Source organism: Pistacia vera, unplaced genomic scaffold (assembly GCF_008641045.1).
Source record: "Pistacia vera cultivar Batoury unplaced genomic scaffold, PisVer_v2 Contig220, whole genome shotgun sequence".
NCBI lineage: Eukaryota > Viridiplantae > Streptophyta > Magnoliopsida > Sapindales > Anacardiaceae > Pistacia > Pistacia vera.
Window position 1 is genome coordinate 145,009 of NW_022196025.1, and position 72,089 is coordinate 217,097.

The following is a 72,089-nucleotide window of genomic DNA, read 5'->3' on the forward strand; positions in this document are numbered from 1 at the left end:
GTTAAAGAACAAATAGAAAGAAACGAGAAATATTAAAGAAGTTCAAATCTGAAATTTTATCTAAAGAAATATAAAAAGATAAAAGAAGAGAAGGTTGTTGCGATGGGGAACCCGTGAGTGACATAGCCTGGCATGCATGCCGCCTTTAGTGAGCGGCCTCAGAATCAGAAAGAAAAACTGTATAGTCTGTTAGAAGGGCATGTGGATGAGGACTGTACCCAGAATTAGAGAATACACTCACACAGCCAGGGTTCCAAATCCATGCCTCAACCGAGTCTGATCAGCAAAAAACAATAGAAAGAAAGAAACAATAGAAAAAGAAAGAAAGAAAGAATAGGAAGAATAGAAAGAAAGAAACAATAGAAAAAGAAAGAAAGAAAGAATAGGAAGAATAGAAAGAAAGAAAGAAAAGAAAGAATAGAAAAGAAAAGAAAAGAAAGAAAGAATAGAAAGAAAGAAAGAAAGACTAGAAAAGAAAGAAAGAAAGACTAGAAAAGAAAGAAAGAAATACAGAAAAAGAAACAGAAAACAGAATAAGAAAAATAGAAAAGAAAATGTACATTCTATGCATTTGTGCATTTGCGTCATATATATGCATAATACCATGCCCATTATCTTGAGTAGTGGGAAATTAGAATAGAGAAAGAACAGAGAGAAATAGAGAAAGAATCAAGAAAAACAGAGAAAGAATCAAGAAAAACAGAGAATGAATAGAGAAAGAATTGAGAAAGAACAGAGAAAGAATAGAGAAAGAATTGAGGAAGAATAGAGAAAGAATAGAGAAAGAACAGAGAAGAATAGAGAAGTGTGATGTAAGGAAAGAAATTTAGAATTTAAGCAACGGAGAGAGAAGAGTAGCATAGCGGGTTTACTTACTGAGCAATTAGTGCTCACCCCGTTGTTTTCAATGTTTTTGCAGGTAATAGGTGAGATGTGGTCACTTGGAACGTCACGCTGTGGAAGGGTTGGACAACACTATCGAGTTGATGTTTTGTGACTTTATTATATTTTATAAAGATTTGTATTTAAAGAAAAGTTATTATAGGCCCATTATTTTGTACTCATCTACATGTATATTTTCTCATATATATATTTTGTGAGTTTTATTGTTATTTTCCGAGTATTATAGCTAGAGAGTGAGTATTACACAAATTGAAACTCATTGAGTAGCGTTTGGCAATGCTTTGTTTCAGCTTTAATCTTCTTGACATACCCCCCTAAAGAGATATGTTTTCCTTAGTTGATTTACTGTAAACCCCAAAAAAGGGTTATGGATCCTCCTTTCCTTTGCCCCTAATAAGACTCTATCACTAGAAAATCCATTCTTTTTTATTTTATTGAGCGTGCGAAATCTAATTTCCAACTAGCCTCCTTCATTTCCTCACCATCAAGTTGGGTCACTCGATCCTTGAGTGTTTCCTTAGCAACAACCATGGCAAACAACACTCCACTGCCATCATCAAGCTTGGACATGGTGCAACAAGAAGAGAATTAGCAGAAATCTGAAAGCCATAACTCTGCTCTGATACCTCCTAAAGCGAAATAAACACGTGCACGGGTAGAGAGTCTACTTGAATCGTGCAGCCCTAGGCCAGATGGAATCTTATCCCAGTTCCAGAAGTCCATGCTGCTCGCTACAAAAGCACCTTCAATTTTTAGTGGCCGTCCATAAATCAGAAGTAAATGAAATAACTCCATTAAATTTACTAAATGTATTTTTAATATTTATTTTCATTCACTGTAAATTCTAAAAATATCAGCTTTTAATGTATTTCTGGGAAATCTCCTAATAGCAGGTTGTACACTACTTTGCATATACCATTCTAAAATTGGATCATCACCATATGAAAAGGGTTGATCGGTTGCGACAACGTACCTGGCCATGTAGTCTCTCATGTGTTGTTGACTATATGTGAAGCTAGAAATCTCACCCATTATAGTATTTGATTAATTAGCATATGAATCACATACCGATGCAAGTGCCCTTGTAAATGAAATTTGTTGTTACCCTTTTAAATGTTGTGGACTTTTTTTTTGCAATATCATTTCTATGTCTCTGGAGATGCCTAGTGCCACCCATACTCGCACAAGCCAAACTAGCTAGAACCCCAATATTTGCACACTACGCATCGCAAGATTTCACCGTGAACTATTTCTTTTGTTAGAGTAAAATGCTCCCAAATAGTTGACTTTTGTTTTCTTTTCTTTTCTTGGGGTGGCAATTGTGACTGTGATAGATTTTGTGGTTGTCGCGATGACATCTCATTATCAAAATAATCAAAAGGATTAAATTCATTTGAATTTGGATTTATTTCGAATTCACTAAAAATTAAAATAAATTTGACAAAAAATAATAATTGAGAATTTGAGAGAGATTATGAGAGCTTGAGAGTTGAGAGAGAAAGGAGAATGAAGACTGGAATTGGAGTGTGAAACAATAAGAGAAATAATGGGGTATTTATAGGAAATTTTTTATAAAAAATGTGACATTTCAGTTACACCCCCGAGGTAACGACTAGTTTAAAAATAACCATTACCCCCTTAAAGTTTAAACTAACTATTACCTCTTTGTGTGAAAGAGAGGGACGTTGTTTGAAATAGCCGTTACCCCCCTGCACAGGGAGGTAACGACTATTTTAAATAATAGCCGTTACTAATGACTAATTTCTTTTTTTTTTTTTTAATACTTTTTTTGCGGGATGTGTCATGTCAGCCCATGTACATTTTTTTAAGGTCTCGGCATGGCCCGCATTATTGTAGGCCTTGGACAGCATGAAAATTTTCATGTCATGCCAATCCGTGGCAGGCTACTTATAGCCCACCGTTAGCTTTAGTTGTAGATGGTTGGTGAAATACAAAACTGTGTCTCAAGAATAAAGTTCCTCTTGAGAATGACAATTGTATAGGTATGTTTCATGGTTGGATATCCTATATTGGTAGAAACATACAAGCTTCGTTGGAAGCTGTGAGATTTCTCTTGCTTTTTCTTAAAGCATAAAGGTTAAAGAGGAATCATAAAGAGGACTTACAGGAAACTAACACATGTTTATGATCATTTTGTTGGGTGCTATTCCTACCACACTCCCATATTACTGATCCATGTGATTTGATTATTAGTAATTGTAATCATGCATTGATCTTATGTCCATTAAAGATTGTCTTGGTTCATTATCGATAATCATAGTGATTGGATTGTTGGTCGAAGTGTTATCTATGAACTTTTTATTTTCTTAAAATAGTGGCAGCTTTAAAATAAAATTTTTGTTTATTCGGGAGTCAAAAATTATTTTATTTTCTTAAAATAAACTAAAAATAATTCATGTTGACCAAGTGGGAGAATGTTGGAAAATTTGCTAATTATAGGCTAACATGAATTATATTTTGATTTAATCAAACGAGTAAATTCATAGTCCAATGAGTTCTTCTAATGGGCTTATGTGATCATTCAAAAATTTGCCCAATACACTTCATTTTGAATAATCTGGGTTTGAAGACAAGTGTGGGCTTGAGCCTGTGATGAGTTTTAGAGTTTATTAGATCTTTAATAGGAGGGTTCAATAGATTGATATAAATTGGTTAGGTCTCCTTTCCAAAACACAATTTTACGTTGAACCCCATTTGAAAGTCGTTATTCTGGAGCGTTTTTGGAAAGGAAGACCAATAACTACTTGTAGGGAATTCAAGAAATTCAAAAGCCATGGCAGAATCATGTTTTTTTTAATCCTTAATCTTTGAATTCAGTATTCTATAATTAATATGTAGACATTGAGATTAATTGTTAGAATTAAGTGGAATTCATGTTAAAATTCCTATAGATTCTTCTTCATGCTATTTTCATAATCGAGCTCTTATTGAGATATAAATTTAGTAATGGAAGTGACGATATTTTGCTAAATAAGTTATGACTAACAGCTATAAGATGAGACTTGTAATTACTAAAATCAACTTCCATATTTTGTGCTTGAGGAATTACACAAGTTAGCCTTTCCCTCTGCCACCCCAGGTGGATCTCCCACCACCGTTCCCCCAGTTAGAGCCATCACTCAAGGTGTAGCCTCCCCCACTCCTACAACAAACAACGTTCTACTCAACAGATCAAAGTTAAACATTTCACCGATATGTATAGACATGCTTTAGTAAATATTCTATCAATGCCGATGTCAGGAGCCCTCGTCAAAACATTTACCAAATGCAGTCAAGTTGTATGAGTCGGCTGGAGTGGATTTTTATTCTCTTTCAGAAAAATATTTAATTGAAATAGGCTTCGAAAAGAGGAAACAACCAATGTTGCGGGAAAATATAGTTGAGCTGAAAATCCCATGCATTGAGATATGTGAAGGCACAAAATCTTTGATTCAAAATTTAATTGCGTTAGAGCAGTGTTATTATCCATTGGAAACTCATATATGCAGCTATATATATCTAATGAATTTACTCATCAAAACTAAAGAAGATGTGGATTTATTGGTCGAAAACGGAACCATTTACAATTTTTGGGGTGACAATGCTGCAATAGCAGGCATGTTTAATAAACTTTGCCTACAAATTCCTCTAGGTAATTGCTATTACTCCGGCGTTTATAAGGATCTGAGAGACCACAACGACAATCGTTGGAGCCATACCATGTCAATATTGAGATGTGTGTATTTAAACAATCTGGAAAGAGTAACCAATATGATGATTACTATTATTTGAAAATCAAATTCCATATTTTGTTCTTGAGGAATTATATAACTTGCCCTGTCACTGCATCGCCCAAGCTGTGGAATTATATAAATTAATGCTTTCTATTCTTTACAGGAGTTGAACTCCTAATCTTGTGCATTGAAATAAATGACAGACACTGGAGCTATGCTCTTAGATCAAGCTCTCCACACTTTCGGATCAAGCTATGCTCTCAGATTAAGCTCTCTATGCTTTCTGATCGAGTTATGCTCTCAGATCGAGCTCTCCATGCTTTCTAATCAAGAAATGCTCTCAGATCAAGTTCTCTATGCTTTTTGACCGAGCAATGCTATCAGATCAAGCTCTTCATACTTTGTGATCGAGCTATGCTCTTAGATCAAGCTCTTTATGCTTTTGATTGAGCAGTGCTCTCATATTAAGCTCTCCATACTTTCTAACCGAGCTATGCTCTTAGATCAAGCTCTCCATGGCTTCTGATCAAGCTATGCTCTAAGATCAAGCTCTCCATGCTTTTTGATCGAGCTATGCTCTCACATCAATTTCTCTAAGCTTTTAGATCGAGCAATGCTCTCAAATCAAGCTCTTTATGCTTTCTGATCGAGCTATGCTCTCAGATCAAGCTCTCCATACTTTCTGATCGAGTAATGCTGTCAGATCAAGCTCTCCATGTTTTCTGATTGAGCTATTCTCTCAGATCAAGCTCTCTATTCTTTCTAATCAAGCTATACTCTCAGATCAATCTCTCTATGCTTTATGATTGAGATATGCTCTCAGATTAAGCTCTCTATGCTTTTTAATCGAGCAATGCTCTCAGATCAAGCTCTCCATGCTTTCTGATCGAGTAATGCTCTTAGATCAAGCTCTTTCTACTTTGCGATCGAGCTATACTCTCATATCAAGCTCTTCGTGCCTTCTGATCGAGTGGTGCTATCATCTTAAGCTCTCCATGCTTTCTAATTATGCTATGCTCTCAGATCAAGCTCTACATGGTTTCTAATCAAGCTATGCTCTCAGATCAAGCTTTCTATGCTTTTCGATCGAGTTATGCTCTCAGATAAAGTTCTCCATGCTTTCTGATCAAGCAATGCTCTCAGATCAAGCAATGCTCTCAGATCAAGCTCTCCATGCTTTCAGATTGAGCAATGCTTTTAGATGAAGCTCTTCAGGCTTTGTGATCGAGCTATGCTCTCAGATCAAGCTCTTCATGCTTTTTGATCTAGTAGTGCTCTCATATTAAGTTCTCCATGCTTTTTGATCTAGTAGTGCTCTCATATTAAGTTCTCCATGCTTTCTAATTGAGCTATGCTCTCAGATCAAGCTTTTCATAGTTTCTGATCAAGCTATGCTCTCAGATCAATCTCTCCATGATTTTTGATTGAGTTATGCTCTCAGATCAAGCTCTTTATGCTTTTTGATCAAGCAATGCTCTCAGATCAAGCTCTCTATGCTTTTTGATCGAGCAATGCTCTCAGATCAAGCTCTTCATGCTTTCTGATTGAGCAATTCTCTCAGACCAAGCTCTTCTTGCTTTCTGATCAAGCAATACTCTCAGATCAAGCTCTTCATGCTTTGTGAATATTTGATTCGAAATGTGATGGCATTGGAGCAGTGTCACTATCCATCAGAAAGTTACTTAAGCAGTTACAAGGAGCTGATGAATTTCCTATCAACTTTGTAAGAGACGAGGATCTACTTGTTGAAGAGGGAATTATTAAAAATTTTGTGGCGAGAATGTTGTAATGGTGGTCCTGTTTAATAAACTTCACCAACAAAGTCCAGCAACCGGTGACCATTACTCTGGTTTTTATAAGCATGCATCTGAGAGCGCAGTACAGCAATTGATGGAACCACATTCGTGCAAAGTACTTGACATTCATATTTTTAAGAACTCTTTGGTAAGCCACGACAACTGTTGTCGGAGCTATAGTTTTCCTGCTCACTTTGGTTGAAAATATACTTTCTATCCTGTCGGATCTAAGATAATTTATTTTACAATGTAATTTGCATTTAGTTAATGGTATGGATTTGTTATATATATATAGTTATATTCTTTCTAAAATAAACAATATAATTTACATGTATTTGTTAAATGTTGTGAACAACTTAATTATTTTGAATAAATCAAACTTTACTAATTTCACAATTCATAAGAGAGCTTCCAGGAATTTATGGTCGGTGGAAGTCCATGATTCCGTGTACAACTTCCAGGAACTTATGATCCCACTAATGAAATACTCACATAATTAAAATTAAAATTATATTGAAAATGACCAAAAAAAAAAAAAAAACAAAAAAAAGGATCAAATTCTATATGGAAGTCAAGAGTAAATTGCGGTGCACCCTCTTCTCCTCTATCTGCCAAGCCGTGTATTCCAAAAGTGTCTAGATCCCACTCGTTTAAGCTCAACTTCCATGAATTTTCATTTTGCAATAACAACAGCATATGGGTTTTAACCATGAATTGTGATTAAGTTTCCAGGCAAACTAGGTAACACCTGAGTCATCTAATTGGATTCAGGTTATATGCTGAATAATAATGAAATATAATTTTCGGGTGTTTTTTTTTAAACGAATTTTGTGTATCAACTTTCTGTTTTTTTGAAAAAGCTGAAAACGATTGAAAAACGTAAAAAATAAAAATGCATTCGTCATATTTATCTAGAAATAGTATATAGAAATGTAAAAAATAGAAAACTAGGTTTGATATGTTTGTCTGAAAACAATAATTTTTTAAAATTATTTAAAAACAATTAATGAAATATATTTTTACAGAAAAATTATATGAAAATAGATCTTAATTTGTCAGAATAAAGAATTAAAACAAAATAAGATATCAATTAAATGATTAAATCTAATTTAAGAGAGAAAATTGAGATAAAAATTTAAAAGAATTAAAAGGGAGAGAGAAAATGAGCTTTCTTTTTACCTGTGTTATTATCTATCTTTCACTAAACAACAAAACCACTTCACATTGCTTTAGTCTTCTTTTTCCTGATTTATCCTCTCTTCAATGCTCAGTTTCCTAGCTTTTGGGTTTAAATTACATGGTTATCAAATCGTATATCGTATCGTGTATCGAAAACCTAATTTTTTGAATCATGTATCACGTATCATAAGATACGTCTTTTTCAAAAAAATTAATAAAATAATCAAAATTTTCTAAAAATTAATATAATCCCCAAGATTAATTAAAGAATTTTGTGGTATTATTGACTTTAAATTATGGTATTACATAATCAAAATTAATTACAAAATTCCAAGATCCATATCAATATCTATATCTCCACTTATATTATTATTATCATGTAAAATAGGCAATGCATATTCCTCTTCACTTTCTCCATGCAAAATAGGTAAATTTATACAGGTTTTAGTGAATCGGGTTGGGTGACCCGGTTTCGACCTGATTTTTTTTTTGGACATTTGGCCCAAATTAATAAATTTGTATCGATTTATATCGATATTTTTAAGGATACGAACGGATACGTATCGTTGGCGACCTGTATCGAATCGTATCGTATGATACATATCGGGTATCGTAGGAGACTAACAATTTTAAAATAGAGTTAACGATTTTTTTTTTTTTTAAAAAAAAAAAAAAACCTTAATGATACTTTCCTAGCCTCATACAATTAAAATGGAACTTTAGTACCTAAAGCACAATTTTGTTAGTAATGTTCGTTGTGAAGAAGGGGTAAGATGGTCAAAATTCCATTATAAGTGAGGTCAGAATGGTCAACAACTATTTTAGCCATCGGAGAAGAAGAAAAGAAAAGAAAAGGTGCACGTTAGCAAGAGATGGTGCATATTAGCAGTGGTGATGGTTTTTACTGTTTTCTGGCCAATCCCACTATTCGAAAACACTTCCAAGAACACCCACAAAATCCCCATCACCTCTTCTACAAAGCCCAAGCCTCTATTTGCCGTCATCACTCACCATTTCCCACCACCTCTACCATTCGCACGACCAACTCTTCAAGCCGAATTTCCGGTCAATTCCTTTGCTAGAAATTTCCCTAGAACCCACTCTACAAAACCCTTACCTCCATTACCGCCCTTGTTCGCCGATCGTAGCTGTGCACTATGAGACCTTTCAATTTCCATAGCAATTTTTGATCATTTCCAATGTCAGAAATCCACCCTGAAACCACCACCAGAATCCGCATCATTTCATCTCCAAAACCTCTAACAACCTTGATTGCATTCGGTCATCGATTGCCACCATCCTCTTCCTAGGGTTTCATTTTTATGATGAACTTGGGGTGTGTTTGATTGATGAAATTAAGTAAAACTGGAGGTTGATTTGCCAATTGCATGCCATTCGTCGTTCTCCAGCACCTAGGGTTTCACTATTCGTCATTCTCCGTGATGGGGTTGAAAACAAAGAGTCGCCGAACACACACAACATGCAAAATTAGGCCAACTCTAAACTATGCCCTAGGACTAACTAAAATGAGTTATTTGAAGATTTATTACCTTCCAATGAAGTTTCAGCACCAGTGAATCTTCCTAAGGTATATTCGAAACTTCATGGATGTAACGAGTGGGTGATGACACTTCTGGAACACTTTTCGAGCCAGTATGTGTGAGTCGTTTACGAATTTGTTTTTAAAACTAATGTTAACACACACACACACACACAAAAAAAAAAAAAAAAAAAATCAAAAGGAATTAGAGGATGAAGGTTCGGCCATGTGAGGAGAGATATTAGATCATCAATTTTGATCCAAAAAGGCAAGATTCCATGTAATAGTGTTTTGGCTCCTTTCTATAATTAGTGGAATTTGGACAGTATCATTTTAGTCCAAAACTTTACATGACATTCATGCAAGTATTCCTCCACCAACCATATCATGTTTTACCCCACTGTTATCTCAAACTTGACATGACAATCATGTAAATCTTTATTCACAAATGTATTAAACCATTTAAAACATTTAATTTATGCCTTTGAATATCTTTTGTAACTAGTATAATTTAATTTCCTGAACTATTCTAAATAGTCTAAATTAGATTAGAATAAATTATTTTCCACACACATTGTCCAGGATAACTTTTACTGGCTACCTAGGGGACCCATATGGAAATGTTTAATAACATGCTTCAATGTATTCGATTCCATACTCTTTTATCTCATAAACGAAAGGTATCGAATGCATTAGCATTCTCTGACTCCACTATAGGGACAACGCTGTACTCATGAACTAAACATTCTGTTGATTAGAAACTTTAATAATTTAATCACATTAAGTTATCACATTAGAGCATTTCCATTTACCAACAACTACATATATACTTTCATGGAATACCGGTAACTTGAACTAGGTCGGTATACTAATATACTTTTCTAGTTACATCTTTTCCTTGTGACCAGTTTTACTCCCACTAAATGATAAATGTTTAATGAACACTTCTTCAAATGCTTGGCCAAGTCTCATCATTCATGACTCTGTAAAACCCACAAGACGGTATCCCTTAAACCTTTCGGAGTCATGAATTCCATATCTATGGAATAGTGTTCTCGGACCCATGGAGCTATAATCTCAATCAGCCAGGGTATTGATTCATTAAACAACAAAATCTCACCTTCTACTCTAATCAAATACTGTAGTGTACAAATCAAAGGTACACTACCTATTCAGAATTAAGGCACATATGCCAAAGTTGCTATGGTGTGAAATCTGTGTTTTCCGTTATGGTAGTTACACATAATTTATAAACTTCACTTGGTTCAATTCAATGCATGTTGAATGCATAAGTGTCTCTACCCTAAAATCCTAATTTTAGTGATTTGAGATTCATCACCCCCACAGAGGCAGACAACACAAGAACTTTATTAAAACTGAGCGTCCAGCTTGTATTTCATGGTTGTAATCCATTGAATTCTTTGTTAGTTAAGGCTTCAATGCCAGTTTGTCCCAATCCTTGGAATGTATGGGAAGTTCCTGCCATATTGAAGTTCACGGTGAGCTGCTTGTAGTTAGTCTTGATGGGTCTGAGAGTTGCAAGCCATTGCACTCCTAATACCAAATGGCATGCTGCGACAAGAACAATGTAGTGGTTGACGATGACGGGAAGTCCTTGAATGGTGAGGATGAGCGCCCGACATTGTCCAGCAAATTCTATCTTCTCTCGATTAGCAACCATGACTTGGAATTTCTTATCCTGGATTACTGGTAACCCGAACTTAGAGACTATAGCCTGATTAATGAAGTTGTGAATGCTGCCACCGTCAATTAGCACCGTTACATGATTGTTTTTCAACTTGCCAAGGACGTGTATGGTTTGTGGGTGTTCGGTACCTGCAATTGCATGAAATGAAATTTCAGGTAGAGCTTCATGAGGTTCAAGTTCTGGTTGATCACCCTCAACATCCTCAATGCCCGTATGGGGTAAATCCTCGATCATAAACAATTGCAGTCGTTCGCAACGATGGCCTGGAACGAACTTCTCATCACAATAATAGCATAATCCTTTCTCTCAACGTTCTTGTGCCTCTTGATTGGTGATTCAGCGGAAGGTTGCTGGTTGAGTATTGGAACTTTGGTTTATGCGCTGGGTTGGTGGAGGTCCTAGTACACCAGCTATTGGGTTGGGTGACGCTCTTGGTGTCACTAAGGCTGGTTGGGAACGAATTTGCTGGACTGGTCTCCTTTGCAGCTGGTTTTGTTCCTCAATTAGTCGAGCCGCTCATATCATATCTGGCAAGGTTTTGGGTTGTTTGATTTTTACGTTGATGCGAATTTCATCTCGAAGTCCTGCTATAAAACAACCAATTAGAAAATTTTCGATAGGCCATCAACTCGGTGGGAGAGTTTTTCGAAAGCTTCTTGATAAGCAGCCATGGTTGTGGTTTGTTTGAGGCGAGTTAGAGCTTCCGACGGGTCCTCATAGTCGGTTGGACCAAATTGAAGTTGTACAGCTATGGTAAATTCATCCCATGTGAGTGGTCCACGAAATTTCGTCAACCATCTGTGCCATTGTAGAGCGATGCCTTCTAAATGGAAGGAGGCTAGCTAAACTGTTGGTCTGGTTCCACATTTTTGAAATCAAAGTATTGTTCTGCCTTGTAAATCCAGCCTGTGGGGGTCATCTCCATTAAACTTAGGAAAGGACAATTTGAGGTGTTGGTGATGGTGGTCATTGCTGGGATTAGGACGAGAAGTATGTGGATGTGAGGATTCTTCACATGCTAATGAGTTGGTTTCAGAAGAGCTAGTGTTTGAGGTATGTGAGGTTCGAAGAGCTTGAAGTTCAGTTAACACCACTTGTAAGGCAGCGTTCACCTAATCAAAGCTTGATTCATGCCGTGCTGATGTTTTGTTGACTTCGTTGCGGAATTCTGCATTTGTTTTGCTGCGAGTGTCCATGGTCAAAACGTGGCTTTGATACCTCTGATACGGAGGAATTTATAATAAGAAAGGAATAGAAGGAAGGGACTGTTTGAGAATAAACTGCATATCTTTATTGAACTCACTCAGGCTATATATAGCCATACAACTTGTAGGGAAAATAACAACAATGCTAAAGAATAGAAAATGCTGAAAAACAGGACAAAGAATAGCACCCACGTAACAGACTCAACAAACAATGACTAACAAACAAATTAGACCAAGTCTTCCATCTTGCCACTACACTTCGTGGACTGCTCTGGTGCGTGTAATGTGGCACATATCAAAAGTAGTTTTTCAACGTTGAAATTGTGTTTAAGTGAGAAATCTAGGTTGAAGTTTGGAGAACCAAGATTTTTGAAAAGTACTAAATAACCTTGACGTTAAAACGATGTTAACAAAAGTAAACTGAAGTAAACAACGCTATGGTCTTTCTAAGTTAAAAAAAAAAAAAATTAATTTTTTTGTTCTCTTTCTTCTTCTTTTTTCTACTGCCGGGCGCCTCTCTTTCTCTTCTCTCTCTTTTCAACCGTCGGCAGCCGAGCAGCCTCTCTCTTCCCTCTCTTTTCTTTTCTCTTTTCCCTCTCTCTTTTTTCCTCTTAACAAAACCAAAAAAGTGGCTGGCTGCCGGCTGCCTCTTTCTTTCTCTTTTCTTGTTGATTTTGAAAGTTATTTTTTGGTGATGAAGAAAAGTTTGTGTATTTAGGATGATAAAGAAAACTTTCTCAGTTTAAATCGTGAAGCCCAGGGTTTTTTTACTTGTGTTCTGGGTTTCTGTGATGATGAAGAAAAAATTGTTTGTTTTGGATTCAAGGTTTGATCAAACTTGAAACTGTCTTGGTTTGTGTTGGTTTGTTTGGAGAATTCTAGTATTCTGGGTTCTTTCAAGAAATTTTAGAACACATTTATTTATCATGGCAGCTTACATGTATAATATAAAGATAATATTATCATGTTTTGGTTTATAATAAATTTAATTAAATGCATACTTGGTAACATTCTTCCGAGTGTTACAAACCTTGAATACTCGGGGATTAGTAATATTTATTAATATAAGATATTGTTTGCTATAATGTGTTGCATTATATGTCAAATATTCTTTTTCATCTATCTATTAACAATAATTGATCAATAACTACTTTGTATGATTTATCAATAACCACCACTATCACGGATGATTATAAATACTAACTCTATATGTCACCGTGGTATTTTACAATTTCACCATGTCAACAGATGATGTGGTAAAATTGTTCTATGTAAACATTTTTCATCTTTTTATAATTGATTATACGTTAACTTATGATTATGATATCAGGTAGTAATTAACCTGGTGATGGAAATAAATACGGCGGCTAATACTTCTATTAGAGGGGAATCGCTAATTGAAAAGAAGGAATTCTTTGAGCCTGCACCTGAGTGTGGCATTTCCAGGGTCCCTGAAAATCTTCGGAAAATAAATGAGGAAGCTTACACTCCTCAATTAATTTCAGTTGGTCCCTTTCATCGTGGTAAAGAAAATTTAGTTTGCATGGATAAGGAGAAAAGAAGGTATAAAAAGAAATTTATTCAACGATTTGATTGGGATAAATGGGAGAAACTCAAGACCTTTGTGGAAAACCGAAAACAAGAAATCTGCCGTTATTATGCAGAACCCTTAGAGTTACCGAGTGATGAGTTTGTGGAAATGATTTTAACCGATGCTGTGTTCAATGTTCGAGCTCTTCTTGAGATATCGTAACAACGAAGTTGATTTTTTGCTAAATAAGTTACGACTATTAGCTATAAGACGGGACTTACTATTACTTGAAAATCAACTTCCATATTTTGTGCTTGAGGAATTATATAACTCGGTCTTTGCCTCCACCACCCAAGATGTAGCCTCCGTCGGATCCTACACGACAACAACAACAGCCTCCACCAGAAACTCAAATGGATCAGTCTCCACCATTAACCCAAACGAAGCCTCCACCAGTGACCGAGATGGAGAGTTATTTCCTCCCTTCCGTGCACTTTCTTGTACCTTTTTTCACCTCCGTTGCTCGCAAAACAGAAGAGAGATAAAACACTTCACCGATTTGTATAGACTTGCTTTAGTGGAAACTCAGCCGATAACCAAAACAAACGGAGCCACCACGCAAGGTTTACAGTCTCAAGAGAACTTTCACTCAATAGACATCAGGAAAGATTTACTTACTGAAGAAGAAAACCACACAATGACATTACATTCTGAAGAGGAGATTGATCGAACAACCGTCACTGAAGATTTGCGTGCTGAAGCGGAAATTAAACTCATAACCATCACGGAAGATTTTCAATCTCAAGTGAACATCCATTCCACCATCGCGGAAGATTTACAATATCAAGAGGAAACCCATCCCACCATCACCGAATATTTACAAGCTCAAGAGGAAATCCATCCCACTATCACGGAAGAATTACAAGCTCAAGTGGAAATTCAGCCAACAACCATCGCGGGCGATCCACAAGTTAAGGAGGAAAGTGAGCCACTATTGGACCCAGGACATTTTGAAGTGGAAATTTATTCAATAGTGAATTCAGAAAGAGCCATCATGGAAGACTTACCTAATGCAGTCAAGTTGCAAGATTTAGGAGTGAATCTTAGGCGTCTTTTGACTATATGTTTGTTGAAATAAACTTAACAAGAAGAGACAGAGGACCTATGATCTTTCCAATGCTCACACTCCAAATCCCACGCATTGAAATGAAAGACGACATAGAAAGTTTGATTCGAAATGTGATGACTTGGAGCAGTGTCATTATCCATCGTAAACCTACATATGTAGTTAAGTTAATCTACTGAATTTACTGTAGATGATATGAATCTGCTCATTAAGAAGGAAATTATTAAAAATTCTCTGGGCGACAGTGATGTAGTAGTTGAAATGTTTAATAAACTTTGTCATCAAATACCACAAAGTGATTAATGGGTAAAGAAGACCCAGTCAAACCGGATCAACGAGTCAAATCGACCAGGTCAAGGATAAAACGGGTCAAATTGACCTGGACAAAGTCAAAGGTCAAAACGGGTCAAAATGACTTGGTTACACTAGCCCAGAAACCGAATTGGTCAACCCGACCCTCAAACCGGGTCAAATAGAACAAACTGGGTAAAAGGTCAACCCAACTTGGTCAAACAGGTCAAACCGACCCATGTTGACTTATGGCACATGTGAGAATGTGAAGGTGTGCTTGCTTGCATCAGGCACATGGGGGATGTGTGTTTAGGCACGTGCAGGAGCGTGGTAAGGTCGTTAAGGCACATGACAGCATGTGGAGTCACGTGACGATGCGTGGAGTTACATGGCTGCGCGTGACGATGTGTGGAGTCACGTGGTTGCACGTGGTCTTGTCACGAAGGCGTGTGGGAATCGGTGACAACGTGTATGATGGTTTTTATGTCATGTATTAGTCTGTTATACATAAATAATGTATTGTTCTTGTCTTGATTTATGTTATGTTGTATTACATGCAATAATACTATATGATATTATATGACCGTATATATTTGATTAATATTTAGAGTAGCCACATCATCTAAGTTATGATAATATATGCATTAAGTAATATTAATTATGATCATATTAAAGTTAATAACACCGTTTTGTAGTTAATCATATTAATATAATCATTTTACCCACAAGGAATGTTATATTTTCATGATTAATTAGGGATGAAATAGAAATTATTCTTATTTCTTAATTAGCCCACAGGTATTATGAAATATTAATAATTTCTAGTTTCATCATTAAAGGATAATGAATTATAATATGTAATGTCTTTACCCACAAGAAGATTTTATGATATGTCGATTCATTTATGATTTATTATTTATTTTACATTGGTAAACTTATAATTGTTGTTGATGGTTTGTGCCTCATAATTTATTTAGTAAGCATATCTGTTGATATACCTATAGTTGATCAAACTTTGATGATGGTTGAGGATAAGGTTCCTTATTTAAATGGTGATAACTACAAATCCTGGAGGGAGGTTGTCCTTCTTCATTTAGGGTGCATTGATCTTGACTATGCTTTTCGTAAGGAAGAGCCATCTACACTTACGGATACTAGTTCTCAGGCTGAGATTGCTTTGTATGAACGGTGGAAACGATCCAACCGTTTAAGCATGATGTTTATCAAATCTCACATTACGAGTAGTATTCGTGGGTCAATACCAAAGTGTGAAAATGTCAAGGATCTAATGGATGCAATTCATGCTTAGTTTGAAACATCAGGCAAGACATTATGTAGCAACCTAATGAGTAGATTGAATCCATGAAGCTCAACGGTATTAAAGGAGTTCATGAGCACTGATACGTGTTTCTTACAACATGCAAAAATGTAGCAAGTATACTAGTCGCTCAAGTAATAAAATGATGAGTAGGATATCGTTCCCACGAGGATTGTTAGCAAAGCACTAAGTTTCCTAATGTTACCTAGTTGAAGCAATCGAATTCTTTGGATTGGTAGGAGCAAATTTTAATTAAAAAGACAATGAATTTTAGACTAAGAATTAAAACTTAATTAAGAAAGCAATATAAAAACACGGAATATCAATTCAAGCAAAACGGGTAGGGTTTTGACTTCATTTGGATTTTATGGGTTAAACCTAAAAATTACACTAAATTCACATTCATATGCAATGGTTGTAAATCGAACTCGCTAATGTGTTAAACATATCCTCTCGGGCTATGTTTTCCTATTCATCCTTATTAACCTTCCACACCGAACAAAATAAAGATTAATAATTCCAAACTCATTAAGCAAAAGAATTCTAAAATGATTTCATTAATTCTTGAATCTATCTCTAGCATCCAATACTATAATGGTGTTTACCCAAGAAGCCTAACATGAATTATTTCTCAATCTCATCATGTTCATCATATAAAGCATTAAAAATTCAGAGTAACACACAACCCATGCAGATTCATATGAAAATAAAACAATCAAACACTTAACCCATTAAAATTCAAACTACAATCAAAACCCTAACCCATAAAAGATTAGTTCATAGCTAAATCTACAATACAAAAACGAAAAATAGAAATACACAAGTTCAGCATAATGAAACTGAGATGAAAGATAAGAAATCTCCCCAAAAGATGAATCTTCTAGTCAAAATCCGAATCTTCTCCCTTTAACAATCCGAAAAGCTCAAAGTTTTACTCTAAGAAAATTGTAAAAGCGGCTAAACCTAAAAAGCTGAAGACCCTTTGGCAAAAGGTTAAGTTTTTCTTTTATACTTAGTCCAAATAACCCAGCCAAAACATGCACAAAACGAAATTGTGCGTTTAACAAAACTGGAAAAATTGACTGTCGCCGCGGCGAAGAATGAAGCAGACACATTCGTCCCTGGTTTACTTCGCCGCGGCGAAGCTTCTTGAAAAGTTCTGAAATTACAGAACTGCCACTCTGCTTGCTTCTTCGTTCGATTCTTTGATTCTCGGCGTTCTTCTTTGGGAACAAGCTTCATCGTGCTTTATCCTACTCCGGAACTCTCCTATCTTCTGAGATCCGCTAATTTCTGAGTCAAAACTATATCCAATTTTGTCCTTATTTGCTCAAAATGTCCATTTTAACCTGAAACACGAAAAGTAAAGAATTAAGCAACAATTCAGGTCAAAATGCACTGGAAAGTACCTGAAATCCGACAAAAAGATCAAATAAAAACTGTATAATTTATGGATTATCAAGCACATTATGAAAATGAGGGACATCGTTGCTCAATTGAGATCCCTTTAGATGGTGAGTAATGATGATTTCCTGGTGCATTATGTCTTGAATTCTCTTTCGTCTCATTATACTCCTTTCAAGATATCTTATAACACACAAAAGGATAAATGGTCAATCAATGAGCTTTTGACCATGTGTGTTCAAGAGGAGGAGAGACTACTTCATGAAGTGAATGAAACTGCACATCTGGTGATAGGAAATGTCAAGTACACTTCAAACAAGAATAAGAAGTGGAAGGGAAATGGCAAGCTGCATGAGGTTACGAGCAAAGGAAATAAGGACAACGTCAAGTGTTTCTTCTATAAAAAGAAGGGACACATGAAGAAGGATTGTCCTAAAAGAAAGGTCTGGCTTGACAAGAAAGGTAACCTCACATCTTTTGTGTGTTATGAATCTAATATGATTTGTGTTTCACATAATGATTGGTGGATTGATTCTAGTTCTACAATCCATGTTTCTAATACCATAAAAGGTTTTCTGGATCAAAGGAAACCGTTGAGAAGTGAATGCAACATCTATTCGAGAAACAGGATGCCTTTATGTGTTGAAGCTGTTGGAACATTTAGGCTTATTTTAAGCACTAATTATATTTTGGATTTGGAACGAACCTTTTATATTCCTAGATTTTTCTAAGAATTTAATTTTAGTTTCTAAACTTTTACCTTGTGGATACTCTTTCAACTTTTATGGTAGTTCTTTTAATTTAATTAAGAACTCATCTATTGTTGGAAATGGTACTATGGTTGATGGTATGTTTAAAATTCATTTAAGTGATGTTGTTCCTTATAGTCTTATGACTTCACATGCTAGTACTGGTATTAAAAGTACTGTTATGAATGAAAAACTCTTCTTTTTTATGGCATAAGAGATTAGGACACATCTCCATTGATATGATTAAAAGGTTGGTAAATGTTGGAGTTCTTGAAACTCTTGACTTTACTGACTTTGATACTTGTGTAGACTGCATTAAGGGAAAGCAGACTAATAAATCCAAGAAGGATGCCAGGAAGAGTTCTGAACTTTTAGAGATAATACATATAGATATTTGTTGCCCTGACATGAGCTCTAGTGGTAAGAAATATTTCATCACCTTTATTGATGATCACTCACAATATATGTATCTCTATTTGCTTTATCAGAAGGATGAAACATTGGATGCTTTCAAAATATATAAAGCAGAAGTAGAGAAACAATGTGGAAAACAAATTAAGATCGTGAAATCTGATAGAGGTGGTGAATATTATGGTAGATACACTGGTATAGGACAATCACTTGGTCCATTTGCTAAATTTCTTCAAGAGTAAGGTATTATGGCTCAATAAACCTTGTCTGGCACACCATCTTAGAATGGTGTAGCAAAACAGAGAAATAGAACATTAATGGATATGGTACGGAGTATGCTGAGTAACTCCAAACTTCCTCATTCTTTGTGGATTGAAGCTCTCAAAATTGCAGTGTATATATTAAATCAAGTTTCAACTAAGGCGGTTCCTAAAACGCCATTTGAGTTATGGAAAGGTTGGAAACCAAGTTTAAGTCATTTACGCATCTAGGGTTGCCCAGTTGAAGTTAGAGTTTATAATCCACAAGAACAAAAGTTAGATCTTAGGACTATTAGTGCATATTTTATTGGATATGCAGAAAAATCCAAGGGATATAAGTTTTATTGTCCGAACCATTCCAGTAGAATTGTTGAATCAAGAAATGCCAAATTTCCTGAAAATGAGGTGGTCAGTGGGAGTGCTCAAATCAAAGACTTAGTCCTAGAGACACTACAAGAATTTCGGCTTATCGCAACAAAATAATTTGTCACTAGAAATATTAAAATTGTGACTATTTCGCTAATGTGATGAATTATATTAGTCACCAAGTTGGTCACATTAAGCTCGTACTCTTAAGTGTATAGTGACGAAAGAGCGTTTGGTCACCATAGCCTAAATATTTATTGTGACAATAATAATTTGTCACTTTAAACCAGTTTATTGTGATAAATTATTTGTAACAATAGAAGACATTTTTTATCACTACAAATAATATTTTGTCACAATTGATTTATATTTAAAGACTAAATGATAAACTTTATGGTGAGAAAATAACATATTATGACAAAATTGATTTTGTCAAAATTGTAAATACTGACTAAATTATTTGCTCATAATTTTAATAGCGACAAAAATTTATTTGTCATTAACTTTATTGTGGCAACATTTAGTTTGTCACATATTTGTTTATATGACAATATTATTTATCAAATTTTGTACAGTGACGGAAACAATTTTGTAAAAATTTTAATAGCATGACAAATACTTTTACATGACAAATTTATTTTGTCAAAATAATATAGGCATGACAAATATTGTTTGTCATCTCAATAATGATAAAACTATTCATATCTATACTTTACATCATATATAATACTGAAACAGAGAAAAAAAACAAAAAACCAAAAAAAAAAAAAAGAAAAACAAAACACAGATGAAGGGTTAGTAAAAGGAAGCAGAATGGAGGTAATTGCATCCATAATTCTTTACATCATATATAATACCACTTTACGTCATATACAATACCCAAATGATTGGAAAATTAACTATGAACAATAATTAATATTTTCCAATCATTCAAAAAAGAAAATCTACCAACAAAAATCATCTTCAATTCCCATATGTACATAGGCCATCAGATCATTCTCCCTTAAAAATGCATCAGAGGGAAAACCACACCTTTAATATAAACAACTATTGTTGGAGACACCCCCATCCATGAAACAGTTGCTATATTTGCTCTCAAGGTGACGCATGCTAGTGACGACCAGTCTTGGAAACAGCCTTGTCCTTCAACACCAGCTTCATGGTGATTGGAAGATCATCAGGTATCTTAAGGACCATCAGGCACAACCCTGTTCCAATTATTAATATCTTTTAGAGCAGGAAATTGCAAAAATAATCCAGTTTAAGATGAACTATATAGGTATAACAATAGGAGAAATTGGGTGGCAGAACATGAGCAAGTATGAAATGTAATTTGGCTTCAATTGGTGTACATTCAATAAGTTAGTACATGCAAAATATCAAGCTCATATCAGGGATTTTGTTACCTCTAATGGCGCTGAATATAAAACCTTGTTGTTGTATAGTCTCCATAGTATATATATATGGCTAATCACCAGTTAAAGCCCGTGGTCTATGCTCAATGGTAGAAAGAGACATCCCAGTCTGTGAAACCGCTCTTACAAATGCCATATTCGCAGTCAAAGTTGGACCATAAGCCACTGGCCACACAATAAAAAAGTAAAACTACATTTAATTAATTACATTGAAACTTGAAAAAGTGTTAGACCCATACTAGTCAACAAAGTAAAAGGAAATGCATCCTTGCTCTATTGATCAACATGGCAACCAATCAAGATTTCCAAAGAACTAATTCGATTCAAAGAAAAAAACACTAAAGAAATGCTAAGGGGGAAAGAGATCAAAAGGGTCCTATACTATTTTTGCTCAAGGTTCAAGAATTAATGAAATATGCCTCAGAAGATTAAATCTTCCCCTTCCCAATTTACATTTGCAACTAACACACATAAACACACTATAATAACAATTTACCAAACACCAAATTAGAAGAAAAAACAGAAAATTTTAAATTAAAATATATAGAAAAGAGAAATAAGAAATACTGAAAGTATATCATGTTTAGAAATTCAATTTCATTAAAAGTTTTACATTTAATTTTATAAATTTGGCATTCAGCAAACAGTCCGAGTTATCAAAACAATAGTAACTTTGTAAGGTGTAGATTATATTGTGCATATAATTTCCTTTACCATGTTCTTCAGAGTGCATACAAGATTAATAAGACAACAAATATCAAAACCTTTCAAAAAAATAAACACAACCCAATACCCATCAAAGGAACTGTCTAATAAGCAACTTTAATGATAATACTAAACAAAGCACACAAAATGAAACAAGTCCAGCAAGGGTTTTGGTTAAAACAAGACATGAAGTTGTCACGTGGAAAGAATTAATCAAATTATAATATCAATAAATTTCAAAAGAATGAAGACAAACCATTAAGGCATTTCTCTAAAAATAACAACTTAATGATAATACCAAACAAAGCTTACAAAATGAACGAAACTAGCAAGTTTTTTGCTTCAAACAAGACATGAAATGGTCAAGTGCAGTGAATTAATCAAACAACAAAATAAAAAACTTTCAACAAAATGAACAAAGCCCATCAAGAAAATTTTCCAAATATAAAGACGTTAATAATAAAACCAAACAAAGCTCACAAAATGAAAGGAACCTAACAAGCGTTTTGCTTCAGATAAGACATGAAGTGATGAAATGCAATGAATTAAACAAAAAAGAATATAAAAAATTCAACATAATGAAGACAACCCATCAAGAGAATTCTCTAAAGATAATAACTTTAATACTAAAACCAACAAAGCTCACGAATTGGAAGGAACCAAGCAAGGGTTTTGCTTCGAAGAAGCCACGAAGAGGTAAAGTGGAATGAATTGACGAAACAGGTAAATAAATAAAAAATGAACACAAACCTAATTCCCTAAAAAAGATAGCTTTAATTATAACACCAAACAAAGCGTAAGGATTTTGTTTTAACCAAGATATAAACTGATCAATTGTAACGAATTAATCAAACAATTTCCCAAACAAAAAAGAAACAACCCATCAAGAGAATTCTCTTAAAACAACTTTAACTCTAAAACATAACGAAGCTCAAGGATTTTGCTTCAAACAAGACAATAAGTGATAAAATGTGTCGAATTAATCAAACAATAATATCAAAAAATTTAAACAAAAGCACCACAACCCATCAAGAGAATTCTCTAAAAATCACAACTTTAACGGTTAAACCAAACAAAGCTCACTAATTCAAAAGAATCCATCAAGGGTTGTGTTTATTTTGCTCGTTTGTGTACCTCCAACAAGACCAATGCTAACACCAATGCCGCAGCCAATGCCAACGCAGAAAGCAGGACCCATTTTGGCGAGGTCCTTGAGCTTAATTTGAGGAACTGTTCATCTCTTTCATCTTCTTCAAGTTAACAAGCAAAGAGACGAACTTGATGTTGATATGGGTCTTTCTACTCGATTTCTCAAAGCAAAAACAAACCCACTATACAAAATAAAACTACACCATCATTCAAATATAGGCCCCAAACAAACATTACTTGAAGCCAAAACAAAACTCAAACCCAGATATACAAATTTCTACACATATTAACCCAGAAAAACCAAACCTCAACTGTTCACAATAGTAAAAATCCAATTTTTAAACCAAATACAACAAACCCTTATATAATAACCATTATTATGAGAAATCCTGAAGCAAAGGTACAAAATAATGAATTGATAGAACAAAAAACACAAATAAAAACAAAACCCTAAAAATAACGATTTGTTTTGAAATTAAAGCCAATTTTTTCCCAAAAAAAAAAAGGAAAAAAATGAAGGAAACCTGGCCTTTGACTTTGAGATTTATGTGAGCCGATTGATTGTTGGGCTTCTTGTCTTCCTCTTGCTGTGGATTGCTAACGCCTGACATCTTCTATTAAAAAATAACCTAACAGTATTAGAGTAACTTAAAGTGTTACACTATTCTCTGACTAGACTAGTAATATTTAAAATGTCGGGCTGTGGAGGGTACTAAATTATAAAGAACATAAAAAACTTTAGATATCGGTTTATTTTCTATATAAAACTTTATATATTTTATTATATAAAACATATAATGAAATAAAATATGCTATATATACATAATAATCCTTAGATTAATTCACTATATACAATTTTATTTTCTACATATTTCTATATTAAAAACATATAAAAAAATCTCTCTCTACTCTCTGAAACTAAAACGACAGACCCAAAGTTCTATTGTAACTCTCTCTCTGCTCTCTGAAATTGAAATGACTGACCTAGAGTTCTATTGTAACTCTCTCTGCTCTTTAAAATTGAAGTGTTTTCTCCCTCTCTTCCGTCATATTCCTTTCTTCTGCTCATGGTACGTATTGGCTTCTTTTCCAAACTTAGTTGCCTTCTATTTTGGTGTCTTCTTGGCCTGAGATAGAGTGATCATGGTAGTGGTTTGAATGCATGACAATTTCGTGGACTAACAAAAAGCTAATTTTGTGTTCTTCCTGTTCTTGAAACTGAAGGGATTGGGGGACTTAAGGTTGGTGACTAAGGACGACGACGGACAAAAAAAGGTTTGAAAGGGTGAGCGACGATTGGCTACAACAACGAGTGAGAGAAAAATAATGACGACGATGACTGAACCGAAAGCCATGGGTAATCTTTTTTTTATTTTTTTTTATTTTTATTTTTTTTGTCTTAGTTTAAAACAAAATTGTTGTGTGTTTTTTGTTTGGTTCTTAGTGGTTAAATTATAGAGCTTTTTAGAAGGAACAAAAAAAGATTACGTTCTAGAGTGGAGTCCTTTTTGGTGCAAAATATGGATTCTTATAGCGTCTATTAGTTTGTGAGGCAATTGTTCAACTTCTGTCCCAGTTTTGCTTAACAAATTTCAGATTTTGCATTGCCATTGGTGCCTTTTGTGTTGATGAGAATCTTCACTTTGAAGGTCCTGTGAAATTTTTGATGCAACATTTTAAACCATTTAGTCTTTTGGATAGGGAATATTGAAGTTGGGACCTCTAGTGTTCAAATTAATTATATATAAGATTTATTGATAGATAATGGGAAAGACGCATCTTGCATTAAATTGAAACAAAGACACTGCATTTGTGGAATATTTTATCAGTATCTAATCGATCTTAAAGAGTCATAGAATTTGTTTCAACAATGATAAGAATGTGGAGTTAGCAGAGACCACAATAAGAAGCTATGGTGTTGATATATATTATTTTCTTGGATAACAATGTTCTTGTGTTATTTTAATTATTATGAAATTGAAACATTTAAGTTTGTAGTACCATTGGTTGAAAATTGAGATCGTCTTTGCTTGTGGAGGTTTAATTTACTTGTCTTTCAACTCCTTTAGCATTTTTTATTTTATCAATCTGGTATCTGATGTTTGAGCATTTTTATTTTTGTTGCATATCTTGTTTTGGTTAATGAATTGTCTTGACTTAAAAGACGTGGTCTTTTTGTCAAAAATGACAAAAAAAGTGTTTTGGGGCTCCCACATAATCTCTTTGTAATCCCCTGTTGTAAATCAAATTCTTTAGTAGAGTTAACTCTTATTATATTCTAATAACACCAAAGAGAGAGTTTTATTCAAATTAAAGTGTTTATATTTATATAATCAGCCAAATGCGTAGTCAAACAATTAACTTTTGGTCTACAAGTAATAATGGCTCATGTCACATATTAGTTTCTCATGCATCACCTTCATTAAAGGCAAAATCAATCATTTATAAGCAAAAATATATTTCCTAATTGTGTCTGTTGGTGGGTTTTGATTCTTTGTTTAAAAATTTATAAAATTTTCACTGTAAAATTTATTTGTGAAGTTGGCTGGAATATGTTTATAATTGTTTGGTGCACTATAGGATGTTATCTAATTCATTGTATATTTGTGCTTTGTAGGACGAAGCCAAAAAAGTTCAATTTTAAGTTTAAATTATTTGGAATTGATTGCCAAATTCGAAATGTAGACCCTGATGAATTTAGTTATATTGTGTTGATTAAGGACATGAAGATATGTGTTGCTGAGAAGAATGTGGAAGTATTACTTTATCCTGACGAGAGGTTTAGAGTAGAAGCTAGGTTACTTGATTTTGGGGAGAAATATTTATTAACTACTGATGAAGATGTAGCATTTCTTTTGCAGCAGTCTGGGTTGAAAGGGGTAGTAGACATTAAGTTGATTGTTGAGGTTTTACCTGTATAGAGAATTCAACCCTTACTACCTTTGCCAGAACCTAGACAGAACTTGGATTATGTAGATGAGTAATCAAAAAATCCCCAAGAAGAGTGTTGTGAGGATGAATTCCATTGGAGTGATGCATCTAATGATGATGATGTGAGTGGAAATGGTGAGACTAATGTAGATGGTGATGGGACTATAAGTGGCGATGGTAATGGTGATGAGGAAGGGGCTGAAAATAGAGGCATGATGTCTAATTGTGAATATAATAGTGAGGATATCATAGGATCAAGGTCTAGTGGGGATGATGATGTAGTAAGTAGAATGAGTAGGCATATGAAGCATAATGAGTTTAAGTATGGGGTTGATGAAAAGATTAATTTTGAGGTAAGACAAGTGTTTAATGATGTTAACCATTTTAGAGAAGTTTTGAAGGATTGTATTACTAGTGCAATTAATTAAAGATGTTAATTTAAAAGGAATAGTATCACTCATTATAAGCTCAATCAGTTTGGTTTATTCATAGAGTTGGGATTGTCTTTAGATTTAATATCTATAAATTTTAAATCCCCATAAATTAAAACTTGAAAAGATATGCACATGTGAACTTGACCCCACCAAACAACTACTTTTAAATCAATTCTATTAAGTATATATTCTTTAATTCTTTTGAGACCAAATTTTGCTCTTAATTTTTGGTGCCTTTTATATTAATAAATAATAAATCAGCCCATTTGTTAAGCAAAGGCTCTTCCTCTTATTGGGCTTGATCAATGTTGTTTACTTGGCTCCATTTCTAGATTTCTCAAACTAATTATCAATTAACTACCAAAATTTAGATTAAAAGTGAAAGCAAAATATCCGAACGATTTTCAAAAACAAAAACTTTTAAACACCCTCTTAAAATCGTGAAAAATATCCAATATTTAATAGTTAAAATGAGTTATAAACTCAAAGCCTTAATACCCATCCATTTTACATATAGATACAAAAATATCTCAATCATACCCTAAAATATATTTGGTTTATTAGTAACTAATTCTGCATAATTGGGTATATGATAATATTTTTAAAATGTTATTTTATTTTGATTATATGGTAACATTATAAAAAAGCTATTATATTATTGGGCTATTGTAACACTTTAAAAATGTTATTGTAATATATATTAATGACATTTAAAAAAAAAAGAGTTACTATTGATATATAATGTGTTATAAAAAGTTGAAGAAAATTTTTACCATACTATTTTAACATCAAGTGTTACCATAGATAGTCTACGGTAACACTTTCGGAAAGTCCATTTTTTTAATTTTTAAAAATAAAAAATAAAAATAAAAGTAACATTTTAACAACAGATTAGGAATTAAAATTTGGGGACAAATATTTACAATGGATTGAAATGTGTTGCTACGATTTTACAAACAGATTTTTTTTTTTATTGCCGATCTGTTGGTAATTTGTTTTAGAACAGGTTTCTTTGATCTAGCTAGATATAGCAAAACCTGACCTGCCCTTGATCATCTCCCGATCCCGACCAAATTACCTAGCCCTTGACCTCGTACCCAATCCTATGCATTAATGAGTTTTTTTTTTTTAATGACATATATGTTATTACTAAAAACTTGAAAGGAATGACAAATACTTGTACGTGTATTAATTATGTTTTTTAACAAATTTTTGTCACAATATATCACGTTTAATTTGACTCAAATATTTTGTCATTAATACCTCTATTTTAACATTTTCAAATGATAATTTTTTTTTTTTTTTTTGCAATGATAAATAATTCTTTTGTGACAAATTAATTTGTAATTATAGCATGTATTACTATATATACTGATTAAAGTTTTTTATGACAAATATGTTTGTCATGATAAACAATTTATCTCAGTGTTTAAATTTTGACAAAAAACATTTTGTCATTAATACCTCTATTTTAGCATATATTATGGCAAATTTTTTTTTTTTGTAATAATAAATAAATTCTTTTGTGACAAAATAATTTGTAGTTATAACATGTATAACTAAATATAGTGATTAAAATATTTGATGACAAAATATGTCTGTCACAATAAACAATTTACCTAGACGCCAAAATTTGGCGCCAAAAATTTGTGACGAAATATTATCATAAAAATGTTTTTTTTCACTACATTTATTATGGGTTTCTTTATTGTGATAAAATATTATGACCATATTCTTTTTAGTCACTATATATTCTCTTTGTCATACTTAATGTGATATTTCTTTATTTTGTCATAATACCTATATTACTCGTGACAAAATAACATTTGACAAAATTAATTTTGCCACAATATAATATATTTCTTGTAGTGCAAGGAAAGGAGACCTAAGCATCATAGCATACTATGACTCAGATTGGGGTTCATGTCCAACGACAAGAAGATCCCTCACTAGTTTCTGCGTCAAGCTTGGAGAGTCCCTTATCTCATGGTAAACAAAGATACAAACCATAGTATCGCTCTCATCAAAAGAAGCAGCGTATAAAGACATGGCCAAAACCATGTGTGAGATCACATGGATTCTTGGTTTGTTAAAGGATCTAAATATACAAGTAGAAATACCGGTTAGACTATAGTGTGACAACAAGGTAGCAAATGACATTGCAACTAATCCAATTTTTCATGAAAAAATGAAGCATATAGATATTGATTGCCACTTTGTCAGAGATAAGATACAAGAAGGTATGATCAAAACAGAGCACATCCATACCGCAGATCAACCAATAGATATCTTCACAAAATTGTTATGTCACAGAAAACATTCATATATGTTAGCAAGCTCAGAGTTTATGACATTTATAAACCATGAGCTTAAGGGGTAGTGTTGACATTAGAGTGAAGATATGCGCAATTAATGGAGGTTTGATATGGTCTAATTAAAGTATGATTAGCTGAAAATATAACATTGCCTTCTATGTATTGATTATGTAATTGTTTCTTTTATTTCATTCCTTACAAGTCACATTTCCTCTTGTATAAATTAATGTAAATTGTACATGAAGAATATATCAAACACACAAATATTTCTTCCTGTTATCTTTGTTCTTCTTCTCTCTCAGCATACTCAACAACCAAGTTGCTTCTCTTGCTTCTCTGGCCTTTTCCTCTCGACATACTTCGGTAGTCCAGCTACCTCTCTTGCCTCTCCATATCCAGATTCTAACAAAAAATATTTGGATACCACCCTTGGCCATGACATTGATATATTTTTTGTTGTATAATAATGGAAAATGACTTCTTTCCCTAGAGAATTCAGTATACTTCTATATTTTATAAATTTTATAAATTAAAACTACTTTTTTTCCTTATCTCTTTCACACTTCTCTTCCCTATCTTACATTTTGGAACCCTAAAAACTAGAAAACCCTATATCTAAACCGGTGGTAAGAGATGATTTGATTTATGGTGACTAAGTGATGGTTGAACTTCACCGTGAAGATTGGTTGTGCCATATGACATGAGCTAAGAGTTTCACACCCAAAAGTCTAACCTATTAGTTGGGGGGACTCCCTTCTTTATAAGCCCAAGACCCCCCAATTTCCCTTCCACTATGGGATATGTGACATTTTCCCCCACCCAATCCTGTGATGCTCCTATCATAGGTGGGACCCTGTTACCTACCTGTCCACCTCACCATCAGGTGGACCCACAATCATATGTGGACACCCTTTTGCGTGGGCACCTAGCTGGGCACAGAAAGACGAATAGGGTTTGCCCTGATACCACTTGTGACAGGCTAGGAGTTTCACACCCAAAAAGCTAACTTATTAGATGGAGGGACAAACTCTTCTCACAACTTTTCTCTCACAACCTTGACATAACAACTCGCAATTGGTTAGCTCGCAATAGATCCCATCTAATAAAATTACAGTTAACCAATCGTGAGTTGTCATGTCTGGTTGTGAGAAGAGATTGTAAACATAGTATTACTCTATTACTTTATATGAAGGCAAAAACACATTTTTTGAGAAATGATCAAATAAACATTTTTCTGGATTTTTTCGGGTGCGATACAATATCTATTTGTTATTTTTGTATGGATTGATCACTTTTCCCTTTCCACTGTTGACTTTATTGTGTTTTGATGTGTAGGTGGAATTGGTAGTAGAAATTAAATTTCTGCCAAATTTAATTTCTACTACCAATTCCAAATGACAGAAGAAACTAGGACTGTGGTGGAATTGGTAGTAGAAATTGTACTTAGTTGAATGTTTTAAAATTNTACTGGAAAGAAACCTATTGGTTGTAAATGGGTATTTAAAACCAAAAGGGATTCATTAGGCAACATTGAGAGATACAAGGCTAGGCTTGTTGCCAAGGGGTTCACGCAAAGGGAAGGGATAGATTATAAAGAAACGTTTTCTCTAGTTTCTAAAAAGGATTCCTTCTGCATCATAATGGCATTAGTTGCCCATTTCGATTTAGATTTACATCAAATGGATGTGAAAACAACTTTCCTCAATGGAGATTTGGAGGAAGAGGTTTATAGGAAACAACCTTATGGGTTCACTTTAAGTGATGGTGAGCATTTGTTTTACAAGCTTAAGAAGTCTATTTATGGACTTAAACAAGCCTCCCAATAGTGGTATTTAAGATTTCACACTATTATCTCTTCATTTGGTTTTGTAGAGAATGTCATGGATCAGTGTATATACGACAAGGTCAGTGTGAGTAAAATCATCTTTCTTGTGTTATATGTAGATGATATTCTACTTGCAACCAATGATTTGGGTTTGCTGCATGAGGTGAAACAATTTCTCTCTCAACATTTTAGTATGAAGGATATGGGCGAGGCGTCTTATGTCATTGGCATTAAGATTCATAGGGATAGGTCTCAACATGTTTTAGGACTATCTCAGGAAGCCGATATTAATAAAATTTTTAAGAGATTTAGGATGAAGGATTGTTCACCTAGTGTTGCACCCATTGTTAAGGGTGATAGATTCAATCTGAACCAATGTCCTACACTTGAGATTGAAAAGGAACAAATGAATATTATTTCTGATGCTTCAGCTATTGGAAGCCTAATGTATGCTCAAGTCTGTACTAGACCTAACATTGCTTTTGCAGTTGGTATGTTAGGAAGATATCAAAGTAATCCAGGTTTGGATCATTGGAGAGCTAAAAAGAAGGTCATGAGATATCTTCAAGGAACTAAAGCTTTCATGCTTACTTATAGACGATCCGACATTTTAAAAGTCATCAGATATTCAGACTCAAACTTTTCTGGCTGTGTTGATTCTTGGAAATCAACTTCTGGATATGTTTTTATGCTAGCCGGAGGTGCTATATCTTGGAGAAGTGCCAAACAATCTTTGGTTGCCACTTCTACCATGGAAGCTGAGTTTGTTTCCTATTTTGAGGCCACTACACAGGGTATTTGATTGAGAGGTTTCATTTCTACGCTTGGAGCTGTTGAGTCTATCTCTAGGCCAATAAGGTTGTATTGTGACAATTAAGGTGCTGTATTCTTTGCTAAGAATAATAACAATGGAAGTCGAAGTAAACACATCGACATTAAGTACTTAGCAATAAGGGAGCACATTAAAGCCAAAGAAGTGATCATTGAACACATACATACCAAGAAGATGATTGTTGATCCTCTAACAAAAGGCATGCCACCAAAGACATTCAAGGATCATGTAGTTTAAATGGGACTACGTCCCCCTTTGTCACAATGAGAAGTAATACTTTCATTCTTTGAAACTTTGTAATTTAGTTTTTTTTTTCTCTTTTAAGTTGTATACATTTTGGTTGGAGACAAATAAACATTCTAGAGGACCTGGAACAAACATTTGAGGTTTGTTATAAAGTAATATTCCACATTTAAGCGGTTGTTTAGAAAGAGAAAAATTGCACAGTAAACTTGTTTAAAAGGGACTTAGAACTATGATTCATGTAATTTTTATTTTTATGATTTAACATACATAATATACAACTCCTATGTTGTGGATAATATAATAAAAGTTTGGACCAAGTGGAAGAATGTTAGAATTTTAATTTTATTAGAATTCTTTAATTGGATTGGTCCTACATTTTTAATATAAAGTAAATGGGTAACTACTGAGCAGTTACATGTGGTTGTTTCTCCTGGACAGTTGTCTTTGATGGAAAGACAACTATATTTATAAAGGGAGAGTTTACAAGTCCCCATTTGATGCAATTGATTCGTTTGATTCCCAAAAATCATCGCTCTGGAAAATTGCAGTCAGTGGAAGACTCTGTATTTAGAAGTGATAGAAGCAAGAAGACTAAAACAACAATTGCTATGGATGGAGGTTTGTAAATTACTTCCGCAATATTCCATGAGTATTTAACATGTTTATAATTGATTATATTATGAACTTTTATATGAGTTTTGGAATATACATGTTTTACAAGAAAGTGTCGGCCATTTCAATGATTGATTTAGGATTTCTTTGACTATATTTTCCATATTAACCATATCTATTGTTATAAGTGTGTGCAAGAGTGATTGAGAGAGAACAAAAGTGTGAATTCATAATTACATCACCTGTTTGTGCGGCACTCGGGGAAGCAACAAGAGGAGAAGATCTTGCTCTCTACTCAGCCACACAAAGTATTTCTTCCCGGCCAAAATACTCAGGTCATTTACTTTATTTATAAATGTTCGTTCTTTCTTAATTACTTTATTTGCATATATATTTTTTCTTCTGTCAATTTGAATATTTATGTGAAGTGAGGTAGAGGATATTGTTGTTTTTTAAAGAGCAAAACAGAATGGGTATTAAGGGACAAATCATATCTTTGACCTTATTCAAACATTCCTCTTCCTTTACAAATACTTAATCAAAGAGGCGCATTTTAGCTAAAATGCTTTTTGGAAGGAGTTTTTTTGTAAGAATTATAGGATCAAACGAAGAAAATTCCAAAAAGTAGTAAACTTTCCAAAGGAACAAACAGAAAGTTTGGGAGAAAACAGAATTTTCCAGAACTGAAATTTTTATTAACATTTAGCTTGATAACAAACTGATCATGACTTGTTTTTATATGCTCAAAATGAGTCCACACTAGCAATCCGTGTGACTTGATGACCATCATCAAACCGTTAATAAAAAGCCCAGATTTGATGAACTCTGTAGCTACGAGTAACAAAACCCCTGTTCTTGAATCTCTGAAGTTTGTTCTACAAATTTGCAACTGTATAATAAAATGGCTCGGTTTGGCTTAAGTGAACTGACAGAACTTGAACTTCTGTTAACAGATAAACCTCTATTTAACAGACGTGTAACAGACGTTAACAACCTTAACATCCTTTAATGGTTTGATGAACCAATTCTGGAAAATAAGACTCCAATAAGGATTCAAAATCTGCTTCCTTATTCCAGATTTATCTTTTTTTATATATTTTGAGCTTGCTGCTGATTCCTTTATCTTCTGTACTCAACTCCGTAACATCCTTCATCAAAACCAAGCAGTAAGAAGTTTCTGCTGCAGCTTGCATTACCAGAATACAAAATTCCTTTATTTGATTCTTTAGATGAAGGGATTAACAAATTAACAAGGCACAAACAGAAACAATTATAATTGTACATATTTTGGAGTTTAATATACAACATGTTTCAATAACTCCCATTAATAACAGAAACAAAACTTGTGCAGTCTTTTAACAAGATAAGCTTGGCCTAGATTTGTTGTCTTCTACTGTTATGCCTAAACCAAGGGCTGACTCATGGCTGACATCATCACCACCAATCAGAATTCATTAAACCTCTGAAACTATTCAGAGCACAACACATGTCCAAGGACAGCAGCAGAATAGCTGCCAAAGACATGAACCAAGTCAAGAATTTGTGCTTGGGCGTATTTGTATCACACACTTGTCAAGCCTCATTTAATCTAAGGATATCTCTGATAACTCTCAACCAATAAGAAGGCAAGAAGGGTCATCACACCTTCAAACCACTTGCAAAAGCACTCATTACATTGAGCAAACGGGTACAAATAGGCAGCTCCCTCTCGAGAAAAGGGGATTCGACGCGCTTGAAATTTACAAAGAAAATAGTAAAAACACTATTAGAAAGAGTGCAGCTTAAAATTCTCCTAAACACAATCACTTGTAACCACAAATTGTAGGTTTACATATGTGTAAACCTATGTAATGATCAACAAGAACAATCATAAATATAATCACAGTCGATGTGGGAATTGCTTATAAGCATTTAAACCACTATAAAAAATTTTTTGTCAACTTTTATTTATGTACTTGCATGCAACCATCGTCACATTACCATAATCATCTCCCCACAATTATCTCACATGTAACTTCGTAGCACTTTACACGTGCGAAGTCATTGGTTTCAAAATCAAGTATCAATAGTTTACTGCCAGAAGGAGGGCGTGATTCACATAAGCTCTCTATCTAGTAAATCCATCTTCACATTAACTGACCTATTAGTTTCTTCTTCAAAACCATCAACAATTTTGATATGGCTCATGGTTTTGAAAATGAGAGTCTCAACGACACAATTGCAACAAACAACAATGAGGAGATTCCTCGTCCTCAAGGCGAAACACCCCCTGAAGGAGTTCCCCATAACACATCAGGTAATGTCGTTTCAACCTCCCAAACAGATCCTGTTGTCCTCTGTTTTTTGGGTAATCTTGACTCTACCCTATTGAGGATGTCAAACTGCCTAGATCAATTGGATGGGGCAGATTCTACAGGAAGGGTGCCACCACCAATGACACTTAACCCACGCGCAAAAAATTGGTAGTGAGCACATCCTCATGCCACACGTGTTGTAGCTCAAAAGGGTAAACACAGTGCCAACAAAGGGTAGAGACGCTCAAAAGGGTGCTCGACTGTTGCCCACGAATCGGAACTTCAAATTCCCATTCTACAGCTAGGTAACACATCACGTTACGAGCAATCCCAAGGCATGTCGCATATGCATGCCCATGAAAGTGCCAGGCATGGAGAAACCTATAATCGGCATGCCCGTTCCAACCATCATCGAGGTAGGGAAAACTCCCCTTGCCACATATCACCTTCACAAGGTTTCGACCCTCAAGCGTCAAGGTGAGAAGAAGGATTCGGCCAAAGTATGAGAAACATTGATCTACAGTCCTTCATTAATAACAACCGCAGGGCACATTCCCAACATGCAAAAAGTGATCCACCGTGACCCAAAGCTCCTCGTTTGGAGGACTTATAATGGGCCCTAGATCAAATTCGTGCTCACCAAGATGAGCAAGGAGAGATCACAGAAGTATCTCTCTTCTCTCGAGAGGTCACTGAGGCACCTTTCCTATCAGGATTCAGAATGCTGGATATGAAGGCATTTGACAGAAATGCTGATCCTCAAGATCATCTCTATGAGTTCAACGATCTCATGGAGCTACACCAAGTCTCAGACCTAGCCAAATGTTGTTGTTTGGCACTAACTCTCATAGCCAACGTGAAACATTGGTTTAGACCGCTCCTAGCTCAATCTGTCCTCATGGCAACAAATGAGCTCGCTGTTCTTGAGCCATTTCCAAGCAAACTGGAAATTTTCCATGCCATTCAACTATTTGAACAACATCCAGTAGGAGAGGAATGAAATCCTCAAGTCTTACATTGATAGGTTCTATAATGAACTGCATAAGATGGCTTATACACCTGAATAATCAATACAGACTCTAATTAATTATAGCAGGAGTCTGCCCGCAGACAAAATTGTGGAACAAGCTACAATTAGAAGACAACATCTCATTTCCTCGCTTCTACAAGCTTGCAGAAAAATATATACGAATTGAAAATTTTATGGCTACTCTAAATCACCATGATCTCGGGCCTTCGATCAGTGTTTCAGGTTGAGGGGAAGATACCAGGGGAGATAATAGAAGAAATGATCGTAAGTGGGCAAATGACAATCAGAGGAAGGGAAAGAAACCACATTTTAAACCTAAAAAGGCTTATGCCCCATTACCCCCTCGTGAAAACTTCACAATTTTAACCGCATCAATCACCGACATCTTGATCGTGACCAGAGAAGTCGGTTTGATCACGGATCTAGAACCAATGAAAGCCCCTTGTCAAAGAGGAACGACAAGAAATTTTGTCGCTTCCACAGGGACGTAGGCCAACATACTAATCAGTGTTGTGCTTTAAAGTTGGTCATTGAAGACCTCATTTAGCAAGGTTATTTAAAGGAGTATGTTGATACCCGAGCACCTTCACCAATGAAGGAAAATGCTTATGAAAATGGAGAAAGGCGTAAAGGTCTCTACCTTGTTGAGATCATTATCGGGGGACCATACATCACTGGAACCTCTTGCAAATCCATGACAAATATGCAAGGGAGCCTGATATGGACCCTATAATGTGTTGAACTTGGAGCAGCGTCCTTTTAAACAACGAAGAGAAGAGGAAACAACCTTCTCTGAGAGAAACGCAAGATTAATGCATCACCCTCATACTAATGCACTGGTCATCATGGAAGAAATAGGGAACTACGAAGTCCAAAATGTTAGTGGATAATGGTAGTGCTATTAACATCCTGTTTCAGTCAGCCTTCGAAGAGATAAAGCTCGAAGATATAGATCTAAAGCTTGTATCTACTCCTCTTTATGGTATTACTAGGGACCATCTAACTCCCCAAGGAATGATCACCTTACCAGTCACCTTGGGTGATCCCCACAAGGTGACTAAAATGACAGAATTCCTAGTCGTGGATTGACCCTCCTTTTTTAATGGCATAATTGGGCAACCACTATTACAAAACTTCAAAGCCTTCATTTCCATCTACGACCAAAAGATGAAGTTATCCACTCCATCCAGGTATGCAGAAGTAAGGGGATTACAATGTGAATCCCATGACTACTATAATCAAGCAATCTAACCCGCATCCAAAGGCAAAACTGATGAACAGCCTAAGCAAACAATAACTATTAGTGATATTGAACCACAACCAGGCTCGGTAGAGGACAATATTGATCTTCACATTCAAGAAGAAAATTCATATACCGGACTAGTAAAGACTGTCTAAAGTATCTATAGACAAGCACGAGCCAACTAGTAAGCTCAGAATTGGGAGCAACCTCAGCCCTCGGCTCACTATGAACTTAACGAGCTTCCTCAAATAGAATACTAATGTTTTTGCATGGACACATGTTGATATGATTGGAATCAGCCCAGATGTCTTATGCCATGCACTTAACATGGATCCTGAAATTTGACCAATTGCCAAAAAGACGAGCCATGGACCCAAAACGCTATGTGGCTCTTAAAAGTGAGGTTGATAAGCTTCTCTCAATCAACTTTATTTGAGAGGCTTATTGGCCCAGTTGAGTCGCCAACCCCGTGTTGGTAAAAAAATCCTAATGGTAAATGGCAAACATGTGTGGATTTCACCAATCTCAAAAAAGTCTGTCCAAAAGACAACTTTCATTTGCCTAGAATAGACCAACTCATTGATGCCACTTTTGGGCATGAGCTTCTCAACTTCATGGATACGTATTCGAAATATAACCAAATCCCAATGTTCACGCTTGATGAGGAGCACACCTTGTTCATTATAGATTGCGGGTTATACTATTATAAAGTAATGCTCTTCGGTCTGAAAAATGTTGGAGCAAACTACAGGCACCTAGTTAACTACATGTTTTCCAAGCAGATCAAAAAGACAATGGAGGTGTATGTTGATGACATGTTGGTTAAATCTCATGTCGCTTCATATCACAATGCACACCTCTCAGATATGTTCAAAGTTCTTTGAAAAAACAAAATGAAGCTTAATCCCCTTAAGTATTCATTCGGAGTAGCCTCAGGAAAATTCCTAGGTTATATGGTTAACCAGCAGGGAATTGAAGTCAACCTCGAAAAATTCAAGCTCTTTTAGATATCAATAGTCCAACAAAACCCAAGCATGTGCAAAGCTTGAGTGGAAGGATTGCAACTCTTAGTCGCTTCATATCAAGAGCCACAGGTCGTTGTTTGCCTTTCTTCAATGTGGTCAGAGCTAACAAGAGATTTTAGTGGAGTCCAGAGTGCAGAAAAGCTTTTCAAAAGCTAAAAGAGCACCTCAAAAAGCCCCTTCTTTTATCTAAACCACTTTCTAAAGAGATTCTCTATCTTTATTTGTCTGTTTCTCCACATGCGGTCAATGCAACTCTAATACAAGAAGAAGGCAAGGTCCAATGGCCTGTGTATTACATTAGCAAATGACTTCTGGATGTTGAAACAAGGTATCCAGAAGTGGAGCAATTAGCCTTATCTCTAGTGATTGCGTCTAGAAAGTTGCAGCCTTATTTCCATGCCCACACCACGTCCTGACTAACTACCCGCTTAGGCATGTCCTTCTAAAGCTAAAGGCCTTGGGTAAATTGCTTAAGTGGGTAATGGAATTAATCCAATTCGATCAGCATTACAAGCGTAAAGTAGCTATCAAAGGGTAAGTAGTTACTGACTTCATTTTAGAGTTCTCCCATTAGCCTAATCGAGAACCCAATCAACTAACACAAGAGACAACCCAAGACACCATTCAAAATCTGTTAACATGGAACTTATATGTTGATGGATCTTCCAACCAAAAAAGTGATGGACCTGGTCTCCTACTTATCAGTATAGAAAGTGCTCGCACATATAGAGCACTCAGGTTCGAATTCAAAGGCACGAGCAATAAGGCAGAATATAAAGCGTTGTTTGCTGGTCTACGACTAGCTAAAGAAATGGGGTCGGAAATGATCAACACTAACAGAGACTCCCAGTTGGTTGTCAATCAAATATTGGGAGAATACTAAGTCAAAGAAGAGAATATGGTCATGTATTTAAAGAAAGTTAAAGTCGTGCTTGAATCCTTCAAGCATTACATGATTAAACAAATCCTCAGAGATCAAAATTGTATTGCAGATGCTTTGGCAAAGATTTATCGCTAGATTCCGATTTGCCGAATAATATCCCTATCAAGTTCATTGAAGTTTCTAGCACAGCCTCACCCGATCCATTAGTGGCAACCATAGAGTCAACAACCTGGATGACTCCTATTCTTTTATACCTCAAGGAAGGGATTCTTCCTCGTGATAAAAGAGAGGCAAGAACTATATGAACAAAGTCTGCTCGTTACACTCTGATTGGAGATAACCTGTACAAACAAGGATTTAACATTCCTCTACTTCAATGTGTAACAAATGAAAAGGCAGGTTATATCATGAGAGAGGTACATGAAGGGATATGCAGTAATCACACCGCTTCATGATCCCTAGCCAATAAAATTATCCAACAAGGATATTATTAGTCAACTGTTCACGAGGACACTCATGCCTTTGTAAAAAAGAGTGACAAATGTCAGAGGTTTATGAATATCCTACGAGCTCCTTCCCATCAATTAACATTGATGACTAGCCCTTAACCATTCGTTGTGTAGATAAATTGATCTGATCGGTCGAATGCCAACTAGAAAGAGCAACATCAAATATGCAGTGGTCGCAATGGATTATTTCACAAAATGGGTCAAAGCTGAATCCTCAACCGCTATCATTACACAAAAGCTCAAAGACTTCGTCTTCAAGAACATTGTTTGTCACTTTGGAATCACTCATACTCTTATCTCAGATAATGGGAATTAGTTCGATAATGAGGATTTCAAGCAATTTTGTGAAAACTTAGGGATTCAGAAAAAGTTCTCCCCGGTAGCAAGACCACAAGCTAATAGAGAAGTTAAAACTATCAACAAAACCATTAAGCACATGTTGAAAGCAAAGCTTATCGCTTTAGAAGGCAATTGGGCTGATGATCTCCTAGAAGTTCTATGGGCATATAGAACTACTATGAGGAAGAAACACCATGCTCACTTGCATATGGGTACGAGGCCATGGTTCTTGTAGAGGTCAGAATTAGTTCACTTTGGAGAGAAACTTATAACAAGATAGACAACAAGGCACTCATACATGTAAGTCTGGATCTAGTCAAAGAACATCACACCAAAGCTCAGTTGCAAACAACCTCTTATCAACAACGAGCTAAAAGCTTTTTCGATTCTAGGGTTATGAAAAGGGACCTCAAAGTTGAGGATTTAGTCCTACGACAAGTCATCATCAAGACTCGAGAACCTAATTTAGGAGTGTTGGGACCTAACTAGGAAGGCCTATACTGGATCGCTAGAGTTATACGACTAGGAACATATCACATAGAGCGGCTAAATAGTTCTGAAGTGCTGCGAGCTTGGAACGCTACATCTATGACGATACTATCAGTAAAGTTCAAACTCAAATTCTTCTTGTTTATTCTTATGTACATGTAATTTTCTTTTAACTGGATTATAATGTATAGGTCGTTCATTGACATAATATTAGATTTTTTTTTCATTTATCTTGTAAATGCTAGATCATAGTTGCGATCAAAACAAATGTATCTATTATATGACAATGAAAGCGATCAAGAAAGACTTGTTCAAAAAAAAAAATCTTGTTCATTCATCAGTGTGTAATTACATTTACAAAAATATGTATTTACAAAGGGAAAAGAGAAAAGGGGCTTGGCTGGAGGGAATCACTCATCTCTGTCCTTGGGAGCCTCTTCGTCAAGCGTATTCTTAGCGAGGGCCTCAGTCTAAAGACCCTAGATGTCTTCGTGAGTAGCTCTTCGTGAGCTTTAGGATTGAGCTCAAAAGGAACATCATCTTCTTCCTCTTGTACCTTGACATCATTATCCCACCATTTTTTGATATCTTTCCTATAAGCCTTAGGGAGGCAAGAGATGTCTATGTGAGGATTTATTTCAACCAGCTTTTTAATGGATGCCAATGTCCACAACCCTGCTTTCTTTTCCATTCTATGCTCAGAGGACTGTTGTTGATGTTTCAAGGAGATGATCTTAACATTCACAAGATCAAGGGTGTTGTCCCTTATCCTAGCGGCCCGCTCTACATCCTCCCAAAGTTTGGACTAATCCTCTATGGCCTTGTGCTCTCTCTCTTTCTACTCACAGTGAGCTCTATTACCCTTTCCCCAACCTCTTTGATGTGCTCGTCTATCTTTAATTGGAAAGCCTGGATGTGGTTATCCTTCTTCTTCAGCTCTCCTTTATGAAAGTCTATGTCCTTCTTAAGGGATTCATTCTCTTTGTCATGCCTCTCTTAATAGGCTTGCGCATCTTTCATGACCAAGTTGATCTCGAAAAAAACTTTATGCACCTTGGCTAGCTCTTCCTTCATTTCCAGATATTTCTCACTATTCATTTCCGAAAGTGATAGTCCGGTATGGATCTTGTTGAAGAGCATGTTCGTAACCAACTTAGCTTACAGAGAGCATGCTGACTAGAAAATCAAATCAATAAGTGATAAAAAAAAATTCCAACATCTTATAGATCACAAGAAGAAAGAATCTATCACTTGATTTTGTAGCTGAATCATTGTCACCTTCAGGTTGGCAGGCCTCGACCCTTTAAATCTCTCCTATGATCCTTCCAACTGCAATTCAAGCATGGCAGAGAGTTGGGCTTGAAGATGCTCGGGGAGCTTCCTAATGACACTGTGAAAATCTTCACCAGTGCTTACCACATCCTTAGGAGCTTCCTCGATCACTTTCTCCTTTGATGAGCTTCCGCCAACCTTCTCCTTAGCAACCTCTACAGGGTCGCTCTAATCCTACTACTTCAAAGGGCAGTCTTCAGGGACGATCTGAATGTCACTCCTAAGATCGAGTCTTGGAAGCATGATCTCCTTAAGAGATGACTCAAAGTCCTCTGTTGAAAGCACCTTTCGCTTTTTTGAAGCAATAGACTTTTTGAGGGTAACACCCCCAACTCGAGAAGCTTTAGCAAGTTGCTTCTCTTTTGAGCATTTTTCAACACCTTCTTGGGTCCCCAATACAGGGACGTTGCCCAAATGTTGGAGTGACCTCCAAAGTCTCTATAGTAGCGGACTCGGATCCAAGCGAGGGAACTTAAACCCCAACGTGGTCTTGACTCTCTTCTTCAAAGCCATTATTGTAAAGCAAACACAATCAGTAAAAAAAAAGGGTATAGTTGTTCAAAGGTGATTTACCTTGTAAAGAGTCAAATTGACCCTCTTCTCTCAAAAACCTGTACTTCTTTAAGTTCTCCTCTGTTATGAGCAGCTCAAGTCACAATGGTTTCTAGGAAAATGACCAAAGGCTTGATTGCGGCTACTATGTTCTAACAGAGAAAACTTGGACTTTTTGTTTTTAGCAAAGACAAAAGAGGTTGTTAGAATAACACTCTCATGAGCAGAAACAAATAAACAAAAAAGAAGATAAAAAAAAAAAAAAAAAAACCTACTTGGTTCTTTGATCATGTAAAACCCATCGCATTTGATGAAAAAAATATTTGGATTCCCATGGCCCCATATTGCTGGGATATCCAAAAAACCCCTCGATCTCAGATCTCTTGGAGAGGTAGTACGAATCTTTTTCTTTACTCTTCTTAAACTGGTATGCACATGTGAACTTTAGCGTGATAGGCTTGCGTAGGCATGTTCTCGAAATGTTATATACATTGCAACGACCATCAAGTAAGAATTGGGTGTCAATTGGATGGGCGTGGTCCCAAAGTGATCGAGCACTGATTTGATGAAAGGATGGAACAAAACCATTGCCCCATTTTTAAACATCATCTCTGAGACCATGGCCATTCCTTCAAGCAGAGTGTAGGGGGTGAAGGCTTTCAGCTTATATAGCTTTACAAGGATCGCGTATTTATTTACGATCCTCTATAACTCCTTGTTGATCGAATATGGCATCAACATGGGATCTCCAGATCCTGATGTTGATGGGTCAGGCCTAGACGCACCTTTTTTGCTAGGTTTACCCATCTCAGCAATCAACTCCAACTCATCACTAGGGTTATCTACCGATTCTAGTGTCTATAAAGGGGTGGCATTCAAAGAGATGTCAAACTTGGAAAAATCAATTTCATAATATAAAGATGACTCAGATGGAGATGATGACTCATCGGAATCACCTATTCACAGTTTCTTTCCACAACAACAAACTCTCTAAAGATATTTCTTGCCCCAGGCATTCAAAGCCTTCCAAAAAGAAAGGAAAAATCCTAAAAGAAGTACTTCTACCAAACACTCAGAACCTATCAAAACTATAAACCACTACTAAAGTTTGCAAAAGTTAGTAAGAGGAAAATGAGTCTTTTACCTTACGACTACTAGAATGAGATGCTTTGGAGAAGACAAACTCTCGCATTAATAGAAGGAAATGGCGATATTTTGGAAGGGAGAAAAGGTCAAGATAAGAAACTCTTAAGTTTTCAAATTGAGAAAGACTTAGAGTTTTTCATCGCAAAAACAACATTAAAGCGTCTTTTTATAGAAAAAAACAAGGTGGGATGAATCCCTTAATCGTCGATCGTGGCCACATGCCTGCGATCCATGGATATAGTGACCACCATGTTTTGCTAGAAACCAATCAATGCCAAAACCCATCGAGAATGTCAAACGCTGGTATAATTATCTCGGTTGTATTTAACGCACCGTAGGGGATGTCGTTTTAGCATGGCTAGCATTTAATGTTTATGGCTAACATTAAATGTGCATAGTAACCCAATCGTTAGAAAAAGCATGCTTTATTGCTTTAACAGCTGGCAATGCGACAAAATACACCTGCAAAGATCATTCAAAAAAGGCATCAGAACAGATTGTCAAATGCAAACAATCCAGTAGGTCATTGAGAATCTCTCATCATCAAATCCACACCATATTGTTCAAAAGAGGCATCAGACCTGATCGCCAAATACGAACATCCTAGTAGATCATTTAAACAATGCATCATCAAGAAAGGGCCCAAGTCTTTCAGATCGCGGGAAGCAACCAGAACTGAGGAGAATACTTTCAGTCTCTCAGGACCAAAGTTCAATTAGATTCAGATCATCTCCAAATCCACTGGTCGTAAACCATGATTGCTTCACCAACCATGCATCCAGCCCACGATCAACATTTGAACCTAGAACAATGACCACATCTAGTTGATCACCAGCTCCCAAATCAATCAAGTTAGGTCACGACATAATCATCAAGTTCTCAAAATTTAAACTTTGGATCTCAAGAACCGGGGAGCTTCTATTATGCCTAAAATAAGGGCTGACTCATGGATGGCATCATCACCACCAATCAGAATTCATTAAACCTCTCAAATTGTCTAGAGCGCTACACGTCCAAGAACAGCTATAGAACAGTTGCCCATAAGAATCACACATGTAACTTCGTAGCACACCTGTCCAAGCCCCCATTTAATCTAAGGATATCTCTGACAGCTCTCAACCAATAAGAAGGCAAAAAGGGTTTTCACACCATTAGACCACTTGCAAAAGCACTCATTACATGGAGAAAAACAAGTATAAATAAGTAGCTCCCTCTCTAAAAAGGGGATTCGACACACTTGAAATTTACAAAGAAAACAACAAAAACACTATTAGAAAGAGTGTAGCTTAACATTCTCCTAAAACACAATCACTTGCAACCACAGATCGCAAGTCGCTCTATGTGTAAACCTGAGCAATGATCAACAAGAACAATCATAAATATAATCAGAGTGGATGTAGGAATTTCTTAGAAGCATCCGAAGTACTATAAAATTCCCTCTGTCAACTTTTATTTACGTACTTGCATGCAACCGTTGTAACAATGCCATAATCATCTCCCCCATAATTATCTCACGTGTAACTTTGTAACACTTTACATATGTGAAATCATTGATATCAAAATCAAGCATCAACATCTACCATCAAAAGTAAATGAATCTCTGACAAGACATACATTTTATCTAGTGATAATTGGTAGGGTCAGAAGGTATGTGGTGGAGATAGCGTAAAAGTTTTATGCAAATTTAGAGGAGCCAACTTAATTATAGAAAGATTCAAGTCTCTCAAGAGTCGGTAAACAATAATGTTGATAATCAATGTCCCTGATCTTTAATTAATAAAATAAAATGGTGATGGAAAGATGGAAAGAAAACACAAACGTATGAAATTTGTGTGGAGTTCGGGGAAGCAAGAGGAAAAGCTCTTCTTCTCAACTCAACTACATATATTCTTTACTTATATATTCTTTCCAGCCAAAATGTTCAGGTTCTTATCTGAACTCAATACATTATTCTTTACTTAATTATATGTTCATTCTTTCCAAATAGAATTTGGCAGCCTAGATGCGAAGTTTAAATCTTATCTCAAAGTTAAAATTAAGTTATAAATCTATTGATGATCAAAAAAACTTGGGGCTAAATTAAAAAGAAAACAAATTCATGATATAGAAACGATTTTGTTTTCAAATTAAGCTGATTGGGTTGTTCATTTACTCAAAAGTGTATTTGCTCAAGAGCGGAGGTAGCTTGATAGCGGACAACTCTGCAAGTGGTGATGCTGTGGAACGACGTGAGATTGCAATTTATAGGGAAGTTAAGATTGCAGAGTGTTGTATTCACAAGGTTCCTGAGAATCTACGAAAAGTAAACCCAGAAGCATACTCTCCTCGGTTAATTTCAATAGGCCCTTATCACCACGGCGAACAAGTTTTGACTTCCATGGAAAATCATAAAAAAAGATATGTGGACGCATTTTTTCAAGGACTTACCCTCTATCAATTGGAGAAATTCAGAAATTTTATTGTAACCAAACAAACAAAAATTTGTTATCAATATGCTGAGCCAATCCAATTTTCTCCTGATGTCTTTCTACCGATGGTTCTGCGGGATGCCATTTTCATCATCGAGCTCTTCTTGCGAGTTCAGTTTGAACATCAAGGCGATTTTTTGCTAAATGAGGTATGGCTAGGAACTATAAGAAGGGACTTACTCTTACTCGAAAATCAGCTTCCATATTTTGTGCTTGAGGATTTATATAACTTAGCCGGACAGAAAGTTTCTGGTAACCAAATTCCCATCATTAATCTTGCTGGTGGTTTCTTTCAACTCAATCGCTTGCACAATAGGCCACTTTCCAGCCAACGTTAGGATGTCAAAATTAATTGTTATATGTGAAGCCAGATGCGACACCATTTTGACTTAAGCCAAGACTTCATCCTGATCGTTGGTTTGAAGATAGATCTGACAGCTGAGGACTTAAGTTGAGTCAAACCTATAAAAGCAAAGGAACTTTCAGTTTCACAACTAACTCGTTTTCTCTCTGTTTGATATCTCTCAAAGTTACCAGATTAGGGTTCAAGATTAGGGCTTTATGAGGGTGTAAATCTGTGGATAATATGTCCATTAAGTCGTGTTTCTTAGTGGGGTGGGAACCTAGTGTAGAGTTCTTAGTTCAGATTGTAGGTTTCTCTAAAGCCTGGTTGATCTTAGTTGAAATCTTGTAAAGGGAAGAGAGTTTGAGGGTTGTAACCGTTCTTGATCGTAAGAGTAAGTGCAGCGAGCATCCATATTCTGGAGCTCAACATGGACGTAGCTTGTTCAATATTGAACAAGTGAACCGCGACAAATACTTTGTGTTGAATCTGTTTGGTTTGCGTTGATTCTGTGTTTTTGGTTGATGTTTGCTTGATTTGAGTAAAGAGAAATTACAACAGTGGTATCAGAGCCAAAAGTTCTAAGGTGTATCTAGGTTTAGAAATCGTTTAACTATTGACGAATTCCAAAATTAGGGTTTGTCAGTTTTTTTGGGGGTTTTTCGATTTAAAAGTTCCTAGATCATTAGGACTTCAAATCTTGCTGAGTCTTGGGATTAATTCGTGAGATTAGGTCACAAACACAAGGGATTGACGAAATTTGGACAAAATCAAAATTAGGGTTTTGTTAGGATTTGGGGGTTTTTCTTTCGAATTAGGGTTTCGAATCGTCCTGAATCTGTTAAAGGGTATCTCGGCTGGAAAACTAGTAACTGCCTTAAAAACTGCCAGGCAGTACTTGGCAACCTCTGGTATAACAACGCCACGTACTCCTTAGAATATTTTTGCCCTGTCATTGCAGTACAATGAGCACTACTTGTATGGAGATCTCCCAATACGATGGGAAGATCGATTTTAATACATGGAAGAAGAAAATGAAGGCCTTGTTATCTTACAATAAGGTCAATATCGCACTTGAAAAAGATGAGTCCAAATGGCCAGAAGAAAAGAAAAAGAAAAAGGCAGAAGTGGACGAAGAAGCATACAATTTGATCATTATGAACCTGTTAGACACCATGCTGCGAAAGGTGGATGGTGTTGAATCTCCAATTCCACTATGGGGTAAACTCGAGTCTCTGCATGCTCTTAAATCTGCCCCTAATTTAGCTTTCTTGAAAGGTGCTTTATTTTCATATAAAATGGACATAGGTAAATCCCTAGATGACAATCTTGATGAATTCTTAAAAATGACCCTAACCCTAAAAGGTACTGACCAAGAAGTAGGAGATTCAAGCCTTGCTATGATTCTATTAAATTCCCTACCTGAAGAATACTTAGTGGTAAAGAATGCACTCTAGTACAGTGGGACAGTACCTAGTGTGGACCTGATTGTTTCTGGACTAAAATTTAGGGAATTATAATTAAAGATCCAGAAGCGGAATGGTAGCAATTTGTTTGTGAAAGGGAAAGTTGAGGTTGGGCAATATAGTAAAGATACTAGAAAAACCCATCAGAGAAATGTAGGCTTTAAAAACAAGAAGAACAGTAAAGGAAATGGTAGAACTAAGGGGGAATCTAGGAAATGTTTCTTCTGTAACAAGGTAGGACACCTAAAGAAAAATTGATATGATTGGATGAAAAAGAACAAACAGAACAGTATAGAAACAAACCTAGCCAGGTCTAGCAGTAACCTAGAAATATCAGAAGCCCTTACCATTTCTAATACATCTAGAGGCAATGAATGGGTGCTAGACTCAGGTTGTAGCTTCCATATGAGTCCTAACAAAGACTAGTTTCAAAGACTTAAAACTGGGGAACAGGAAACTGTTTTTATGGGGAATAACCACTCTTGTGAGGTTCAAGGGATAGAGGATATAACCATTAAGCTGAATAATGGTAAGTTAGTATTACTAACTAGGGTTAGGTTTATACCTGAACTAAAACGTAACCTAATTTCCTTGGGAACCTTAGATGAATCAGGCTGTTCTTATAAGGCTCAAAATGGGTGTATGGAAGTCTACAAAAATGGAAATGTGTTAATGAAGGGGGTTAAGAAAAATGGGCTTTCTATATTGTATGGGCAGTCCTATCCTGATGTTTCTAATTCTGTTTTATTGTCTACTAACATACCTGCTGTAGCAAAATGGCACTTGAGATTAGGCCATATAGGCTAGAACGGTATGAATGCATTGAAACAACAAGGTTATTTTGGTAGTGATGTTGTAACCGCTCTAGATTTTTGTGAAACCTATATCCTTGGAAAACAGCACAGGATGAGTTTTCACAAAGGAACTCATCTTGCTGCAAACTGTCTAGACTATGTCCATGCTGACCTTTGGAGCCTAGAAAATGTGAAGTCACATGGAGGGAACATATACTTCCTCTCCATTGTGGACGATTACAGTAGAAAGGTATGGGTATACCTCCTTAGGTCTAATGACGAAGCCTTAACCAAGTTCAAAGGTTGGAAAACCCTTGTAGAAACATAGTTAGATAGAAAGGTCAAAACACTTAGAACTGATAATGGCTTGGAGTTTTGTAACTTAGAGTTTGACACCTACTGTCAAAATTAGGGGTTACAAAGGCATAGAACTTCAGGGCAACCCACAACAGAATGGGGTTGCAGAAAGGATGAATAGAACTCTCCTAGAAAGGGTCAAGTGTCTTTTGTTCACTGTTGGGCTATCCAAGACATTTTGGGGAGAAGCCCTAACTACAGCTGCTTGTTTGATCAATAGAAGTCCATCTAGCTCAATAGGTTTTAAATGCCCTGAAGAGAGATGGTTTGGAAGGAAACCAAAACTTAACCACCTAAAGGTTTTTGGATGCAGCATATGCACATACCAGAGAGGGTAAGCTTGAACCCAGGTCTCTAAAATGTGTTTTCCTAGGGTACCAGGATGGTACTAAAGGTTATAGGTTGTGGGAGAGAAATGCACCAGGAGTTAGGATCATAATCAGGCGAGATGTAGCCTTTAATGAGCTAACCTTTCCTTGTAAAGTGTCTACTGACAATGCAGGTAACTTAAGAACCGATCCTGAACTGCTTGATCAAACAGAGAGATCGCAGTTTGAGGTGGAGCCACATAACCTGATAGAACACTTAGAATAACCTGAACAAACAGAACCAGGAAGTACCACATTGCAGAACATTGGGGAACAATATGAAGAAAATCAGCAGCCTGAGAACAATGATGAAGAACAGAATGAGAACCTAGCAAATTACCAGCTGGCTAGAGACAGAGTCAAAAGGGAAATAAGGCCCCCAAACAGATACAGTTATGCAGATTTGATCTACACAGCCCTTGTGGGTTGGGTAGAAACACTGAGGTCTGAACCAGAGACCTATCAGGAAGCTGTGAGTTCAAAAGATAGTAAAAAATGGCTGGAAGCAATGAAAGAGGAGATGAAATCCTTAAGATAGAACAGTACTTGGACTCTGGTCCCAAAACCTACTGACCAGAAAATAATTGGCTGCAAGTGGCTTTATAAACTGAAGGAAGGCCTAACAAGCTCAGACCCTCCAAGATACAAAGCAAGACTGGTGGAAAAAGGGCTATACACAAAGGGCAGGTATAGACTTTATAGAAGTTTTCTCTCTTATGGTTAAGTTTAAAACAATTAGACTTATGCTAGCTGCAGTAACTCAATATGATCTAGAATTGGAATAGTTAGATGTTAAAACTGTGTTTTTACATGGTGAATTGGAAGAGAAAATTTATATGAGTCAGCCATTGGGGTTTAGAGATAAAAACCTGCCTGAGCATGCCTGCCTGTTGCACAAGTCCTTGTATGGACTCAAACAATCCCCTAGGCAATGGTACAAGAGATTTGACTCCTTTATAGTGGGAATTGGGTTCATTAGGAGTGCTTATGATAACTGTTTATATTATGCTTGCTTTAGTAACATACCTATGTACTTACTGCTATACGTAGATGACATGTTGTTAATTAGTAAGTCCAAACCTCAAATAGATGACTTAAAGGAAAAATTAAATGCTGAATTTGAGATGACAGACTTAGGGTCTGGAAAAAGGATATTAGGGATGATGATTGATAGGAATAGAAAAGCAAATAGACTGAAACTCCATCAATTTCCATATCTGCAGAAACTGATATCTGGGTTTGGTTTGACTGATGCTAAAACTGTAAATGTGCCCCTAGCAGGTCATTTCCCTTTAAGCAAAATGCAATCCTAAAAATTGATGTAGATAGGATTAAAATGGAAAACATCATCTACTCTAGTGCCATAGGATCAGTGATGTATTCAATGATAAGCACTAGGCCTGATCTTTCATTTGCAATATCTCTATTACGTAGGTTTATGTCAAATCCAGGAATAGAGCATTGGGTTGCCTTAAAATGGTTACTTAGATACATTAACACTACAATGCATGTTGGATTAGAATATTGCAAAAGAACTCTTGCACTTGATCTTGTGGGGTATGTGGATTTTGACTTTGCAGGAGATCGTGATTCAAGGAAGTCCACCACATCTTACTATTTAACTTTAGGTGGAAACTGCATTAGCTGGAAACCTCGGCTTCAACCATTAGTGGCACTGTCCACAACAGAAGCTGAGTAAGTGGCAGTAACTGATGCATTCAAGGAGGCAATCTGGCTATAAGGGATTTTGAAAGAGATAAACTAGATGAATAGCCTTGTGACTGTATATTCTGACAATCAAAGTGCCATCCATTTAAGTAAAAATCCAGTATATCATGAGAGGATGAAGCATACAGATGTCAAGTATCATTTTGTCCGAGACCAGATTTCAAAGGGAACTGTCAGCCTACTGAAAATTCCAACTGAAGAAAACCCATCTGATATGGGAACCAAACTTGTAACTACTGTAACGTTCAAGCACTGCTTGAACATTCTTCACATTAACTGAATTCAAAAGAGTAAAGAAGGAGTATGAGAACTGCTTGCTACACCTGCTGGTTACTGACAAAGGAAAGAATAAAGCTTCAAGGTGGAGATTGTTATATGTGAAGCCTTATGCGACACCGTTTTGACTTAAGCTGAGACTTCATCTTGATTGTTAGTCTGAAGACAGATCTGATGGCTGAGGACTTAAGTTGAGTCAAACCTATAAAAGCAGAGGACCTTTCAGTTTCACAACTAACGTGTTTTCTCTCTGTTTGATATCTCTCAAAGTTACCAGATTAGGGTTCAAGATTAGGGTTTTGTGAGGGTGTAAATCTGCGGATAATCTGTCCATTGAGTCCTGTTTCTTAGTGGGGTGGGAATCTAGTGTAGAGTTCTTAGTTCAGATTGTAGGTTTCTCTAAAGCGTGGTTGATCTTGGTTGAAATCTTGTAAAGGGAAGAGAGTTTGAGGGTTGTAACCGTTCTTGATCGTAATAGTAAGTCCAGCGAGCATCCATATTCCAGAGCTCAACGTGGACGTAGCTTGTTCAATATTAAACAAGTGAACCACGGTAAATACTGTGTGTTGAATCTGTTTGGTTTGCGTTGATTGTGTGTTTTTGGTTGATGTTTGCTTGATTTGAGTAAAGATAAATTACAACATTAATCATTTCACTTATTTATATAGGTTTTCTCTAGTGGAAATTTCGGAGACTCCCAGGTTTAGTCTTCCAATGACGATCGCAGATACTTTACCGAACGTGGTCAAGTTGAAAAAATCAAGAGTGAAGTTTAAGCCTAGATGGGGTGAATATTTGGTTGAAGTAAAATTCAATGATAAAAAAACTCTGTTGTTTCATGTAGTTGAGCTGGAAATTCCATACTTTGAAATAACTGAAAACACAGAATGTGTGATCCGAAATCTGATGGCACTAGAGCAATGTCATTATCCATCAGAAACTTACATATGCAGTTACATTCATCTGCGTTTCTCATCAAAACTGAATAAGATGTGGATCTGCTTGTTGAAGAAGGGATTATTTTAAATTTACTGGGCAGCAATGCTGAAATAACGAAGATGTTTAATGTACTTTGCCGACAAATTCCTCAACGTGATTCCTATTACTTCGGAATTTCTGATAGGCTGAAACAACACTATCAAAGTAGGTGAAACCATGCCAAGTAAACTTATTTATGTCAAGATTGTAGTAGCAGTCTTTCTGTTCACTTTAATACAAACTGTATGTTCTGTACTGCAAGTTGTTCTACATAAGTAGGTCGAAAGTTTTGTAATTTGCATTTGATGACACTATCAAGCAAAATTGCTAATGTTATATGTTTGCTATATACATATATAAAACCTTCAGGCATATTTACAATATTTTTCCTCTCAAGCCATTATTTTTAAAAATCATGCTTCAGTGATTGCTACATAATGGACTAGATACATATATACTTGAAAACTTGTTATAAGCAACACTCCACCGCAGATTCTGATCAGTGTAGAAGTCAACCTGCGATATTCCTCCAAAGATTGGCTTAAAGAAGAATCACATTGCAGACTTGCTTAGCGAATTCCAATCGAAGAAACCAAAAGCAAGTCTGGAAAAATATTTAAAAGTTGCTAACTTTAAGCCAAAACCCAAAAGACATAAACTGAAACGGCCAAGTAAAAATGATTTAACTTTTCTAAAAATCCACCAGATGTGGAAAACTATCTAAAACTTGTCAGACAGTCAGACACAGGGGTTTGTGTGAACTGTTTTATTGAAAAACATGGGTTTTGTAATTGTAGACGTAAAAATCTACTTGTACGGAAGGGGCTTTGATCCTGTGAGGTTGAGGCCACTGGCGATCCACTGCACCTGCACATATAGAGGAACAAATGCATGAAGCAAACGGAAAACACCGGGGTGGTGTTTGCCATGGGCACTCCGACGCTCAAGTTAGTAAGGCTGAAAGAGGCTAGTATAGTGAGGGTTAGGGAATAGACAGGTTACCAGAAGTCTAGTTGGGGACTGTAACTACGACGATGATATGAAGGTCTCAAGTAGGAGCTTCAGGTGTGAAGGTGTAATGTAATCTCCCTTGTGAGAGGGCTGGCCTCTACTTATATAGTAACTGTCTGGTCTCTCAATCCTCGTGGGAGTAGGAGTCCTAGTGTGACTCTAATACGAACCCTAGAGGAATTAGGGCGGTGGTGAGCTGTCTTACCAGTGTTCGAATAGGAAGCTGTCCTCGAACAGGAAGGTGTTCTCGAACTAGAAGGTCATCCCGAATAGGAAGGTGACCTCGAACAGGAAGATAACCTCGAATAGGGAAGTGATCTGTAGGTGCCTTGGGCTCTGGACTCGCTCATAAGTCTAGGAAATGAACTGGGATTGAAAGGCTTGTGCCCAGATGGTTTGGGCCAACCATACCTCGTATCAAATGGGCCTAATCCAGATTGGGTCGCATCAGGATTGGGTTTGGTCTCTTTCTCATTCAGTATCGTTTTCTTATTTGGGCCAAGGACGATTTTTTGCCCTAAAAGTTTGCCCCCCACTCTCTGAGTTAAGATTTTCTTAAGTCAGAGAGTAGGAAGCGATCGAGGCGCGCTCGGTCTCCCTTCCTGGATGACAGATTGTCGGTGTAGCTGAACAGTTTAATTTAGGTGATTGGTAGTCAAGGGTCGTTCGGTATCCATTACCAATTCAGAGTATGCCATCATCCCTAGAGGGTGTGCTCGATCAGTGTGAAGGGCTGAAAGAGACTGCAACGACGAGACTTATGAAGCTCATGCTCGTTCGGTGTGTCCTGCTAACTGGGGAAATGAGCAAGCATCCCATGGTAGGGGTATCCGCTCGGTATGCCAGGTCGAATGAGTTGGAGACGATGTTAAATTGAAGGTACGTTCTGTTGGGGTACTCGGTGTTAGTAAACGGTCCCATACACGCAGCGGAAACAAAAAATATAATTCAGGGATTGTTTACATGAGCCAAGATCAAGGGTATAATTTTACAAATCATATTAAATAAAATCTGAAGAAAAATAAATCTGAGTTTAAAGAAAACAAATGCACGTTGGAGGGTCCTCCAAATTTGTCGACGAATGTTTTGCTACCGATCCAAGTGTAGGATCGAACCTTCGTAGTCTACACGAAGACAATCTCAAAAAGAACCAAAGAGGGATTTGCTAGATCCTCTTTGGCTTCAAGATTAAGAAGAAAGCAAATCAATTGAATTGATTTTAGGCAAAAGATATTTCTACCGTGGGAGTGTTTTGGAGTGGCTGTTGTGTGTTTTAATTTCAAGAAGAAATCAATTAATTAATCAATTAACACACACATTTTTCTTTTTATAGTTAATCAATTTGCCCTAATCCCATACGGAATAGGCTTGGGCTCCAACTCAAACGCCCCATGTTGCCAAACACTCCCAATTTAATATTTTATTTTTCAATCATTATCTCAATTAAAATCAATTAATATATATTTAAATATACATACATACATACATACATATATAAACATTTAACAATAATGATAATATATATTTAAATATGTACGAACACACATTTAAACGTAATTTCACTTATTTAATTTTTCTAACAAATTAAATAAAGGCTACGACCTCAGCAAATTTAATTGCACTATGAAATTACCAAAATACCATTTTGCCTTAAAAGACGAAAACACCCTTCTTTCTTCTTGGATCTTAAATTGTCTTCTATGTGTGTGACCCCTAGGCTCCTCATCATATCAGCAGTGTATAGTATCGCGATAAACACCAATTAATCGTCTCACTAATACATAAACCAAGATTGGTCCCTAGCAAGGCATCATGGCCACCTGATAAATTCGGATTCAGCAAAGTAGCTACCTTTCAACGATATGGTTACCATGCAATTCGATCCTTTCATCATACGTTATCTCGACGAGACGAAGGCATAGAAATAGTGTCAACCTTCGGTTACTCTCGATAGTAGGTATTCAATTTCTGGACCAATGACCCGTATTATAAACTGGATAGAGCAACAACTCAATCCCACTGTGGCCACAGCTTTAACGTCATTGCCATATACTGAATTACGCCATGAGATAACTTCTCCCATACCCGGGAGTGATGAATCCTCTGTCAATCCACTATAGTCTTGATACACTCCTTGATGCAACCAATCACCACCGTATTGACAGCTCTAAAAACAACTGCGTTAGGCTAGTGTCAAACTACACCAATCGGTGCACAATGAGCTCTGGTGATCTCAAGTCTAAGGATCACATGCACCACTATTCGTTAGAGGATTTGTTCCATAGACACTGGGGTTACCATCCATATGGAATCCTCTGGTGGATCAGTCTAGTGAACTTGCTGTAGTGTAATCGCCTACAGCAAGCACCCATGTGTTGCACCAGGTTGTCACCAAACAACCTTGACAAGTGATATCAGTCATTGCCTTTTGACAGAGTCGTTCAATACTATGATAACCTTACCGTATTATCTGTGCCATTACTTCAGAATAATATTGGGGCTACGGACGTTTCTAGAACGGCCACCATATGTGCTCATAGGGTTCTCACTATCAAGATTTGAAACACTTGATACCCTCGTCATGGTTCTACCTTTCCAAGGACATATATCAATACATATTGCAATAATAATTATTTACGCGATATAGAATAAAATGCCTTTTATTGATTAATAAACATTATTACAAAGAGTCAATTCTACAATAATTGATTGGCTCTAGGGCATCTACTCTAACACTCGAGTGATCGAGTGGGATGAAATCGACTCGGCCAGCTTGTTGGACCGTATGACTTGCGCTTGTGATTCCACGATGCTCTTTATTGGATGCCAAAGGGCCAAATAAAATGTACAAACTTGACCCATGGCTGCCCACTCGTCCGCTATGGAAGACCAAATAGGTGAGGCCCCTTGGCTTGATCGCCTCGAGGGTGAACATGTGCTAGACTGCTCCTAGCTAGTCTCCCTGATTGGGAGAATCTCCTGGACGTGAAGCATGGGAGTGTCGGCTTCGTTGCAGGAGCCAGCATGTTGCAATGTGTTGGCTCGGTTGGGTAGGAAGGGCGATTGAATCTTTAGACAGGTTAAGTTCGTGGGGTGAGGTAGGGTGGGGTGGGGTGGGGTGGGGTGGGGTGGGGTGGGGTGAGTGGTGATAGTCAAAGTTTGAAAAAACCGGGTTGGTCGGTTGGTGGTATAGTGAGAGTGGTGATCTAATACTTGGTTCCTGGGGAGTGAGGATGGTGGAGTTGAGTTAGTCGGTTAGGTAGAGTGGAGATCCAATACTTGGTTTCTAGGGAGTGAGAATGGTGGCGTTGAGTCGGTCGGTCAGTCGGGTAGAGTGGAGATCCAATGCTTGGTTTCTGGGGAGTGAGGATGGTAAAGTTGAGTCAGTCGGTCAGTCGGTTGGGTAAAGTGGAGATCCAATACTTGGTTTCTGTGGAGTGAGGATGGTGGAGTTGAGTCGATCGGTCGGTCAGAAAGAGTGGAGATCCAATACTTGGTTTTTGGGGAGTGAGGATAGTGGAGTTGAGTTGAGTCGGTCGGTCGGTTGGGTAGAGTGGAGATCCAATACTTGGTTTTTGGGCAGTAAGGATGGTGGAGTTAAGTAAGTCGGTCGGTCGATTGGGTAGAGTGGATATCCAATACTTGGTTTCTGGGGAGGATGGTGGAGATGAGTCAGTCGGTCGATTGGGTAGAGTTGATACGCTAAAAATATCTGGTTCACGGTCAAGTGGTTCTAGTGGAGCTAAGGCATATGTCGGGAATGAGTACGAGAGTGCCCCAACCATGGTGATGATGCTCGAATGGGGTGTTCTGGTAGGTATATTGACCGGTGTGAACGTGGCTGCCCAAGGGACGAATGCTGCTAATCCAAGTGGTTCGGGCAGGTAAGGGGGGAGTGGGGAAGACTCTTAAGGAGTTGGTAGTCCATCCTTGTCTAGTAGTGGCTCTGAGGACGAGCCGAGTCAACAGGAAAATGGGATTCTAAGCAGGGATTATCCACCCGTGCTCAAAGAAAATGATGTGTGGTGGCTCCAGACAATGTATCACATTCTAGATTCGATCCAGATTAGGGCGCCACGTTCGTATGAACTAGTTGACTAGGAGGTAAAAGGCTGGGAGAGTGTTGGTGATAGGGTGACTGAGTCGGAGATAGGAGAGACGACTCACACCGATGACACTTAGTTCTATTTTTCTTTTGCTTATGTATCTCGGGGCCTGCGATGCCCTTTCCTGGCGTGTGTGCCTTTCATTGTAATCTGAACTTAGCCGCTTCAAGCTTCTTCTATATGGTACTTGTGGTTCTGTTTTTGATGCTTTTCCTTATGGTGAATGATTTGTTGATTTCTTCCTTGTTCGTAGATGTGCTAAGGGTTGAGCCGTATGCTTGTGTTATGATTTTGGTGTAGCCCAGTGGCTGAGTCGTGTGAACTCTCTATTGGGTTGGGTCGAAGACTTGTTGATTTTGAGGTGTAAGAACCCTTCACTCGGTCTAGCCGACTGAATTTGTAGCTTCATGAACCGAGCAGGGCCGATTGAAAGTGTGGATCCACGAATTGGGCAAGGCCGATCTGAAGGTGAAACTGTGGATCGAGCAGGGTCGATTCGAATGTTTAAGTACGTGGATCGGGCAGGGCCGATCCAATGGTGTAAATTCATGGATCAGGCAGGGCCGATCCAAATGTGTAAATTCATGGATCGAGCAGGGTTGATCCGAAGGTGTAAATCCGTAGGTCGAGCAGGGTCAACCCGAAGGTGTACAAAATCTGTGAATCGAGTAGGGTCGATTTGAAGGTGTAAATCTGTGGATCGAGCAAGGTCGATCCGAAGGTGTAAATCCGTGGATCTAGCAGGGTCGATCCGAAGGTGTAACAAACATTTGATCGAGCAGGGTCGATCTGAAGATGCAAATTCGTGGATCGAGTAGGGTCGATCCACAGGTGTAATTAAGATTTGATCGAGCAGGGTCGATTTCGAAGATGTAAATCCTTGGATCTAGCAGGGTCGATCCGAAGGTGTAACAAACATTTGATCGAGTAAGGACGATCTGAAGATACAAATCTGTGGATTGAGAAGGGTCGATCCGAAGGTGTAATTAACATTTAATAGAGCAGGGTCGATTTCGAAGATGTATATTCGTGGATCGAGCAGGGTCAATCCAAAGGTTTAATTCTGTGGATCGAGCAGGGTCAATCCGAAGGTGTAACAAACATTTGATCGAGCAGGGTCGATTTGAAGATGCAAATCCGTGGATTGAGCAGGGTCAATCCAAAGGTGTAATTAACATTTGATCAAGCAGGGTCGATCAGAAGGTGTAATTCCGTGGATCGAGCAAGGTCGATCCGAAGGTGTAATAAACATTTGATTGAGCAGGGTCGATTTGAAGTGTAAAAACTCATGAATGGGGCAGGGCTGATTTGAACGTGTTAGTTGCTGAATAATGGTTCATTGAATTCAGGCCGTGAGGCCGACTATCTATGAAGGCAATGGATGGACCCACTCATCCTTTTTAAATAAAAAATGAAAAGACAACAAATATTTAGATTGATTTCACCTAAAAGTAGTTGCTTCTGGGATGGATTGCATTCCAACTGTTGCTGATGTCTTTGTCTTTGGGAGTTTGGAGCCGGTAAGCACCCTTCCCTATTTCTTTGGTGATCTTGTAGGGCCTACAATCGATCTGAGCTCTGGCCTCATGTCGTTCTGCATTCAGTCATACCTATCGTGAATTGCCTGATTCATCTCATCTTCCTTCCACCTTATTTGAGTCACTGCTCTGGCCAGGGCGTCTTCCATCGTGGTGTAACCTAGCTTCATCAGTTCTTTGTATAGTTCACTATCCGAGAGAAGACCCTTCTTGAAGGCATCTACTACTGTCTCGGGGTTACAAGAAGGGATGAAAATCTTTTTTTTGTTGAATCTGCTGACATACTCTCTCAAGGGCTCTCCCCGCCTCTGGTATACTTTGTATAGGTCGGCCGACAGCTTCTCGAGTTTCTTGCTGTTGGCGAATTGCTCCATATAGATGTTGGTGAGCTGAGCAAATGAATCGATGGAACCGTTCGGTAGATTTGTGTACCACTAGAGTGCTGGACTGGATAAGCTCAAACTGAAACTTTTGCACATGCATGCTTCCCTCAGCGGTCGGGGTATTGAGACAGTGAACATCTGCTGCTTGTATGAGGCTATGTGATCATCTGGGTCGGTTGTGCTATCGTAGGGTTTCATGCTGGATATAGTAAACTTCTAGGGCATGTCGGCTAGGGCGATCTCGTCCACAAAGGGTGAATTCGCGTAACAGTGAGGCATGCTCTTCTTGGTCGGCACCGACATTCCTGGGATGTGCCTCATCACTGCCTCTACATCAGCCAGCCTCTTGGCCAATACCTGTTCCATAAGAGAGGGGGATACCACTAGGTCATCCCGTTTGATTAGGTCAGCCATTGCATTCGTCCTTGGCATATTCAGTTGGGTCATCCCGCGTGGTGTATTCTGGTGGATCATTCCTTCATGCACACCCTGGTAGCCCAGATCTTCATTCATTCCTTCCGGTCGGATGACTCCTATGGTAACTGATCTAGTGTTTCACCCTACATGAATGGTCAGGGGGTTTGTTTGATATTCATTCGATCCGCCAGGATGGGTGGGCTCGAGTGCTATAGTTTGGTTGGGTTTGCCGTTCAACCCGTGAGGGTAAGCCGAGCCGAATGGTGTTTGTGCAGGGATGGTTGACTGGAGGTGAGGCTGGATGGTAAGAATGGGTTGGTCTTGCTGGTGTGGGCTCTCTGTCTCTTGGGCGTCTTGATCTTGAGACTGGGGTGGATCGGATGAATGAGGTTCTGTTGGCAGATCCTTTCCTCCATGAGTCAGGATCGAGTCATCGACCACCGATAAACTTAATGGATGTGGCCTTTTACCGAAGGTCGAGGGTCTGTACTCTGGGGTTTGGAGAGGTTGCACGGATGGAACTGGGGCGCGGAATCAATTGGGAGCTACTTGGCAAGGCAGAAGCTCCAAATCATAGAACTAGCTCACCTTCTCTTTAAGAGACTGGTTTTCGGCCCTGATGGAGGTGTTTTCGGTCCGGATTGCAATGTTCTCGGCTTCTAGTGTGGCCACCTTGTTTGAATTCTGTTGCATGAGGGTGGTCAGAGCTTCCAGTTTGGCCTCGAGACCAGGGCTAGCATTATCTAAATGGTCAGCCATGGAAAGTTCCTCTATGTAGCAAGGTTTGTCAAGCCGAATGATTACTAGAGGCCCCACAGTGGGCGCCAAACTGTAGACGTAAAAATCAACCTGTACGGAAGGGGCTCTGATCCCATGAGGTTGAGGCCACTAGCAATCCGCTGCACCAGCACGCGTAGAGAAACAAATGCGTGAAGCGAACGGAAAACACAGGGGTGGTGTTTGCCGTAGGCACTCTGATACTCAAGTCAGTAAGGCTGAAAGAGGCTAGTATAGTGAGGGCTAGGGAGTAGAGAGGTTACCGGAAGTCTAGTTGGGGACTGTGACTACGGTGATGATGTGAAGCTCTCAAGTACGAGCTTCAGGTGTGAAGGTGTAATGTAATCTCCCTTGTGAAAGGGCTGGCCTCTGCTTATATAGTAACTGTCTGGTCTCCCAATCCTGGTGGGAGTAGGAGTCCTAGTGTGACTCTGATATGAACCCTAGAGGAATTAGGACGGTGGTGAGCTGTCTTACTAGTGTTCGAATAGGAAGCTGTCCTCAAACAGGAAGGTGTTCTTTAATAGGAAAGTGATCCCAAATAGGAAGGTGACCTCGAACAAGAAGATAACCTCGAATAAGGAAGTGATCTGTGGGTGCCTTGGGCTCTGGACTCGCTCATAAGTCCAGGAAGTGAATTGGGATTGGGAGACTTGCGCCCAGATGGTTTAGGCCGACCGTACCTCGTATCAAATGGGCCTAATCCAGATTGGGCTGCATCGGGAATGGGCCTAGTCTCTTCCTCATTCAGTCCCGTTTTCCTATTTGGGCCAAGGACGCTTTTTGGCCCTAACAGTAATTTTGGCTTAAAAATTAGTTCTTGGAAGATTTAACATCCTTTAACATGCTCAGACACATAAGGATTTCTTAATTAATAAAATGGACTTTTAGATATTTATTAAGAAGGGATAATTATTAGGGAAACCCTTATATAATTATCTCACCTAGTTAAAATGTAAAATAAAAATAGATAATTAGATAAATAAAGACTTTTAATGAGATAAATCATGGACTAAATAAAAAACGGGATTTATTAAAATAAATTAATAAATCTTAAAATTATAAGATAAGTTTTGTAGACATTTATCTTGGGGCTTTAAAAAATATTTAAATAAAAGAATATAATTGAAATTACAATGTTGCCCATATAGAGGACTTTAAAGGGCTTTTTAGTAATTTTAAGAAAAGAAAATAAGTAGAACGAATTCATAAGAATCATAACTTTGAATCAGTAGTAAAAAAAGTTAAAACGTTAAAAACGTCCTTTGAAAATAATTAAAATAAAGATGGGACTTGAAAGGCTAAAACAAAAAGTTTTTAACAAAGAAATATTTTTATAAAATAAAATACAACTCCAAAATTTATGAAATTTAAAACCGGAGCTTTTTTTATTTTTCTAGGATTTTAGAAAATATAAAATCAGATAAAAAGACTTTCTATTGAAAACTCAACTTAAAGTCAACAAATTGTCAAATTGGGGTTATTTTCGTAGTTTCAGGTGTCAGCAAAAAAAACTGACAAAAATATGTAATGTCATGCCTACATGCATTGATAATTATTCTGTAAGCATTTTTTTAGGGGTGAGCACGGGTAGTAGGTACAACCAAAATCAGCAGGTAGAACCGGAACCTACCTAGAATCGACATTGTGCAGGTAGGTTCTAATTCTATTTTTTTGGAACCGACATTGTGCAGTTCCAATTCTGATTCCATTATTGAAACCGACATTGTGCGATTCCTGGTTTCGGTTCCATTTTATTGGAACCGACACTGTCCCGTTCCGATTCCCGTTCTTATAGATCCTGGAACTGGAATCGGAACCAAAACCTAGGAAAAGAACCTAAAGCGAGTAGCTAGCTTGGAACCTTTTTGTGTTTTGGTTTTGATTAAGAAATTTAATATAAATTGTGATAAATTGATTGAATTTAAGTATTGCCTAAAGATTAGAGGATTTATGAGTCACATTAGACACAAATGAATGATTAATGAAAAGTTGAAAATTACTAAATATAGGTTTTCTTGATTTGTTAGTGGTGTATTTGTAAACTTTTAAGATATTTTTGTCATTTTTTTAAACTAATAAGGAGTAATTGATTTTTTTCTAGGATACTCGGGTAAGCAACTAGAACCTACATTTCAGGTTTCGGTTGTGGTTTCTTTTTTTAGGAACTTGCACTATGCGGTTCCAGTTCGGGTTCTCTCGAAAAAATGTAGGGTACTTGGAAGCGCTCACTCCTAGGTTTTTTATTGTCAGAATTTTTTTTTTTTTTGAACATAATTTGGACTTAGGTCCTTAAATCATTTTTGTGGCTTATTAAGACGAAGGTATCCATTTAGAATCCCCTCAAGTGGGCCTAATTCAAAGATGTACCCAATCATATGATTCACCAAAATGCCCCATTAAACGGTTCGGGTTTGCTGATCTCCCAAACAGGGCTAAGAGAACATAACTTAGTATGAGGCCCCATATACCTTCTTGGAATGTGAGATGACCTTGGAATTGCTTGGGGCCTTTGCGGGTTGCCTTGTCAAATGTGGACAATTAAATTAGTCACGTCAACATTAGTGAAAAAACTAATTATTCTAAGATGATAACAATTAAATTAACATTAGGGGTGTGTTTGGTTGAAGGTAATGTTGAATTACCGAGGTAATATCATCTTATATTATTTTATCACCATATTTGGTTGTCAAATAATATAAGATCCCGATAATCTTTTAAAACCAATAGTAGTTACTATTGATAGTATAAGAGGTAATATGATTACTTTCATTTTCTTAAATATTTTAAGATTACTTGGTAATCTTATTTTTGTTACAATTTTACCTCTTATTAATAAAATTTTTGGACAATAATGCGCTTGTTTTAAAAACAATTTATATTAATCTTTCATTACAATTTTACCTCTGTTTAATTAAGTTGTTAGACAATAATACCCTTATATTTAAAACAAATTGCTTAAACTATATTAATCCACAACTATCAAGATTCCAATTACTATCATATAAAACAATTAAATTATTGGACAACTAAAATTAATTAATAAATTATTGGGAGTTTAAGTATGTTTAAGATACCAAAGAGACACTTGGGGAAGGAGAAGAAGCTCTTCTTCTCTGATAATTATTTTTGTATATTTATATTTATATTGATTAATTATTTTAAATTTTAAATTTCCTTTTCTCTTGGTAATCCTTGCAAACATGAGAAGTTTCGACAAATATACATTTTCCACGCATAACATTACAATTAATTCAATACTTTTATTGCCACTTGACTTGTCCAAATTACTTAAATATAATTATTTGAGTAATTTGCCACCAACTAGGGGTGCAAACAAGTCGAACAAAGCCGAGTATGGCTTATTAAGTACGGCTTGGTTGCTACAATGGCACCAACTCAACCACTTCTTCATAATATCCAAGAAAAAATGATAAATTTCAATTAGATATGGCAACCAACCCAAGTACTCTCTCTAATTTTGAATCTTGTGTTATCTCTCAATTGGGGAGTTTGTTATTTTGTTTGCTACTTTTTAAAACTTCTTAGTTATCTTGCTTTGGCATTTTTATCAATTTTATTTACTAACCATGTGTTTACATTTGTGTTGTTTTTGGTTATCTTGTTTTCATGTTTTGTGTGTGCAAATCTGGAGGTCTTAAATGGTTGATTTAGACAGGTTTGCACTTGATCTCTTTTATTATGATCTTTGTTCATAAGTTTGACAAAGGGGGAGAATGTAGAATATTTATTTTTGTCAAACTTATGAATTGTGTGTGTGTGCACAACAGTTATGTGTGCACACTTGCTGCCAATCCTTTTATTTAGCTTGTCTCATCTTTTGTGTGTGTGCACATCAATTCTTAGTGCACACAGTTTGCCAGACATGTGTCTTAGCTTGTTTTGTCTTGAGTGTGTGTGCACAACGGTCGGTGCTTACACTCTCGCTTCAGACTTTTTGCAACCCGACACGAGTTGCATATCTGATAAAGAGAAAAAAAATTTGTTTATCTTTGTCTCTTGATATTTAGGACCTTTTTACATGTGTCATATTTTCCTTAAGTGGTCCTAGGGATAAAATTATCTTTCCCAATTTGTTTTGTGGTCCAAACCAAAAGAAGGAATACTTTCCTTATTTGGACAAACATGGGTTAGCTCCTCGTTGGTTGACGTGGCACTGTTTTGTTGAGCAAGAAATCCTTCATTATATAATACTCTTTCTTGCGCAAATGTATCTAACCTTTTGATCTCTTATTTCATAATACTTTGAATTTCTTAGAGTATTTTTTCTCTCAAGGTTCAAGGTTCATTTTTTATTTTATGCCAAAACCTCACCATATCAAACACAGATCTAATGACTGCTAGAACATGGTTCCTTTGCTGATGTTGGTGTGTGGCTTTAGTGCTTGAAGCTTGGTGGTTTACAAGCTGTTTTCGAGTGTGTTCCCGACGAGAGGAAGCTCCAAGGAGTTGATGCACGTTAAGGATTCAGAGTGTGGTGCTAAGTGTAAAGTTGAATAGGAGTTCTTTTTACTATAACTTAGATTACCTTTGAACTATATCTTGTATTATGTTTTTAAACTTGTGGATTGCTTCGATCTGGACAAGGTCCCATGGATGTAGGCTAAAAGTGGATTTAGCCAAACCATGTATATGGTTGTGTTCTTTGCTTTCTACACTTGTGTTTGATGTGGCTAAAACCTAGAAATGTCTTAATCTACTGGGTAAATATTCTGCTGCACTTTAGAATGGGTAGTCCAATACCAAAGTGGTTTAACCAATCCCCAACAATTGGTATCAGAGCGAGCTCTGATAAGTTACTTTTGTGGATCCTTACCCATTTTTCTCATTTTCGTTTGCATCTAAGTGATATGGCTGGTGGATGAAATATATTCTATATTGTCTTTTTACTTTAGATCTATTGTTTGTCTGTGTGTGAACTTCCATCTGTGTGTTAGCATCTACCTGATTGCTTTTCATCATAAGTTTCTTCACTGAAGGTGGATCTGCTCATACACCTCCTATGTTAGAAAGTCCCAACTATTACACGTGGAGACCTAGGACGCATGCCTTCCTTAAGTATATAGATGAAAAAGTCTAGTCCACGGTGGTGAATGGTTGGATAGCCCCGATTATTGTTGAAAATGAAGTGTCTAGACCAAAACCTATTGAAAGTTGGACTGCTGATGAAATAACTTTGGAAAATTATAACCCTAAAGCCCTTCATGCTCTTTTTAATGCTGTTAATGTGAACCAAATGAAAGTCATAGCTAATTGTGAGCTTGCTAAAGATGCTTGGGACAGACTCCAAGTCAAGAATAAGGGAACTAATACCATGAAATGAAATAGGCTTAGAAGACTTGTAACTGATTTTGAAAATTTGAACATGGAAGAAGATGAGACTGTAACTGATTTTTATGGTAGAGTGTGTGATATTTCTAATGAATGTTTTGCTTTGGGAAGAACATATACTAATGCTAAACTTGCCAGTGTAACACCTACTGAAAACTGTACAATGCATGCATAATAACAATAAAAAGTTGGGCCCAAAGTTTTCTTTTCATTACAAACTCATGTGTCTTTTATACATAAAGAGTACTGTTTACAAAAATGTATTTTAAAAGACAAAACAGGGGAAACAGTGTAGCTATTCCTCATTGCTTGCCGATGCCCCTCCGACCGCAACATCACCTAGAACCTGCATCCACAAAGGAAAATAACGGGGTGAGCACAAAATAATGCTCAGTAAGTAAAACTCTCTATCTGTCTGTCCCCGTATGAATAACTCTTAATTCTTTCCTTATGCTATCTCTGATTCTATTTCTGTTTCTAATAACATCATGGCCTCATCTTACCGGAGGTACGGCCGGATGGCGTTCACACAGCACCATCTCACTCTCTATGGCTATCGGGTGGAATTCACACAGTACCAACCCGTTCTTAGTGACTACCGAGTGAGGATCACAAAGCACCACTCGTTTCTTTCTAACTATCGGGTGGAGTCACCTAGCCCTACCCGTTCCTCATAAATTTTGGGTAACGATCACCAAGCATTTACCCTCTCTAGTCCCTATCGGTGATGATCACAAAGCATCACCCGTTTCTACTAAATGTCGGATGATGATCACAAAGCATCAACCTACTTATCTATCACTAACCGGGTAGCGATCACAAAGCATCTACCCATCTCTACTACTCATCGGGTGACGTCACAAAGCATCGACCCATCACTCTAAAGGCTATTCGGATGATGATCACCAAGCATCAATCCGATTCCCATAACGGTCGGTGATGATCACAAAGCATCATCCCAACTATACTACTCTTCTAATTCATTCTATTGTAGCATTTTTCAATGCTCTCTACCTTAGAGTAATTTTACCCACTAAGCTCTCTACTCATAGGGTAATTGCATAACCCATTTCCTTACACTTTCTTAGGTCACTTTTCCATTACAACTAGTGCCTATGGATGGTTCACTTCACCAATGCACTTATGAGATGCCAACATGCAATGTTCAAGAATAAGGTTCATTTCTCATACTCAAACCTCTTTAGGCATTTCATCAAACCCTATGTGCACTATAAAACTCTATCATAGCCATGATTCTAAACTTTTCTTAACCATCCAAAGGGGAAAAACCCCTTCACAAAGCCACAAAACCTGCCATAGAAAACACTTCCAAAGGGAATACATAATACCCCTTAAATTCATCTCAACTACCTTGCCAAACCAACAACCCATTTCTCAAATTTGCAAGGTATAACATCACAAAGCATAGAAATCTCTATTATCCTTCATACATGCTATATTACATGCCATCACATACATACATCATTTCTATCAAACCCTAATCAAGAAAATTCATAAATCTCAACGTGTGTGGTTTTTACTTACTTGTTAAGGAGAGACTCACACAATTCTTCCTTTCACTTTTTAGCTTGATATCTCCTCAATCTTAACCAAAAGAATGAAAACCCTCAAACTTCAATATGGGTTAAAACTCCCAAATCACACACTTAAGAAGAAATCCTTACCTTAGGAAGCCTTAGGTTGCTTTTCTACCCTAAAATCCTTCAAAATCCCTTGGAAAACTTTGATCAAAAGAAAGAGAAGTTGAGAGGAGAAGAATGGAGAGTCCGTTGAGAAGAAGAAAATGAGGGGTTTCTTTGATTCTAATTCCTTTTAATGAATATTAACACACCATTCCCATTTTGCCCTTGTTCTACTTGGGAATTCCATCCATATCCTTTGATTCATTACAAACTCACCCCTATCTCAACCTATTCTCCATGAAAATCCTTACAATTAACTCCCCACTTTTCCTGCTAATTAGGGAAAGGTCAAATTGTCCTTAAGGAAGAAAATATCTAAAACTCAATCACCTTTTATTCGGCCCGTCGCCGCGGCGAAGAAACCTCTGTCGCCGCGGCGAAACTTTCCAGGGAGTTCCCCTTGGTTTCAACACATCTTCGCCGCGGCGAAGCTTCTTCTTCGCCCCGGCGAAGAACGCAGACTGAACTTCTTCTGTTTTCATCCAATTTTCAGGGCAAACATTCAACACAACACTCAAACAAATAATTAATAACAAAACCAACTCGATTTAGGGCAAAAGAGGAAACAATAACAACGTACCTCAAGCGGGGCGTTACAATTCTCCCCCCCTTAAAAGAATTTCGTCCCCGAAATTCATGCAAATACTCTGGGAACGATTCTGCATGTCTCGTTCTACTTCCAAGTGGCCTCTTCCACTTTGTGATTCCTCCAAAGGACCTTCACTAGCGGAACACTCTTGTTCCGAAGTTCTTTAACCCTTCGATCCAAAATTTGAACTGGCGTTCTTCATATACTAGATTCTCTGTTACTTCAACGTCTTCTACGCTCAGGATGTGGAGGGGATCACTTACATACTTCCGTAGCATCGGACATGGAAGACATCAGCACCCTGTCCATACTAGGTGGTAGTGCCAATCTGTAAGCCACCTTTCCTACTTTGTAGATCTCAAAAGGACCTACATACCTCGTGCTAGCTTCCCTTTGCTTCCGAAGCGCATTACTCGCTTGTAGGGGGAACTTTCAGAAACACTTTGTCGCCCACTTGGAATTCTACTTTCTTCCTCTTCAAGTCGGCATAACTCTTCTGTCGATCTTGGGCTTGCTTCATTCTTTTTCTGATTAACTTCACATCTTCTACTAGTTTCTGAGTCATCTCTGGCCCAAGCAGTACTCAACTCATCTCTTTCGCCTACTTCATCCCAGAAGCGGAGACCTACACCGTCTACCATACAAAGCCTCGTAGCGCCATTCTAATTGTAACTGATAACTGTTGTTGTAGGCAAATTCCACTATGGTAACATCTCATCCAGGATACTCTATATCCATGCAACAGGCTCTCAACATATCCTCAAGCACCTGATTCGTTCTCTCAGTTGGCCATCTGTCTGGATGATAGGCAGTACTGAATGCTAAACGGGTACCCAAACTCCTCTGTAAACTTGTCCAGAAGGCTGAAACAATCTGGAATCTCTATCTGACACTATATTCTTGGCACCACCATGCAATCTGACTATCTCCTTGGGTAAAACTGAGCCAACTGATCTTATGTGGTACTTTCTTTTACTGGGAGAAATGGGCTGATTTGGTTAATCTATCCACAATCCCCCATATTGCATTACACCCTTCTGCACTCTGGGAACCCGTGATAAAATCCATTGATGCTCTCCCATTTCCACTCCGAAATACTCAATGGTTAAGCAACCCTGACGCCGTTGGTGTTCTGCTTTCACCTGCTGCAGTTAGCATTTAGCCACAAACTCTGCAATCTTTTCTCATACCCGACCACCATAGCCTTTCTTATATCCTGACATCTTGGTTGCTCCCGTGACGGTGTACGTGTTGTGTCTGAGCCTCCATAAGAATTTTCTGTTTAACTCCTCATGGAGGTATACCCAACCATTTCTAAAATAGAGGACACTATCTCTCACAAAGAACTCTGTGTCTTGCCCTCATGCACTTGCTGAACTATTTTCTGACACCACTCATCAGCCATTTGCTTTTCTCTAATTTCCTCTAGTAAAGAGACTGTACCACAAGCTGGCAATTCTTCCCGAACCACCTCAATCTGTTCCTTAGACAAATCTTCTATTAACTCTTTCTGTCGGTAAGCCAGGAAACATGAGCTTTCTACTCAAGGCATCGGCTACCACATTGGCTTTCCTGGTTGATATTTGATCTCACAATCATAATCCTTGACCAGTTCTAACCATCTTCTCTGCCTCATATTCACTCCTTTTGGGTGAAGAAGTACTTTAGACTCTTATGATCGGTGTAGATATTACTCTTCACACCATAAAGGTAATGCCTCCTAATCTTTAAGGCAAAGACCACTTGCCAATTCTAAGTCATGCGTAGGGTATCTAGTCTCGTACTCTTTCAATTGTCGAGAAGCATAAGCTATAACCCTGCCCAACTGCATTAACCAGCACCAAGTCCTGCAAAGAGGTCTGTATAAATGTCATAATCTACACCCTCCTGTGGTAACACTAGTACAGGAGCTGATGTTAACCTCTTCAATTCTTGAAAGCTTTCTTCACATCTGTTGACCAGACAAAAGGAGTCTTTTGTTTAGTAAGAGCGTCAACGGTTTAGCCAACTGGCGCATCCCGCTACAAATCGCCGGTATTAGCCTGCTAAGCTGGAAACTCCTGATTTCCTTCACTGTTCTCGGCTTCTGCCATTCCAGAATTGCCTGCACTTACTCGGATCTACCGAAATCCCTTCCTTTGATACGGTATGACCCAGGAATATCACTTGGTTCAGCCAACTCACACTTGGAAAATTTAGCACACAACTTCTTTTCTCTCAGCCGTTGCAATACTAATCTCAAGTGTTTCTCATGTTCTCTCTAGACTTTGAGTAAATCAGAATGTCGTCGATGAAGACAACAATGAACTGACCAAATACTCATGAAATACCCTGTTCATCAGGTCCATAAAAACTGCTGGGGCTTAGTCAAACCAAAAGGCATCACTACAAATTCATAATGCCCATATCTTATACGAAAGGCAGTCTTAGCCACATCTTGCTCAACCACTCGTACCTGAGATACCCGGACCTCAAATCAATTTTGGAGAACCCGCCGCTCCTTTCAACTGATCAAAAAGGTCACTCATCCGGGTAGCGGGTACTTATTCTTCACTGAACTTTATTCAGCTCCCTATAATCGTACACATCCTTAGTGATCCATCCTTCTTTTTCACAAACAGGATTGGAGCTCCCCAAGAGAATGACTCGTCGGATAAAACCTTTATCTAAAAGCTCTTGGAGTTGCTTCTTTAATTCTTGGAGCTCAGCGTGGCCATTCGAAAGGGCTTTAGATATGGTGCTTCCCGGGTGCTAGTTCGATCTAAATCTACCTCCCTCTCTGAGCAAACCCGGTAATCTTCCGAAACACATCTAGAAAGTCTCGACTACTGCACCCTCTGAATCTCTAACTGTGGAACATCACCACTCTGCACTACAGGGGCAATATACCCCGAACACCCGTTTCTCAACATCTTCCTGGCTTTCACACTACTAATCAGCATGCTTAACTGTTGGCCTTCTCCAAACTAAACTTATCTCCACAATCGAGGTTAAACCTCGCCTTCTTTTTCCGATAGTCATCTCTACTCCATATCTTCCTAGGAGTCCATACCCAAAATTACATCAAAATCGGGCATATCGAAACTATTAAGTCAACGTTAACTCTCTACCCTGGATCACTAAGGACTCTCTTAACAAAATCTCTTGAGTCACAACACAACCCCATCGGGTAATTCTATCTTAATGGGTTGTGACGTTCTAGTGTTTCAAACCTAATCCTCAAGCATCCCAAAGATTAACGATGGGTAGCACCTGATCAATTAAAGCATATAAAGGACTGCATGAAAATAACTGACCAGTAACGGCTGATGGACTGGCCTCTGCTTCACCCTGTGCCACAGTAAACACTCTGGCATTCGCAGTACCTCCTGAACCCTGGGTGGTTGGTGGAAGAGGAGCTTTACAATCCTCATCATGTGCCCTGGCTGACGGCACCTATACACACTCTCTGATCCCCAGACACTCTCCCGGGTGATCTTCCCACATTTAGTGCAAGGAGGAACCCTCTGTCCGAGGTCGTTTATTCTTCCACTCTTTTCTTTCTGTTTATACTGAAACTTCTTCTTCTGATCTTCATTTCTTTGCCTCTTACACCCTCATGCTTCTCTCTCTGGAGTAGAGGTAGCTCCTTCGGTCCTCCTGTCGAGGATCCTACGGGGAAGATTTATTCTCAAAAATCTCCGCCTTCATGGCCCGCCTCAGGCCTCACTATAATTCCGAGGAGGGTTGGAGCTTGTCATATATCCCAGGCTATCTCCGGCTTCAATCCATGCACAAACTATCCCTTCTCAAGGCCGAGTACTAACTATTCCCGGTGCAAACCTGCAAGAGCGTTGAACTTTACGAGTACTCTTTCACCGCGCTTGTCCCTTGCTGTAGACTGATAATTCTTGGACCTTCTCATGAACTTGGTCCTCTGTTCTATACTCAGCCTCAAACTCTTGTCTAAACTCTCCCACGTCATCACTGTCGTGTCATGAGTTTCTTCCATTAATTCCCACCAAATTCGCATCACCCCGAAACAAGAAACTCGCATACCGGATCTTCTCCCGGTCTGACATGGGAAATAAACCTGTGCTCCTCTACTGACCCAGCCACTCTTCTGCTTTACTGGGTCTTGTAGTACCCTTAAACTCTGAGGTTGATGCTACTAGAAAGACCGTAGATCGTTCCACTCTGTTCGGTACTGGGGAGGTACCGTTTGCTCTCTTTCGACAGGCGTAACTCGGTGTCTGTACGGGGTACAACTCTCCCCTGAGTTTCCGCCATAACTTGCTGTATAATCCCCTGATTCTAGCTTCACCAAGGGAGGGGGCGTAACTTTGGTGGGTTGAAGGTTCTCCTTCATTCACCACACCTTTACCGCGATTTCGATAACTACGCTCATCTACAAAATGATCAAACTAATGAACTCAAGAGACATTACTATAAGGAAAGAATTACTCACACGGTCGGTTATAGAGCATCGTGGCAATGAGAATAGTACACTGTTCAATCCCAAAATCTTTGCTCTGATACCAAAAATGTAACACCTACTGAAAACGGTACAATGCATGCATAATAACAATAAAAGTTGGGCCCAAATTTTCTCTTATTACAAACTCATGT

General features: G+C 37.4%; 1 long non-coding RNA gene across 2 annotated transcripts; it reads right to left on the bottom strand.

Annotated features, from left to right (window-relative positions):
* Positions 1-20,316: 20,316 nt before the first annotated feature.
* On the bottom strand, positions 20,317-23,305 carry LOC116130448. Of its 2 annotated transcripts, none has more exons than XR_004128053.1 (3): positions 22,725-23,305; positions 20,928-21,101; positions 20,317-20,729 (listed from the first exon to the last, which is right to left on the bottom strand). It is a non-coding gene; the product is annotated as an uncharacterized LOC116130448 (long non-coding RNA). The 2 variants fall into 2 exon arrangements; XR_004128052.1 differs by having other exon boundaries at positions 22,776-23,303.
* Between the last annotated feature and the right edge of the window lie 48,784 nt (positions 23,306-72,089).